The sequence below is a fragment of the Uloborus diversus genome, chromosome 1 (assembly GCF_026930045.1).
Source record: "Uloborus diversus isolate 005 chromosome 1, Udiv.v.3.1, whole genome shotgun sequence".
In the NCBI taxonomy this organism is placed as follows: domain Eukaryota; kingdom Metazoa; phylum Arthropoda; class Arachnida; order Araneae; family Uloboridae; genus Uloborus; species Uloborus diversus.
Genome location: NC_072731.1, coordinates 221,332,102 through 221,404,190, shown reverse-complemented (window position 1 = coordinate 221,404,190; position 72,089 = coordinate 221,332,102). Strand labels below are relative to the sequence as shown.

Here is a 72,089-nt window from a genome sequence, read left to right as displayed (position 1 = left end):
GTGAATAGTAGATTTGCAAAGAAAAATACCTCTAGTGCAGGCGCTGGAGCCAAAAATTGACGCCAATAAAGAAAGATCGCCAGATTCCCAATTATCGAAATCTTCCCAAATTCTGTGTTACGGAGATGGATCTCGTATACTAATGTTAAAGGAACTTCAAATGAAACGACAACATTGAGTTATCTTTAAATTAAAAATAATAATAATAATGATTAAATCAGCATAGTGTGACATCTTGAGGGTGATAGTGCTGTTATTGTGTGAACAAGCGATACGTGCTGTTCTAGTCTCAGAGCAGGATGTCGATATTTAGTCCAAAAGCTGTTACATAGTCCTTTCCGGGAGAGCTAGAGATACATGAGAGCCGTCGCTCATGTCAACAATCAATACCGGGTGTTTGTTATTCCATAGCAAGGATAGGTGTTGCGAAAGATCCCCCCGTAATGAGACTGAGGTCATTATTTTGAGCAAAATCAAGTCTGGACAAAGCACAATCAGAGGCAGTAGTTAAAACCTCAGCACCACAGATTGGTCGAATGGACGAGTTAAAGGCTTTATCAGGACATCTTGTGAAGCATCCCATTTTACTCTAATATCTCATTAGTAAAGAAAGCTCCCCTGTAGGGTTTTTGATGATGTTTGAGACCTGTTGATTCTGATTTAGTTTTGTATTCAGACCATTGCCTAAATAGTTAGCACAATTCTTTCTTTAAAAACACTTGTCTCTATATCTTGAACTAATTTAGTGGTTATTTGGTATACTCAGAGTAAAAAGCTCAAAACTGGGTTTGTCTGTTCACAAAAATTTTATTAGCTTTAGTCCAGTTTGATGAAATGTGCAGTGCAACATTTATAATATTTTCAATAAGCTGAAAGTCAGAGCCAGTATTCCAAATGACTAAATTGTCAACATATAGGAGAGCCTGTATATCTAGGAAAGCATTTGGGAAGGTTTAAGTTCGATAATTTTTCATAAGGTCAAGACAGATCTTTGCGGGTATTCCTTGAGCAGTTTGCCGAAAACCTGATTTTGCATCTTCAAATTGGAGATTTATAAATCATTGTGGAAGGAAGTCCGAAATCCATTTGTAGAGGTGGCCAAAAATGCTGATTTGACAGAATAAAATGAGAATCATTCAGCTAGCTTCATGATTTTTATTGTTCATAAAAGAAACCGTTGAAAAGTATATGCATGCTTTCTCTATCGTAAACTAAAAGTGCATTTAGACCAATGTATTTTATATTAATGTAACAACAATCTCTAAAATTGTATTCAACTTTCTCTTAGATATGGCGTCCAATCACAGCTGCATTTTATTATCCTCTTGGTCCAAGTACTGCATTTTCATATATGTTGAATCTATATTTTCTTTACAATTACTCAATGAGACTTGAAACAGGTATGTGTTTGATAATGATTAAATTGTAATGGTAGTATTTGCAAACATAAAGAATCATTTTCCAAATTCATTAGAGTTAAATAATAAAAGTGAGCTTTTTTTTCCCACTCTTTTATTTTATCTATAAATGAAGGGGAAAAAAAGACATGTGTGATTAAATATGTAAACTTTAAATTTGACGAATAAAACTTTTTTTGTTTTTTTGCTTGTATAGAACATTTAAATTTTATCAATGTTAGTAAATTTTGTTTTGAATTTGATTAGTTTTGAAAATTATTTTCTTTAGAATGATTAATTCAAACCCTAATTTTTATACCTTTTTATTTTGTGCTCATGTTTTTTGGGCATTTAAACTGAAATTTTGTGATAAAGATTATTCCCTAAATAATGGAAACTAAAAAATTCTGTTACTACCATAGCTAGATAATATAGATGCAGGCCGTGTGCAGATGCATTTGATGCTATGCAGATACATTTCCTGTAGATATGTGCATTGGCCCAAAATTATTGGTAATATCCATATTAAACACTGATTATCTTCAAAATTTGAGGATAAATTAATGAAAAATGTTCATTATTGCTTTCACAAATACATGATTGAAAGCAAAAAGCATTTTCTCGTTAGAAATTTTACCTACCCACCGCATGTTGATTTTCATTCCTGTAGATAGTTTTGAGTATGTGCACAGATACTTTATTTTGAGCAATTACACATTGCTTATTGTTCTCATTTGACTGATTTGAATTCCTATGATTTTATGATCTAAAACAGCATTTTTAAAACTTCAATTCCAATACATTTATGTGAGAGAACATCAGAAGCCCCCCCCCCCCCTTCCAGTCACTCAAAATTGCCTAAAATAGTCTTTAACTTTCCATAAAAAAATTTGCCCCTTCACTTATAAGCCCACTCGCCACCTCTGAAAATACTATTTCTGTAAAATAGGAAAATTTGATACATATATAATTTATAAAAATTAAAAAATATTAGGAATTTAAGTAGATAAATAACAAGCATAAGTCATACATGAAGTAAAGGTTAGTTTTTTCTCTCTCACATTGTATAAACACTAATAATGTAAGTTTTGATAGGCTTTTTTTTTTCTTTTAAATCTTTTCTTTTAAATATCATAATTTTAAATACAAAAAGGTTCATTCATATTATGATTTTGTACATTGCATTTTTGTAATGTTTATAGTTATGTAATCATACAGCAAAGTTTTTTCCCACCATACAAACACTGATCTTGTAGAAAATAAAAAGTTTCTTACTTTTAGTAGACAAGTCTCTTGCTCTTTTTTCATTAACTGTTGCCAGATTTTAAAAATGATTTTTCATTACACATGGTACATGCAGTGAATACCTGATTCTAGAAGGTACTTTTTGACCAATAAGGGTAGTTTAGGGAATTACGTTCTCACCAGAACTGTACTGACCACTTTGTTCCTTCAAAAAATGGTTCTATGAAGGATAGCAATCGAATTCTCTTACAGAGGAACCTCAGAAGTCCTTATTAATTAGGAATTTAAGTACAGACTTAAAACGGTTCAGATTCTAGCAAGATCAAATTTACAGTCTAGTATATATAATTTTTTTTATAATGCAATTCTATGCTGAACTATTGATAAGCCTGTTGATTTAATTATTCTTTTTTTATTATTTATTTGAGAAGCTTTATAAAATTGTGCCTCTAGAAAAAAAACTTATTTTAAAATGTAAAATACAGAACTTGAATCTTTAAGAACTGTTGCTAAGAAAGTACATTCTTCTTGTTAGTAATTTTTCTGCCGAATGTGGCCAACAAGCTAATGGTATCAAATTCTTAAAAATTTGCTGCAAATCATTTTCCAATATCTTTAACAATGTGTGTTGAACTATTAACCGCACAAGATTTTGCTTCAAAGCCAACCAGTGCTTTGCTTTTAAACAAAAAAGAGTTAACTATCCAGCAGCCAAATATTTGGCTTTGATTGTGGCTGAATATTTGGCCAAATTATTATTAATTGCATCATTAATCTAAATTACCTTTTTTACAATTGTTTTCTAATTATTACTTCAATCTTTTAGGTTTATTTGATGGAAAACCCGCTGAATACCTGTTTCTGCTTCTTTTTAACTGGCTTACACTTGTGGTATCCTTTTTAATGTGACTGGTTCTTGGTAAACAAAAACATCAAGCAGCAGAATGCAAGACTTGTTTTTTATATCATTCACCTTTGTACGCCAAGATTGCTGCCATATTTTTTATGAATTTGGCTGTGGTATAAAAATATTTGAGTTATCAGGATTTGTACGCCCTTGAAAAACCTTGAAAAGTGCAAATTACCGGATTGTGCTTGAAATTTTTTGACATGTTTGATTTCAATCCTTTTGCATCTTGTAGATATTTTTGATGTTTTTTACAATCGGAAGTTATTTCCACATATATTAACTTAGATTAGCTAATTTTTTTTATTTAATTTCAATAATCAACCAAGAAATTATTTTGAAACCATGACAACATTGAACTTTCTCGGATTTCGCGGAAAATTGCTTCTTGTATTTGATATTTCAATCTTTTTGTATCTTGCAAATATTTAAACATTTGGCTAATCGAATGTTCTTTTCACATATGTATGCTACCTTAGATTAGCATATTTTATGCTTAATTTTAGTAAAATATAAATGACTTTTTTTTACGGGAAACATGCCAACATTGAACTCAGTTCACAAAAATTTGCATCTCTTTTTTGAGATTTCAATCCTTCTACTTCTTGAAAATATTTTTATTTTTTTGCCGATTAGAAATTATTTTGATGCATCAGATAAGCTTGTTTTATTGTTTTTTTTTATTTATAACTAAAATATTACTTTGTTTTGTTTAATTGTATACCTATATACAAAACCTCCTCTGTGGCTATGCCGCTGAACTTAAGTATTTTGGTTTCTTCCCATGAAAGTTAAAAGCATTCTTCTGAAAGAGGATTTTTCTTTTCTTTCTTTTTTTTTTTTTTTAATATTAGCTTACGATTTTTAAAAATATACTGCTTTGAATGTGAAGATAGCAAAACTAAACCTCATGTGATCTGCTCATCTTAATGACCGAGCTTTTCAGGCATTTTCGAGAAGCTTTTAACTCAGTAGATCTTTTATTCAAGTGTCTCTTGTTGTAGAAAATACAATTTTGTTTTCCTGTAATTTTTATATTGCCTAATTATTTCTATGTTCACATGGAATGAAATCTGCATACAATATTTTGAGTACAAATTTATAATATTGCCTTGAAAAAAAATTTTTCTGGAAAAGTGCTTGAATTTCTTTCTCCCTGTAGGGTACGAACCCTAATCAATGTCTATATCTCTGTGCATGTATCTCTATATTTTTTCTATTTCTTTACATTCTACAATCTATATCTATTTTAGGAAAACCTTTTTTTCATGTATATCTGTCTATATCTATTCATTTATGTAAATCTAATGCTGCCTCCATCTATCACTGTATTTATCTACCTATCTCTATCTCTCTTTTATTTATCAATCTATCAGTATCTATATAAATATTAGTCTAAAAAAATCATTTTATATACATATATCATGACCCTATTTAAGGGTTGGGTTTTTAGGGTTCAAACCCCCTCTGAAAAATCTCAAAACTATTCCAAAAACCTTTTAGGAGCTGTTGGCAGTTTTTTTCAAACTTATTATTGCAGATCCATTATTTATTTATTCATTCAATTTTATTTGAAAAATAAAATTATCATAGAATTATACAAACTCTGCTTTAACTGCATTATTTATTTTTGTTGTAATTATTGTGAACATCATTTCTTACAAAACAATAGCTTTTTTTTTTACTGAAATTATGTAATATACACTATCTTACATTTAGTTGGTAATTGAAAACTTTACATGCAAACTTTTTGTCATGATTTTACTTGGCATGCTACCTAGTGATTTGGCCAAACACTGAATATTTGGTAAAATATGAAATCAACTTAAAATGAAGAATTAGGCAGTGTTCTAGTTATCCCTTAAACTTTGAGTAAAGTTCATCTTGTGTACCTTTTTGAGGACTTTAAAATGGTGCATAAATCAAACAAATACACAACTCTTTCAATTATTATATACTCACAAACTAATGCTATTCTATAAAATTGGAATAAAAATCTTGGAATACTCTTTTTTTTTGGATGAAAGGTAGCCTAGATGTTCTATTCTGCACCCCTGACAATGTGTATACAAAATTCCATATCGATCGATTGAGTATTTAAGAGGTGTTAAAGAATTATAAACAAATATACAAGCAAATTTACTTTCACATTTATAATATTAGTGAGGATTAATATTTTTTAATATAAGTTATGTATTCTGAGTGACCATGTCACTTTAAAGTTTCACTGCTGCAGGGGTTGTGGGTGCGAAAAATATTTATTAATGCATAAAAAAGCACTAAAATACCTGCACATACAAATATAAGTTTTTTCAAGTTGAAGAACAATGCACCCCCCCCCCCCTCCCTTCCAAAATAACAAGTTCAGATTCTTTTTCTCATATGCGACTAAATATGTAACGTAGCATGTTTTTTTTAGTTTAAACTTGTATTTTATAACTTACACACTTTTTTAATCAATTCCGCCCCCCCCCCCCCGCTTCCCGCCTTAAAATTACTTCATTGCTATACTTACTATATTGTTATTTTTCTGCTGTGTAACTATTGACAGTTCTTATGATTGTAACTTGATCTTTAACATGATGTATAGGTTTCATCTTTGGCTTTAAATATATGGGTAAGAGTTTAAAATTGTTTTTATTTTTATGCATTAAGTGCAACATACTTTTCTTTTGTTAATACAGTTTATAGTTTATGCTGAATTGATTTTAATCAAATTGATATTACTAGTCATTAAACTTTTTCATGTGATATGAATACTTCACAAATTAGTAAAAAGTAGTGAAAAAGTTTAAAGTTTAAGTTAATTTTGATTGATGTGCTTGAAAATAATTAAATTGAAAATTTCCCTTTTTAGCTTTGGATGGTCTTCAAAGACTCCAATGGCATATACAAATATAGTAAACTCTCTCTATCTGAACACTCTAATGGGAATACCTCAGTATTCTGAACACATTTTCATAGTCCCAGCAAGGACATATGCTTTAGCCAGTCTCTCTCTACAATAAACACCCCGAAGATCTGAACACTTGTTCAGTCCCATGATTGCTCAGAATAGAGAAAATATACCGTGTTTAAAAATTTGATTTGTTTATTTGCTTTGTATTGGTGTTTGTTTATTATTGATGAATATTATTTGATCTGTTCTTTTATAGTATTTCATGGAGGCTATGATATTAAGTGTGCTTTACATTTGGTGCCAGATTAATAAAGATACAATTGTTACTTTCTGGTTTGGGACACAATTCAAAGTAAGTATAGTATTTGAATATTTTAATTGTTAATTCAAAAATGGCTGATTCAAAAACTACTTTAAAGAGGTGACAGCAACTGTTTAAAAGCTCAAAAAAATTTAAAACTAAAGATCAAAATAATCCGTTTTTTGTAAACTTAACCCAGTCATTGATTGGGTAGTATGATTCATTTTTTGCAGAACAAAAAAAAAAAAAAAAAACTGCAAACTATTTTGTTTGTGAAATTGATAATTACTAAGACGTAGCATTTCTTTCATTTTGAATTTTTCACTAAGCAGGGTTCGTACGCCCTTGAAAAACCTTGAAAAGTGCTTGAAAAATAAAGTTCATTTTCAAGTGCTTGAAAACCTTGAAAAAGTTTTAAAACCTTGAAAAAGTTTCTTAGTGCTTAAATTCTCTCAAAAATCAACGAATTGTGCATAGAAGTTTTAAAAAAGTATTTCACCAATGCAATTTTCTGAACATGTGTTCAGTATGCAACATCGAGAAAAATTGCTTCCGTGTTTGGGATTTCAATCCTTTTGCATTTTGATGTTTTTTACAACCGAAAGATATTTTGACATATGGTACCTTACATTAGTTTATTTTTTGTTTAATTTCATTAATTAACAAAGAAATTAATTTGGAAACCATGACAACATTGAACTTACTCGGGTTTCGCGGAAAATTGCTCTTGTGTTTGAAAATTCAATCTTTTTGCATCCTGCAAATATTTAAATATTTTGGCTAATCAAATGTTAGTTTCGCATATGCTACCTTAGATTAGTATATTTTTTGTTTAATTTTAATAAAAAACAAATAAATTTATTTCATGGGAAACATGCCAGCTTGAACGAACTCAGACTTTGCGAAAAATTGCTCCTCGTGTTTGAAATTTCAATCTTTCTGCATCTTGCAAATATTTAAATATATTCACTAATCGGATGTTATTTTCATATTTGCTACCGTAGATTGGCATATTTTATGTTTAATTTCAGTAAAATATAAGTTTATTTTATGGGAAACATGACAACATTAAACTTAATTCGCGAAAATTTGCTTCCCTTCTTTGAGCTTTCAATCCTTTTGCATTTTGTAAATATTTTTATATTTTTGGCAATTAGTAGTTATTTTGACACTGCTACATCAGATTAGCTTATTTTATTTTTAATTTTAATAACTAAAGAGTTAAAGAATTTATTACCTTGGTCTTGTTTAATTATTTGCTTATTTATTTTTGCAATTTTGAATGATTATCTTTACCTAATTTTTGGTCATAACAGATTTTTTTTTAAAAAATTTAATAGTTGAGCACCTAACAAATTAACTTAAAGTTCGTTTTTTAAATATAAAGTTGATTTATATAATTTTTTTTATAAGTAGTACATCATTTTTTTATGTCTGCTAAAGTAAATAAGGTGTATAACAGGGGTTGTTGTGTTATGATCATTCACTTGAAATTCAGTAGTGTTCGTTTTTCTGCTTTTACCTCCCTATATCGCCAATTTTCCCCTTTTCCTCAAATGTTCAAAATTACTACTTTATTAAGGTTGTGGGTACTTGGAGCTTACTGAAAGAGGCTTTAATCAGCAAAGGGGTAGATAGCTTAAGGAGGGTCATTCATCTTCATTTGGATCTAATAAATTGACCAGTACCAGCCTAGCTAGGCCCAGTGCCTGTTGCTGGTTATCAACAGGCACTGGGCATGGTATTTCTATGCAGAATAATTTGACTTAATAAACTATTTTATGAATTGTATGCATAGCAAAAGTTATTGTTGTACATATGTATATTCAAGTAATAGGGGTCTTAGTTTTAAAAATTATCCCCCCCTCGCCCCATTTTGCTCTTTGAAACTTTCAGGTAATTTTTTATGAACTCACAAATCACAATTACACCTGAATATTATTGCCTTTCTAAATTTAAATTCTAATTTCAACAATAACCCATTTTTTCCCAAAATAAAACTACTTTTGTCATAATATATGTCAACTTCTTGTGAATCTTTTCAATTTCGAAATATTGCTCTATAAATCTGAACTTGCACATTTATTGTCTATTGCAAGTTAATCAATGAAAGCTGAATAGGCTCAAGTTTGCATTCAGAGTATTTATCACTGCTTAAGCTGTTTTTGTATATTTTGAGGTGTAGAGACTGGACTGTGGACTTCGATAAACTTTTCTTACTTCCTAATTTTTAAATTTACTCGAGGACAGTTGAAATGCCTTATTGACTGAACAGCTAATAAATACATACGAATAATTGATTTGCATACTTATAAATGATTTGCAAACCTAATATTTTTAGAACTTAATAGTGCAAACTGAAATAACTTTCTGGGTAGTGTTTTTGTCCTAACCGCCCTTATATTGTAATAAAACACTGTATAGATATCGGAAATAAATGTTGAAACCGGGGGGGGGGGGGGGGAGTGACTTCAAAAACTCCTCTCTGGCAATGCCATTGAGCTTAGGTATTTAAGTTTCTTCCCATAAAAGTTAAAAGCACTTATGAAAGGTTTTTTTTTTAAGTATTAATTTTGCTGATTCTAGAAAATATACAAACCTCTGACTGCTGCAACCTTTGAAAAACCTCAAAATTAAACCTCTTGGTATCTGCTTCTCTTTATGACCAAACTTTTCAAACATTTTCAGAAAAACTTTCAACGCAGTAGATCTTTCATCAAAGCATCTCTCGTTGTAGAAAAAGCAATTTTGTTTTCCTATACTTTTTTGTATTATTGCCTTATTTCTATGTGTTTGTAGTAAATGAAATCTGCATACAATATTTTTTAGTACAAATTTATGATATTGCCTTGAAAACAAAATTTTTTACCTTGAAAAGTACTTGAAAAGTGCTTGAATTTTTTTCTGCCTAAAGGGTATGAACCCTGCTAAGATTTTTTGATTGCTAATCATTCAAATTAAATTGGTTTTCTTATGGAGTAAACTATTGTAAAATTTATATGTCTTTTGTAAAGTATTGTGGAAAAAAGTGCTTGTTTTTTTCCCTCTAGTTCTATTCTATCGGTAATTTCTTATGCTTTTCAAGCCTACACATGAACGGAAGGGGCGATAGGCTTGAATTTTTGATATTAATATATTTTCTTAAACAGCAATGTTTTGTATGTCTTAAATATAATGCCTAATAATTTGAGCAAATGACTTTGAAACTATATTTTCTTTTTTGATGAAAGATGAATGATTATGAACGCATTTTACTTTCAGAAGGCATTTTTAATAATTAAATGAGTTAATTTAATAAATTTGACCCCTAAACTAACTGAGAGGTTTAGTTGATGCCAACTAGATGTTGGGAAAGTAGGGGTTGTAGGGAAAGCAGTCTAGTTTCCCTTTAGATGAACTTACGTACCTTATGAAAATAAGTACTTCTCATCAAAAAGTAGTAGCTCATATCACTAGTTTAGAACATATCTGCTACAAGCCTTGTTTAGCAGAAAATAATTTAAAAATTAATTTCATACTAAATTTATCTTAATGTGAAACTTCTTCAAGAATGTTTTTTCATATGTTCTGTTATAAAAAAAACGTGAAAAGTTTAAAATTATATTTTTGTGTTAGAGATTTGGTTTCTTATAGTTCAAATACATTATTTTAATTTGAATTCGCTAATCTAATTTTTTTGTGCATATTTCATCCACTCTCATTTTTATTTGAAATATGTCAAGTGAAACTTACATATTTCTGATGATTCAAGATCTATTTTCTTTTTTATGTGTCAATTTTCCCCGATATATCGTCTAATATTTTATGCTAGAGTTCATTAGTCAACCTGAACCATTGTTTAATCATTATCACAAATCCAACTTTTCTTTTGTGAAACTTAATGGATGTCCATTTTGTTCTTTTGCATTATAATGTTTCTCACCTCAAAAACATAAATGAAAATTGTTTTTATTTCTTCTTTTTTAGGCTATTTATCTACCTTGGGTGTTATTTGGAATTAACTTCATTTTGAGAAGTGGGTAGGTATTTTTAATTAGCATTAAGTTGAATAATGTTGTGATTTCATTTTATAGAATTACAATTGAGCTTTCATGTCTATGATTAAATGTAAGACTTCATTTTTTAAAATTTTTTTTGCTTTACAAAATTATATTTCGATGTCGAATTACAATATAAAATTTAATTGATGCTTTTCTTTCCCTCTTGATTAAAAAAAGAAATTCAGCCCTTTCGTCTCCTTAACTTGTTATTGTATATTGAAAGCTTCAATGAATTTTAACTTGTTATAATGTTTCACCCAGCTGTTCTGAAATATTTTTCAGGTATATTCTCTTAAATAGTTTGTTCTTATGAGAAATGTTACTACAGGGTGGCTAATAAATACTGTAACACACCAAAAAAAAAGAGTTAATTTTAATCGTTTGTAAAAACAATGTCTCTATTTATTTCTGTGATTGGCAACTTTTTGTAAAAACAGAAGATTTAAGTTTAAGCAAAAAATTTAGAATATTTTTTAAGATGAAAGCCAACAGGTTACTGGTTAAGCAGCTTTTTGATCGCAGATTTTCTGCAGGTGAAATATTTAAGCAATCGAAATGCCTCAGTTTCAATAAGACTTTATTTATAGAACTATAAATCGATTATTGAAGACTAATAGCTGTATAAATCGACCAAGGTCCAGTCATCGACTTAATGTTTGTTCAAATGAACATATCAAAGGTATTCTTGAAAAGATACGAAGATATACACGATGTTCTGCAAATAAAATGGCTGCAGAAGAGAACGTGTGTCGCAGAACTATGCAAGTGATCATAAATGAAGACCTGGGTTTTGCCCTTATGGGAAAAGAAAAGTTCAAGGTTTGACTACTGTACAAATAAGAAAAAGATTACAAAGATGTAAGAAATTGCTGAACCGGCACAGTAGCAAAAGTGTTGACTGATTAATTTTTTCAGACGAGAAGCTTTTTTGTACAGAGCGAAGTTATAATGCGAAAAATTATGTTGCTTATACTGCAACCTTCCAAGATGTACCTGAAAATCTTCAAACTGTCAAATGCTTTCAGAACAAGAATTCTGTTATGGTTTGGGTTCAAGTGTCACACAATGAAAAACTGCTTCTGAAATTTATCGATAAAGGGATAAAAAGTTAGTGCTGAATATTACAAACAGGAAGCATTGGCTACTTATTTATTACCACACTAGAAAATCGCCCGTCAGGACATGATGTGTGAAAATTGCTTCTACATTTGAACGAAGTAATTGCCTGTTTGGTGATATTTTGATAGTTGAAATTTTAACCCTAACTTTAGTGGATTAACAAAAAACACCAGTAAGCTTTCATTGTTGACCACTTTTTCGTTTCTTCATGCCCCTGAAATGACACAGTGTTGCCAGTAAAACAGTTGAGTGACTGGACCCAGTTCAGCATTGCCTCTCTCTTCATTTTGAATATTACAAAAACATATTAAATTATGCCGCAGCACGAGTTTCCCTGTTGATGACGTCAGGAGCATTACTCGATCATTCGCTATTATTTATATGAGAGTGTTGACAGACTGTATCCCAAAAAGAATTGGATACTTCAGCAAAGTTCTGCATCGTCCCACCAATCCAAAACAACTTGAGAATGGCTGCATACCGATTTCTGGACATTTATCTAGCAAGAAGATTGGCCACCTTCTTCACCCAATATAAATCCTATAGACTATAGCATTTGGGGGATTTTAGAGCATAAATTAAATGCTAAGCAACACGAAAGTTTGGACACTATCAAATGGAATGGGACAAATAACATTTGAAAATGATTCATGCTGCAATAGGACAGTGGTGGAAGAGATTATCCTTAGTAATCCATCAAGATGATGGTCAATTCAAATAAAATTACTTACAGGTAAACTTTCGTGTGTAATGTTCATCATATTGGTATATTTTCCATTTTCTATTTTATCTGTGTGTAATTAAAGGATTAGATATGTCACAGTATTTTGTAGCCACCCTGTAGTTCATGGTACAAAATTTTAAAAATTCAAATTAATGCCAGGAGCTGAATGCAAGATTTTTGTATTTTTTGTTTGATAAATTATTTTGTATTGGCCTTTTTATTGAAATTGAATTTAAAAGCAATGAAAATATGCCTTAAATGCAACTTCTTAGCAAGTAAATCATGTGTATAGATGTTGTACTTATATTGCCAATCGTTTGTATAAAATTTTAAATCTAAAATTACTCTTCAAGCTGCCTTTCTTTATTTGTTTATATGAGTAAAAGTATGTACGTAAAGCATCAGATAACCTTAAGATAGCTTACTACTATCTGTTACAGAAAAAAAAAATCCAGAGGAAACATACTAAATGTTGCTCACCACCTAGGAGTCTAATGACTGATGCAGTATATTTGGGTGATTCAGAACTTGCTCGAATATCTATATGTAGGCAGGGGTCGATTCAGATACAAATTGGGTCTGTTTTGTGGCCCCTTAAAAAGATTCTATATATATAGTAAAAAAGGTCACTTCATGAAAATTCATATCTTAAAATTAGACCTTTCACAAAATGTCATTTTTAAAAACAGTTCTTTCATCACTTTTAAAGTGCAATCAATTCATCTACAGGCAAAACTTCAATTAAAAGAAAACCCTCCAGCTTCCAAGTCATTCTCGGTGAAGTCCTTTTGGCCAAAGGGATTTCAAATTAGATTTATGATAAAATATTTTCTTTGATATGACAGGATTTTTTTCCCAAAAAATTTATATAAAAGAAAAATCATCAAATTATTTATGTTTAAAAAAAAAAAGATAAAAGTTTACAATCCCCCCCCCCCCTCCTCAAAATGCAGGAATTAAGTAAAAAACTGGATCTAAACCTGAGAGGTCAAGCATATGATAAAAAACATGAGTCATTCTAGACCATACAGTCGCAAACACTGCTGGTTTCAAATGATTTAATTTTTAAAAATATTGCACTAGCATTTATACTTGATCATTTTTTAAAATGCCTAGATGGTGCTGAGTTAATGAAATAAATGCCTTAGTATTTCAAAATTTGTCACACTACAAAATATGATCAAAAAAATTTCTAATATAGTATTTTCACTTTCATCCAAAAATGTGAAGTATAGTCCAAAACAAAGGCACTAATATTAAAATTCATCATTATTCTTTGGTCTTAATATTTAATTAGAATTTAATTTTATTTTTGTTAAGGGAAAAAAAGCAATGCAATAGAAAGAAAAAAATATATATTTACAGGATTCAATTCTTGAGATGTTTTGATTGAAATAATGAGTTGATGTCGAACACTTCAATTGTTTTTTTTTTCCATATATGCCGGGGAAGCATTGGGGGTTTAACCCACCTATGTGTTTTGTGCTTAGCTGGAAAGCACAGCATGACATTGACCCAAATCACATATATTTTCTATCTGTTATCCATTTGCAGGTTGAATTTAGCAGAAGCCCTGTAAAAAAAATTTCAGTCTTTTTTTTTTTTGAAATTTTTATTTATTAGCCATACCAACTTGATCGTGGCCTCAGAGCAATAGTAAGATATCTAAGCCCAGAAATAACAGTAAAATCCTACTGTTGTTCTGAGGAGATGATATCTGGAAGAAAAGTGGATTTTTTGTGTACTTAGGCTCCATGTACTGAACAAATGATTGGGTAATTTAAAACCTTTTTTTAAGCTTTTTTAAAGCATTGTTAATGGTAAATATTTTCTCTTTCCAGGGGGTTTGATGAACTACTTGGAATTTTAGTTGGCCATTTATATTACTTTCTTGCATACAGTTATCCTGTTGAGTATGGTGGTTCAAGCCTTTTACAAGTACCACAGATCCTGTAAGTGTCAATTTAAATCACTTTCTCTATAGACTCTCATTAAGTTCACCAATCAGTTATGTCCATTCCTCTCGAACTTAGAATTTGATTCATGCTTGTACCCATACCCAATTTAAAGGCAAAGACAAATTTTCAAACTTTGTTCTTTCTTGTACAAAGTACTGGAAGTAATGTTGTCCCGAAAAAAACTCCCTCAAATTTTGGGGTAATTTTTATTTTACTCGGCCTCAAAAAAATGTTGAAGGGTTTTTTGGCCTGTCCATGCATACATATGCACTACAAACATATGGACGCAGAAATATCCATTTTTATCATCCCCAAGTTAATTATCACAAGCTTTCTTGCGATAATTAACTTGATGTCTATGTGTGTATGTATATATGCATCTCCTACAACTCAGAAATCGTATGCTGTATGAGATGCAAATTTTGTATATGGGGTCTAATTGTGCACCTCCCCTTTGAGCTGCATTTGGATGCTCCAAAAAGGGGCAAATCAGTGTTACTTTTAATGCATACTGAAGTGGTGTCATAAACTGGCAACTGCTTGGCGATAAATCGGCAAAGTTTTGTCCCCAACTTTGGTAACAAAAAGAAAATTTCGAATTTTGTGGCAGTTTGGCATTATAGTCTAGTCAATGAACGGTTTGAAAAAACAAAAAAAAAAAACATGTAGTTTTGCAAATTGGCACACGTACAGGAATGGCTCTTAATGAACATACTAAAAGTCCCCGATGGTAGGGGGAGCTTGCAGTGCCACCTAGGATTTTACATAGGTGTGTTTTTCCAGTTTTCATCTTATATCTCAAAAACTATTTACTTGCGAACAAAATTGTTATTTGATGAATTAAAGAACGTAAAATAATCTTTAAAAAGCCTTTTTTACTTTTATTGTATCTATAACATTTGACAAGAAATTAAATTTCAAAGCTAGTGAATTTTCCAAAAACTGACCATCTTTTCTATTTTTGGAGCCCCTTGAGGATTTATTTGATGTGATTCTTTCCTCTTTTTGGTCTGAAGTAGTGCAGGTTATTTGCAGGGTTTTATTTCTCGAAACTAGAAGGCAGGTGGGGGAGGAAGGAAGCGAGTAATGCAGAAAGACAAAAATATGTGCAGGTGTTCTTTTCATTCTTTTTTTCCTTCCACCATAGTCCAGCAAACAAAGACCCAAAATGAGGGTAAAAAATAAACGTTTAGTTATAAAAATTGATACACATGTACAAAAAGGTCTCCTACTGAACATACTAAAAGTCCCAAGTGGTAGAGGGGTTTTGAGGAAGCTCGTGTTATTTTCTTGGATTCCATTTTTTCAGCTTTTGTCTTATAACTAACAATCTTTTTTGTTGACAGCAAAATCATCAGTTGTTAAATTAAAGAGCACAAAATTACCTTTAAAAATGTGCTTTTGTTATAACTGTAATAGGTGCAGAGACAATGTGTTTAAAAATTCGTGAGATTTTGAAAACTGTCGACTTTTTTCCCTTTTTTCATTTTCTGGACCCTGCGAAAGACAACTAATTGCTTTTAAAGAAATGCACTGTTATGTAATTTACGTCAACTAGGACCCAAAAAGACCTTAACGCATGTAAGAAATAAACGTGTACCCTAGTGCGGGAAGGATAAGTAATAAAATTATGATGAAAAATTTAAACTTGCAAAAAGGGCATCTTTTTCCTTAGATTGTTAAGGCGGTGTTATTTGGTGATAAACTCTTAAGGTCAGTTTTTTTTTTAATCCAGGCAGTTTATGCAAGTGATGCTATAGCTTACACTTAATTTTCTGCAGCCAGATCTTGTGATAGATCCTTTCTTTATGAACGAAATATCCGGAGAGAATGGAGTAAAGAGCAGAACGACTTGAAGTTGTTATGGATTTCCACAATGTGCCAGCTTTTTTTATCCCAAAGATCAGCTGGTAGTGGTCTTTCCAACCACTTTTATTAGACGTGTCCGTATACTCTTAACGCATAAAATTTTGTCACATCGTCGCCCAGAGGCAAGGATGCAAAATAATTTTTTCCCGTCCTTGCTACTCTCTGGAAAGATATAAACCTGTGTTTATCCAGAGAAGTTGCATTTAAAACATCCCCATGTTTGCCAAAGAAAAATGTTTGGCCTGCCTCCACTACTTGATCTGGAGTAGAAAGGGGGCTATAGAAAGCTTCCGGAATGTACATCAATGATTTATTTTTCTGCAACAATTTTAGGAATTTTGTTTTACCATTTTTATATGTAGTTGATGTCATGTTGCAACCGGAGAAAGCATGGATAAAAAGAATTTGATCCTTGAACTCTCAAGTGTTTTGCAATTCTTGTGTGCAAAATATCTTGGTATCCACTTTACCTTTCCCTGGTTTTCAGGAAAATATTATCACTTTGAGTCAGAGCTATTAATAGTATAACAAGATCCATATCTTCACCTATGCAAAATAATAATTCTCTCTGTATATTTCGTTTATAACTAAAGGATGTAGCACAAAATGTGGCTGCAAAAAAATAAGTGTAAACTCTCACGTTCCTTGCATAAACTGTCAGGATTTTAAAAAAAACTGACCTTAACGGTTTATCACCAAATGACATGCCTTAACAATCTAAGGAAGAAGATGCCCTTTTTGCATATTTGAATGTTTTATCATTAATTTTATCATTTATCCTTACTGCACAAGGGTACATGTTTATTTCTTACATGCCTTAAGGTCTTTTGGGGTCTTTGTTGACGTGAATGACATAACAGAGTCCATTTATTTAAAAACAAGTGATTAATATGTCTTTTGCAGAGTCCCAAAAATGAAAAAAGGGAAAAAAGTAGATAGTTTTCAAAATCTCACGAATTTTTAAACACATTGTCTCTGCACCTATTAGTTATAACATTATAAAAACACATTTTTAAAGGTAATTTTGTGCTCTTTAATTTAACAACTGATGATTTTGCTGTCAACAAAAAAAATTGTTAGATATAAGACAAAAGCTGAAAAAACGGAATTCCAAGATAGTGGCAGGAGCTCCCCTCAAAACCCCTCTACAGTCGACACCCGCTACAATGCGATTCGACTTACGCAAAATGGCTATAAAGCGAGTTTTTCCGGAGCAATGAATTTTAGAGCTAAAACGAATTTTTCGCTCCCAACTCGAAAATATTTGGAAAGGAATTGTGATGATAAGTTTCAGTTTTGTTATTGACTACTAAACACTAATTCGTTAATGTAATTTCATCCTTTCAGCATCACTGACTGCGCAAGTTCCCACATACCGCACTATAAACATAGCATTGTTTGTGTGTATGTTTCACCACTCCTCATTTTTCATTTTTTTATTCTAAATATGAAAGGTGAGGAAATATTGTGGCACCGAGGCATGCTGTTTCATGTAAAGTTTGAAGACTGAATAAAAACCAAAAGTTTGCGACAATTTAAGAAAAGGTAAAGATTCTTGATAAGCTTGAACAACTAGAAAGTGGGTCGAAGGTAGCATGACAATTAGGTAGAATGGGTGAATCTTTCATACGTATAACTAAAAGTCAAGAGAAGGCAATCTGTATTAAGTCCAGGGGGTCCTAGAGGGGTATTACCATAGATGTAAATGTTATAAAAGCAATTGCGACGCTACTGTATTGAAAAATATATTAGCATGACGATCAGATTGCGCAGGATAAATCATCATCTTCAATTTTTAAGTTATAAATGTAACTTATTGTATCTACTGTATAGTACTATTGCAGTGCAATAATTTATCTTAATATATAAAAATATTCTGTGCGTACGTTTGTCACCATAAGGCTTTTAAACGGCTGGACCGATTTTGATCAAATTTTTTGCATATAATTAAGTTGTGGCAAGCATGGTTTCAAAACGCGATGGATCGAATCGGAAACGTTTTTGTTAATTAATTAATTTAAACATTGGATGGTAAAATTTCCCAAATGATTAATATTTAATTTAACCTATTGTTGAGCGAGAACTGAAATAAATATTTAACCTGTTGCCAAAGGACAATAAGAACGCTAGCTCTGCTTTTTATAATGAAATTTCCTGCTGTTATATGTCAATTGGGAATAGATAAAACGTAGAGAGAGAGTGAAGCCTTCATTTCTTGAAAGCAACAATTTTAGGTCACATGATATATTTTAAAGTAAAGTGCTTCACGTAAAACGTGTAATCTGTTGTCGTAGTTGAACCATGTGACCGGATCGGTGCTTTAGGATCAGAAAGTACCGTGTCTAGCAACATTCGTTTCTGGACTGAAATCCATCTGAATTTTGGCACCAATGTCAAGAATAAGTTACGGATTTTCTAACTAATCAGTACATTATTAAAGGAAAAGATGATGGAATTTAAAGACAAAACAAATTTTATTTTCGTCCAGATAAATTACAACAGGGTAGTTCTGTACACAAAAGATCTTTATCTTTGGTGGAAAGAACAAATTAGGCAATATATGAAGCTTAAAAAGTTTGGCTTCAAAAGATCGAACCGCTAATCGGTCGAAGTTGGCTTCTCTCATTGATCGGCTGGATTACAGTAACGTGGTGGCTTGGCGACTGGCTATAAACAATAGAGTTGCGCGATCGTTTGTTTACATTTTAAAGATACTGTTAATGTAATTTATTGTATTTTTTGTTTATCTGGCAAAATAACTCAAATTGCAAAGAATTGTTTTTCGTTTTTAAAGAGTTTTTAGTCATTTTAGTTGAAGAATGTGTTTATTTTACATTGGAAGGGGCAGGGATGAGTGATTTTCACTTATTCAGAGAACTGTTTTTACCTTTATCATTTTTCTTAACCATATCCTTTCGATTGTTTTATTCTTTTTCATATGGGGGATGTTGCAGCGGGATTTCCCGTTTGTTCTAGATGGACAGTTAGATTTTTACACTTAATATCTGAGGACGCTTTTTATCTTTTGAGTATGGCTGAAAGAACAAACCATCAAGTACGAGAAACAAAATAGTTAATAAAACAACTGCTCAGTGGGCATTAGATAAATCAAGTTGTAATTAATATACGCATTCTGACACCATAGCAGCTTAAAACATTTAACTTCTTTTTTTCAACAGAACGGTTCAAACACTTGATAGTTTATTGAAATTTTTTAACTTTTCAATTTATAAAGTTTGAACAGAACAACGTCTGTCGGGTTCTCTAGTTATTTCTATAGATCTCTCTCCCATTGATCATTGATTTTGTGCATCGTAACAGTATTTTATGTTGAATAATGCACCTTTAAAAAAAAACAGTATAAATTCAACTCTTTATGTAAGAAACGGTAATCTATAGTTAATAAATGGTCAAAAATAGTTTAAAATGTATTTAAATGTCTAAAATGATTGGGTATGTTGATAAAAAAAATCATATGACACAATACTTTTCTGCAACGCGAAATTTCGACTTACGCGAGGAGTCTTGGAACGCATCCCTCGCGTAAGTCGGGATTCGACTGTACCTTCGGGGACTTTTAGTATGTTCGTTAGGAGATCTTTTTGTATATGTGTACTAATTTTTATAACTAAACGTTTATTTTTTACCCTCATTTTGGCTCTTCGTTTGCTGAACTATAGTGAAAGGAAAAAAAGAATGAAAAGAACACCTGCACATATTTTTGTCTTTCTGCATTACTCGCCTCCTTCCTCCCCCACCTGTCTTCTAGTTTCGAGAAATAAAACCCTGCAAATAACCTGCACTACTTCAGACCGAAAAGAGGAAAGAATCACATCAAATAAATCCTCGAGGGGCTCCAAAAATAGAAAAGAGCGAAAAGATGGTCAGTTTTCGGAAAATTCACTAGCTTTGAAATTTAATTTCTTGTCAAATGTTATAGATACAATAAAAGTGAAAAAAGCTTTTTAAAGATAATTTTATGTTCTTTAATTCATCAAATAACAATTTTCTTCGCAAGTAAATAGTTTTTGAGATATAAGACGAAAACTAGAAAAACACACCTATATAAAATCCTAGGTGGCGCTGCAAGTTCCTCCCTACCATCGGGGACTTTAGGGCCCCCTCCTGAATGTGTGTGTCAATTTGCAAAACTATATGTTTTTTTCCCCAACCCTTATTTTGGCCTTCATTTACTAGACTATTTTTCCCACAGCCAACATTAAAATTGTTGATGTTGGAAAAATTAATCTCTGCAAAAGTCTCTTCTGCATCAGGCAGCAAAAAACTTGGGAGTGTTTATTCAAAATGGCTTTTTACTCATTCTAAGGCCCTGTTGTATGGCATTTTATTCTTCGTACATGCTCCATCTAGATTTCAGCCCCTAACCAAACACCCTTCCCTTTACACTTCAAATTGCCGTTCTCTTCTCTATGTTGATCATACCTGTATAAGCATAGGAAAGTATCTAAAAAGTTATACATTTAAGAAGTATTGCTTCTAATACATGTACATTAGTACATGCACCCATTATTTTGAGTTCTTAGAAAATGTGTCGATTATTTAATAAGCGTACAAGATCATAGTTTGGGGTTACACATCAGATTTTTTTTCAACATCAACAATTTTTGATTTGACTGATAAAATGCCTCAATTTATTGTTAAAGTGAATTCATTATTTTATATATATGCTAGCAAAAATACCCGGCGTTGCCTGGGTCAGAAATAAATGTAAGAAACAATCGCTACTTCCTTTCGTTTTCTGTTTTAACTGAAAGAACTCAAAACATATCACTTTCACGTGATTAGAAATCGAGCTTCTTCCTTACCCATTAAAGTAAAATAGCAATAAGTATAAAGAACGAACGAATATTCATTTAGAAACGAAAGCCCGAATTTAAGCATATAAAAATTTGAAGAATTTCCAAAATATGAACTAACAAAAACAAAGATCACTGAAAAAACCGTGCACTTTATTTAATTAAATAGTACACACTCAAAAGAAAAAAAAAAGCTCTCTACTATGTTTCTTTAAGGATGCAAAAAGTAGAGTTTCCAAATGTTTAAATGACTTTAAACTCATGTCTGCTCCGGAGAAGTCTTGATTCAAAAATTTCATTATGATTACTTTTATTATTGCTGTTGTTGGGCAACAAATTTTTGTAACAATGGGTTTTATATTCGCAACTTCAAAGCTCCAATACGCTACCTTGCGGTGATTACCAATACTAAAGAAAAAGGTAAAACATTCCATTCCACGAGTTTTCTTTGGGGTAAATTTCCGGCTTCAAGCAGTTTGTGGTGTAATGTAATTTCAGAAGAATAAAAAAAAAAGCTTCGCACAAATACGATGAAAAAGTACTGTCATTCCCTAAACGTCAAAGCAAGTTATAAGTTATGGCATTTGTTTGTTTCACCTTTTTTCATCCGCCATTAGACAGTGGCTGCTGCGTCCCCTATAATTTATTGGAGTTACGAATTTAATTATTTAATGGGGAAATGATATGAAGTTTATTGTTTTCCACCATAACTTTTTACAACTAAGTTTTTAAGGAATAAATTACAGCCTAAGTTGTTCCCTGATAATGTAGCCATCTATGGTGAAAAAAGGGTTAAAATCCGTCCAGTAGTTTTGATGTTTACCCCGGACATCCAGACAGAGATTAGCCCTTTATGTATAAAGATGAGGATGCAACTCCTAAGAAAGCAATGTCATGCTTGCTCCAGAGAGGCCTTGATTCGAAATTTGCATTATGATTACTTTTAATATTGCTGTTGTTAGGCAACGAATTTTCGAAACAATGGGTTTAATCTTTAATCATTTGATGTGGAAATTACATGACATTCACAGTTTTCGATCACGACGTTCTTAAACTAAGTTTCTTAGCAATAAATTATAGCCTAAGTTGTTCCCCGATTATGTAGCTATCTATGGTGAAAAAATTGTTAAAATCCGTCCAGTAGTTTTGAAGTTTACCCTGGACATCCGGACAGAGATTAGCCCTTTATGTATAAAGATATACACACACAATTGTACTATTAGTTGAGAAAAAAAATTTTTCATTTGAAATTTTTTATTAAAAAGATGTTTTACACGTTATTTAACAGGTATGATTACTTTCCTAATCGAAGAAATGCATCAGGTGCACCTGGCAACCGAGCTCCCAGAAATGAAAGACGTGGACATAGTTGGGGTCAGGGTCATACTCTAGGAAACTAAATACATAATTATAAAATGATTAATTTATTTCTTCTGTTATGCTAATGGAAATGTTATTGAATTGACTTTCAGTAAGAGCCATTGTTTTTCTGATCCACATATCATTCATTTTGATTCTCTTGCATTCAAGGAAAAAATTTCCACAAAAATGTTGTTAAATTTGCTGATAGAGAAATGTTTGATTTCAATTATATGAAACGTATGCCCATATATTTCATACATTTATCCTATGTTCAGCCATGTTTTCATTTTGAAATATTTTTATATGTATTTTAAACACTTTTCATTATTTATTTTATTTTTCTGTTCACTGTTGGATGAAAAAAATTCTAATCCACTATGTATTCAATAAAGACTTTTTTGCAAAGGATATGCTTTGTTTTAGTTGTCTGAGTCATAATTTTTAAGAACTTGTGTGCAAAAGTTAACAAGATGGCATTTCAAAAGAATGTTTTAATTTGACAGAAATCATGGCTTATCAAGCTGTATTAAATGAGAGGGAAAATAGAATGAAACTGCATTGAAAGGTTGATTTTAAACACAACTTAACCAAAAGCAAACTTCTACAAGACTTGTTCTTGGTTTAAAAAATGTAGTTTCTGATAAAGAATATACAGTCATCCCTCGCCACTTCGCACTTTGAGGCTTTACTCTATCGCGTTTTATTTTCAAATACATGTTTATTACTCTTTCCTTGATCAACAAAATATTGCTTTTGAGTAAGACCAAGCTCTGCTGAGGGGCTGTAGTGGACAGGGCCAGATTTAGGGGAGGGCAGGCGGGGCTACTGCCCCAGGGCCTCCACAACAAAGGGGCCCCCCACAGTAAAATTTTTAAAAAATACTCTTTCACGGGTCAAAAATATCGGATATATACATATATATCAAAATATTTGAATACATATTCAAGTATCAGATATTTTCGAAAATATGATCATTTCAAACCCCGATTAGGGGCCTCCACACTTCCAAATCCGGCCCTGGTAGTGGAGCTAGTTGAGAAAGGAAGGATTTATTAAAATCCCAAAGAGTTTCGAGAATAACTATCTCATTTATGTCAAACACTTACTGGGGAGCAGAGCCGTAACCAGAAAATATTTTGGGTTTAGAAACTTTCATACAAAGCTTTGCGCTATTTGTACTAATGTTCAAGTCATCGGGTTACCTATTATGAAAGTGTTTTTGCAATTAATATACATATGAAAGACATTTGAGTTTTGGGATTCTTTTTTTTGGAAATTTTTAAATATAAACAAGCATTTAAATGTGAAACCGAATTTTTTAGGGGGGGGGGGGGGGTAAAATTGTAATTAGATTAATGCATTTGTGCATGATCTTCAACTATTTACTTTTAAAACTGTATACGCGAGGGAAAGAATGCTAATGAGATCCTGTGACTCATTTACACTTATTTGATCATCATAAAAGTTGAATTATTTTCATTGGTTAGTATGTAAGAGCTGTGTGTGTGTGTAATTAAATACACAATAATAACTCATACTCAAAATGTCTAATATGTCTCAGTTTCTCACACCATTATATTGGATAATGCGAGTGTGATGACGAATAAAAGGTGCTTTTACTGGTACCCTTTTTACTGGTTATCTTCAAATTTTTAATTTTGTCACTTACAATCCTTTGCTTCTCACTGCTTCATATGTGCAGTGGAATGAAAGTTCTGCCCATGGTGAATAGAAGAGTCATAGACAGCCCACAATATATTGAGTAGCATACAAATTTTTTTCTTGTGTGGAGAATTAGGTGCCCATTGCCAGGCTCTAGTCGTAAGAGAGAGCTGAAATGTTACGTTCATGTATGTAATGTAAGATCAGTATAAGTGCATCAAGTTTCGTATATAGCATGACATGCAGATTCAGATTTGCATAACTTTTTAAAAATCATTTCTGGACATAATTTGTATTAAAGATTTTTAAGATGAGATTTGCTGAAAATGAATAAGCAGTCAATATTATTACAATAATAAGGAATCAATATTTTTATTCAAATTTTTCTGTCTTGTTTTCTTAGTAAGGAACAGTTTACTGCATTCAGTACACTTGTAACTAAAAAGAATCTTAGTACAAAAAGATTGTTAAATGACTTAGGGTACACTGGGGAAATGCTGCCACCCCTGATGTTTGAGTCAAGGAAAACGGATAGATGGCCTGACAGCTCCTGACCTGTAGCAAACGATGCTGCAACCAATGACCCTAGTTGATGGCAGCCATTGCGCACATTGTTTTTTTCTTAGTATTGAGCACTGTTTTGAAGAAGTTTGATCTTATTTTTCCACTTTAAATAAGCTGAGGTATGTACCTTTAGATGCTACAGTGGCAGCATTTGTGTATGAACAACCTATAACTAGATATTTTAGCCTATATTTTAATCAACAATATTGATCACTTCCGTCTGTTTTGATGTTTTTAATCTACATTTCTTCCATCTTGTTGGATCGGGGTTTATGATGCCACCTCTCTGGGTAAGGCGGCATCACCCTCGGAAGCATATTTCCACTGTATAGGTCAAACACAATTTTTTAAAAGAACGAAAATGTGCTCTTGTGAACTGTGCTTAGTAAAAAGAATTAGTTAACAGAAGAAACTGGTGAAGAATATAATATTGTAAATGCAAGCAATATACGGCTGGAGGTGAGTAACAGGATGTAGCACCTTGCTTATCTAACCCTGTTTCGGAAGTACCTGAAAAAACGTTTCTTCAATCGCTAGAAAAGTTTTCATCAATTCCAAAATTGGCAACAGAAAGGGTAGAGGAAAGTTCTAAAAGTAAAGGCCACTCATCAATTCTAATGGAAACCCCAATGAAGGCAGTTTTGGAAGAAACAGTAGCTAAAAGAAAGAGAAAGAAAGACATTGAAAAGGAAACAAGCCAAAAGAAAATCTGCAGCAAAGGTTTTGGAAATGTATATCAAAACTGAATCTAAATGCAAAGAAAGAGAAAGCAGTGACAACACGGCAAAAGAAAATGAATAAATGTTAAGAAAAGGTGCAAGCGACGTTTTAGTGGGGAAAGCTCTTTGATGGGGAGGCGGACATTGACGTCAAAAAGTTTGTGATGACAATGAAAATGACCTTTTTGGTCCAAGCGATCCAAACTTTGTGCTATATGCAATAAATATGGAACAAACGAACTGTGATACAGATGCTGTGGCAAGTGGGTGCGTTCAGAGTCTAGCGATGCTAAAACAGCTGTAAACTACATTTGTGATTTTTGTAAATTTTAAGAAAAGCAGATGAATTCAAAATAATGGATTTTCACTTGTATAAACTAAAAATCATTTCTTTTGCTTTTCAATTCCTATATTGTAATGCTGATTGCATATAGGATTTTTAATAAATTTTCGTTCTTAGTCTCTTATGTTGTCTAGTGGCGGGATTACCCCAGGTCCAGGTCCATGATGGAATTGCCCCAGCTCCCTGGGTTACCGCCACAGTGCAGTGGTTGACAAATTGAGGTTTGACTGAAATGAAAGTTGATGTGGGCAAAAATGACTATTTCTTTTATAGATTTATTAATAACAAATTTTGTACACATTCTTAAGGTGGCGTACAACAATTTTAAATATTGATCAAGCTCATAAATACGATTATTGATGGTGATAAAAATTGAAGTTCCTTTAGGTGGCGGCATTCCCCTGGTCTACCCTACTGTTAATGGTTAGGGATAATGTCATTTAAACTATCAGTTAAAATCAAGCAGTTTAGTGAAAAAATTGTTTGCTTAATTTTCTGTCATTTAATAAATCTTTAAAAAAATCTTTAATAAATTAAACATCACAGCTAATGAATTTCATATATAATGATTGTAAACTTGAGCTTAAATTTATAATACTGATACATACATTTTTCAAGTCTGTTAATTATTTTACTTAGTTAATACATTTATTTACAAAATATTTCAATTTCGAAACAAGTCCTGCAGAACAGAAAGCTCATTTTAGTATCAAAGATTAATGACATGTTTCAGATGATAATACAAATAACTATAAATTTATAAGCAGTTAGTAAAACATACAATGTCATTTATATTAGAAACAGAAAGAACCCCTTGTTAAGCAGGATGCACCATCAATCTTGGGTGACTCTCCACCCCTACCTCTCAACAACAAAACTTTCTGATTTAAACAATCACATGTTTTCAATCATGACGATAGAACTACAATTAACAGTACTAAATTAAATGCAATTTTTAAAAAAATGTAAAATCAAATAGTGTGAATATAAGGATCAAAAGGTATCATGATATAAAGTATCAACTTTCTAAAAACACATTTTGTAATTTAAATAACAATTTTAAAAGGAATACAATGCACTTTTCATAATGCACTCAACAGGACAAAATAACTTTTCTGGGTCAGAAAGGACAATTTCAGTATTCCTGTAGTTTTCAAAAGTTCCAAACAAAGAAAGGTGCGGCTCAAGTCATGAAGAGAATTTCTTATTATCTAGCATTGAAACTTGCATATTTTTCTTATAGGGGAAGTTTGGTTTGAAATGACTAGAACCGCACTTTTCTTCCTTTGTGGTGTCATTTTCTTGGAATTCCCCGCTAACGACTATTGGCATTGATGAGAGCAATGATAGGGAATTCATTTCATGCTTGCTTCAGAGAAGCCTTGATTCAAAATTTTCATCATGATTACTATAAACATTGCTTTGTTTTGCAAGGCAACAAAATTTGTAACAATGGGTTTTATATTTAAACATTTAATAGGAAAATTACATGAAATTTGCTGTTTTCCATCCTAACCAAAATATTATTTTAGAATTTCAATTTTTCGGCCTTAAGTTGTACCTTAAGATTAAGCAAAAGTCATTTAGCGAAATCCTGAAGTGTCTAAGTGATCTAGTTGCTAAGGTATAAGCAAAAGCAGGCATTAGATTTTTCCGTGACAATCAGGCAAAGTATAATAAAAGTGCTTATAAAACAACGATTTGTATGTGTTGCAAATGCTATCATACAGTCACATATTATTTTAACATGTGCAAATCATTATTTTTTAAATACAAAAACATTTTTTAGAAAGATATTTTATATTAATGATACTTCATGTTCAAATACTTGGAAATTAAAAGCCAAAGAGTAAAATTTCGGTAATAAAAAGCAAATATAAAGTTAAAAATGTCACATCCATGAAAGTGGATTGATTAATGCATAAACATCTAAGTTATGCAAATAAATAAATTAAATATGAAGATCACAGTTTGCAGCATCTGCAATATCTATAAATATTTTGATCTAGTTTTTTGAATTTACATATTAAAAATTTTAAACTACATTTCTTTTGTAATATTCATTATTTTCAGCAATAAAAATTATCACTGTAGTTAAAAAGTTTTTGAGCCTTTTCCACTTAGAATTATTAATAACAGATTGGCATCAAAAATCAAAACAATGTAAAAAAAAATATTATAAATTAAACTTTTTGATGGAGATTTCTCTCATTTTGAATTTCTGTATTTTTCCTGATGTAGTTTTAGGAAATTCTGTTACAAATTCAATGTAGCGAGGAATCTTGAAATGACTAATCTGAAAAGAAAAAAAAAGAAGATATTTTTTATGAATGTTATAGTTTTTAAATCTGAAAGTTGGTGCTTGAAGTCATTACTGTACTTATATTTCAGTATTAGTCAGAATTTAGTTATTCATGCCTAAAAAAACTTTTAGTCATGAAAATCAACTTAGAATAAATCAGCAAACCTAACTAAGTATTATGGATTTAGTACCTAAATTTAACTAGTTGATACATTTTTCAAAACTTTTGTTTAAAAATTTTGTTTAAAAAATCCAAAACTCAAAACTTGTGGAAAATTGAAAAACACTTATAAAACTATTATATTGAGCTAATACATTGGCAATAGTTTGAAAAGCTTTCAAAAGATTCTAGTTTTTGTTCTCTTAAAAGCCTACTTTTTCCCCCATTGAGTTATTTAATGAAACAATTTGAGTTTAGCAAGGTTTGTGTAAAAGCAGCAACAGTTTTTACATCTGTAGGAGAACTTATTTGTGAAATTCAAGAACCAAAACTTGTTGAAAGTTTTCAGAGGAATTAATAAGAAAAAATAATTATGCCTAGAATTGCTGAAAATATTTGTTGTCTGTTATTTAATTTTCAGTATCCATAACTAGTGCCATCTTTTTTTTTTTTAATTTTGCAGTAGAGACAAAACACATTTCATGTTTTGTATACTCGTACAATTTTATTTTATTTTTTCAATTACAAGTACTGTTTAATTATTTATAGATGAAAATAATTTGGATTTGACATGGTTTTCAAGTAAAAAGCCTGTTTTTTTTTAAAAAATAACTTTTCTATTTACATTCCAATTAACTTCATGAGGTTTCTCTTTTATACGCCATGTACTCGCCTGTCCCTGTACCATCCAAAATATGACTTCATAAAGCATTTATTACTATAAAGTTCTAATGTTAACCATAAAATTTTTAGTGTTTTAAGTATTTAAGTATTTTATTCATACTTTGACATTCAGAAAAAAATATGCAAAAAGAGCTCTTACTGTCAGCATACCTCTTGGTCAGATGCTTTGAGGTGTACCAAATTCTCCTTGCACTCATAGCTTAAGATTACTTTGTTAATTTTTACTTTGCTGTTTTCAAGTATATTTTGTGTTTAGTATTTCCAGAAAAAAGTTGATTTTCTGAAAATTGTACTGAATTTTCTCAACATTTTAAGGCTTTTCTAGAAACCTGACTTTAAAAATAATTAATTAATTAATGGGGGCATATCAAGGATTATCAGATCTGTAGTTAAAATGATTCTGCTTTTGAAAGATTGATGCAGTTTAAATCCTTGAATGCAATTAACTAAAACACTTACATTACTACATAGTAAAGCTTTACAATTTTTTTTTCTCCTTCCAACACATTTTAATTAAAAACTTTTTCGAAAATTCATGCAAGAAGAACTGCAACATTGTTCAGCTCAAATTCATACAGCTTCAAACAAACTAGTTGATGCACTTCATTAGTATAAGACTGCATCTTTAACTATGAGCTTAACATAAGGACATATATAATAACATAGGATTGACATTTAAAAAAAACACAATTTCTTACTTTATATCAAAAATATATGAATATATATTTACTTTTCCTTTACAAAATTCCTTAACTTCCTCTTTGGTCATCGTTTTGTCACCTTTAAGTGCTATCCAAGCACATAGTTCTTCTCCCATTCTTTCATCAGGCAAACCAACAATCTAAGGAAATATCAAACATTAAAAATGAATTCATTAAATTGAAATCCATAAAAATTAAGTAAAATATGAGCTTTATGAGATATGGTTTATGTAAAAAATAAACAGTTAGCAAAAAGTAATCTATAAAGTTTGATAAGAGCAGATTTTAAACTATTTTACCCCACCACAATAATTATTAGTATTACGACAATGAAATTTTCTTGATTGATTTGATATTGTTAGCATTTTATAGCCTTAGGTTGCTTTACAATCAAAAGACATTCTTGTTTTCATATGCAAGTTGTTTAGAAGCTGTAAAATTTATGAATCAAATTCAAAATGTTTTTAAGATAATTTTCAAAGAGAGTTTCAAAAAAATAAAATAAAAGAGTTGAAAATGTTAAGAGCTTATTATTCTTAGCCTTCTTCTAATAGCATATTGTTTATTTTTAGTAATTTATTCATTACTTTCAAGTTTTTTGAACAAAACAAATGTAACAAGAACCATTCATAAATGGGAAGTAATTTAACCTCATCTTGCATTTGGTTACACTTATCCCTTTGTTTGCAATGATCCTTTTCTTCAGTCATGGTTCTCCCATTTTTAAATGTATTATTGTTAAAAAAAATCAAAATCATGTTAGTGATTTCTGTCCTTTATTATTTAACTTTTTAAAAGTTGGTGTGTGACAGTATTGAACATCTTGGAAACATTTAACTATTTATTAAGATAACATTAACAGAAAACAAGCTTTTCACTTCATAACACTGTTTCTTGAACCATGGAGTTAGCTATGTTACCAATAAACAAAATTAATTCTTATGTTGTTGTTGTTGTGTGCATGGGTGCTAAAGGTGAAATTAAATAGGGCCAAAGGTACGAAGTACCGCTTTGGCCCATAGGCGGATTTAGGAATGAGTTCCTGGGGGGGAGGATTTTTTTTTCTCAGCAACATTTTTATTGCCCCCCCCCCTCCCCCACTCTCATGTTTTTGACTTTTTCCTGTGATGCATAAGTCCATGCTTTACTTTTTTGTGTGTCGTTTTGATTAATGTGTGTTTTCATGCGGTCCTTTTTGAATTGACCTTAAGAGAGGGAGTCGGTATCAAGAGAGTGATGCTGGGCTCCCTTTTAAGTGGGAAATAGAATATCTCCAATTTTAGGGGGCCGGGGGTTTTTCCTCCGCAGGAAATTTTGTAAAATGGATATAAATTTCTGCATTTTGAAGCCTTATAGAGGTTAATTGGATAGACATAGAAATTGATAACTAGATTATACAGTTGTACAGTTTAGTTCAAACTTTGTAAGAAACAGCCATTTTAAGTTTAAAAGAAAAAATAAACTATAGATTTCTCATTACAACAACCTTTTTTTAATTATAAGAAGAGTGCAGAAAACGAAAAGGAATAGAGGTAGTGTATCATTTTTTTTCCTGGCTAAAAAGATAAACAATATGCAGTAGAAGTAATTGGAGCCCATTTTGCTTAGGATTTTCAAAGTTTTATTTAATTATTTTCAAGGACTCTAGAATAAATAAAATTATTTGATGCTCTTCATTTGTACTTTCCAGTCTCTGATATTTTAGTACTTGATTGTAAATTTTTACAGTCCTGTTCTAACTTTGAGAAATAGCTATTTTAAATTTAAAAAAGAAAAGTAACCATAGATTTCTCATGACAGCAACTTTTCTTCAGTTGCAAGTGGGGCAGAAAACGAAAAGAAATAGAAGTAGTGTATTGTGTATTTTTTTTGCGTGCTAAACAGATAGACAATATGCAGAAGAAGATAAAAGCAATCAATACAAAAGAATTTCCAAATTACTGCATTCGGGATTGAATAACTAGCAAGATATGAAACATATGAGTCACAAAAATTTATTTCAAATAATGTTACAAACGTGAGAACCATGATTTTTACATTTTTAATACAGGATGTGGCAAGGAGCTGAATTTGACATATTTTGGCATTCCTCTCTCTCTTACCATTTGTTAGACATTTTAAAATTTAAGGTTTGTAGTCACACGTTTTGAAATATTCAAGGTTTTCAAGCACTTAAAAATGAAATTAGTTTTCTCAAGCAATTTCTATTTTTTAAGGAATGAATCATGAATTTTTTTTTGGGGAGTTAGGGACCCACTTCAAAGCAGGGGCCCTAAGCAATAGCTTGTTTATCTTATAGGCAAATTTGGCCCTGTTTGTTATTCACTCTTACCTGCAAATTTTTGCTTGATTTTTTGTAATTTTTACGACAATTCGTCAGTTTTTACGGTTAAAGGATTTTTACGATTTTACCAATCTTTGTTAGGTTTTTATAGACTTTTATAAAATTTCAGCAAACTTTTCCAAAACTTTTGATGACTCAATTATTTAGATTTCAATAATGGCAAGGACTGACTCACTTAGACTTAGATGATTATGACTAACCTTACTTTTTAAACAGTATTTATAAAGTAAGTAAAACTGTACTCTCCTTCCAAGTAAAAAGATTCATTTAATCAGAATACTCAGATAACTGAAATTTATTCAGTTTGCGATACTATTTATACTCTCTCTCTCTTAAAGAAGAGAAAAAAATGTATTTTTTTTAATTTTTGCATAATATTTATGTTCTTAGTCGATTAATTGGCCCTTTAAGAAATTTTAAAAAGCATAGTTTTTTTTCCTTCTCTCTCTTAAAGAACAGAGAGAGAAGGAAAAAAAACTATGCTTTTTAGAATTTCTTAAAGGGCCAATTAATCTACTAAGAACATAAATATTATGCACAAATATACTTGAAATGTGGACACAAATCATAACGAGTAGATCGTTCTGTTAGCGAGAATGGGGGCGGAAGGAGGTTCCCCCCTTTGCTTTAGGTTCTAATTTGTCAAAATAATTGTCAATTATTATAAGTGTTGCAGCTTAATGTAAAGCTCGTTTAGCCTATATTTTCATTCATATACTTGCCCAAATAGTTTTCAGTCCAAAATAGTGAATTTAGGCACGTTTTTAGCACCCCAGTGACAGCTGTTTTACTTGTATTTAATGTTCGTTTTTTTTTTTTTTCCTTTTCTTTTCTCCCATCAGAAAAGGACATTCGCTTTTCTCTTCATTTTGATTAAACTATTCAAAAAAGAAAAAGTCATGATTTTTTTGTTTTAAGATTTTGGAAGATATGTTGTTACTATATAAAGTCTTCCCAAAACTGGGGGGCATTGCCCCCCTATGCCCCACCTTATAAATCCACCCATACCCTTCTGAAATATTCAAAAAAGAAAAAAATATATATTTTTTAATTTTTGGAAGATGTGCTGTTACTATATAAAGTCCTTCTAAAACTGGGGGGGGGGGGCATTGCCCCCCTCTGTCCCCCATAAATCCGCCCATGCTTTGGCCACATCTTTGGCAAGATTTGAAAAAATGATGTCCTTGGTCCAGTCAATGTCGATATTGAAAAGAGCAGATAGCATGGCTGGTTATCCAACGTTTTGAAGCACACAAAAATGCAAAATACTGCAGACAAGTGTTTCGGTCTTACAAGGAACAACTTTTTCAATGCAAAGAAGTGTGAGTTTCTGGATGAAAAAGATGATGGTTGTCAAATTGCGTAGATGGGCACATTGAAGCGAAAGTTCTCGATTCATCCGGCTTGATTTCCATGCCTTTAAGGTGCCCAGTCCTTATTCTTGCAATGGTAGTGGTGACCTCACGGTAGCAATGAGTTGGGCTATAGGGAACTTCTCACACGGGCGAACGGACAGCCTTAGTTTAGCAACTGTGTTGGCATCGGCAAGTCTAGTTACCAATGAGGTGGTATGTGATATCATATTCATCCATGAATTAATTCTTATGAGAAAGCTAAATGAACACCATCAAAAAGTTAGCTTTAACAAGAAGACCAATCTATAATGCTAACTTCAATTCAAAATGCTTTATTAGGTTTACATTTTTTCAATTCTATATTATACCTTAGACTTTGAAAGAAACCAAGTTTTTTAAATTTTATTCATGCACAGCAATATTGTAATTCAGCAATATTTTAAAAAGTGAAAAAAAAAACTTTTCTTAAGACTTACATGAACCTCTAATATGTCTGGATGTGTTGCTAGAAAATTTTCTATCTCTGCAGGATACAGATTTTCTCCTCCCCGGACCACCATGTCTTTTTTGCGTCCAACAATTTGGATATATCCATATTCATTCATAACACATAGGTCTCTGATAAAATGAGGATGCAGTTACTTATAATATCAACATTTTCATAGAATAAGGATTTGCTTGTATCTTATGTATCTAATCAATATAAGTATAAGCTGAGGAAGAAAAATAAACAAGAACATCAGTGGTATTAAAACCTAAGATTTTTATACAAAGTCAAATATCATTATTTACAATAGAATAGGTGTCGTTCCACATTATATAATTTCTGGAGCTAATGGTGGTTTCTTTGTGCCTTACCGTGAAATTTTAATATGTATAAATCACGCTGTGAGAAAATTTGCATCTGAAAGACCACCTCTCGCTCTCAGGTTTTGTCACCTAATTTTTTTAAAAAATGTTCCACCTTATACTTATAACCCTTGATTATTCTTCAAAACTTTTTACCTAAACTTTGTGCCTAATTCACAGATATGGAAATAATATCTTATTTGTTATATGAGGCAGTGAGAAGCAAAGGGATGTAAGTGGACATTTTCAAGTTTTGAGTAAAAACAGTGGTTGGAAGTAGCGACGCTACTGTAGTAGCTACATTTTTTAGTAGTTTGTAATGTAGCACACTACTTTAAAAAAAAGTAGTGTTGTGAGTAGTTAACTACAAAAAAATAGTAGTTTGTAGCGATTTCTGGAAACTACTTTTAAATAAACTTAAAATGAAGGACAAACGATTTTGACTGGCAAAAATTTTACATAAGTTCATCAGCGGAGGCAATGAGAAATAAGACTCATAAACATACGCACTGACTTCGGGCATTTGATTTTGACGCCATACGTTCCATCTATTTGACGCCATTAGTTTGTTTGCCATCATAATTTTCATATTTTACCAATATTTATATTGAAAAAAAAAGCACTTATTTTCGCGAAAATAAAGATATCGGTGATTTCGCGAGTTGAAAATTTGTGAATTTTATATTAATTGAAAAACAAAAATATTTTAGGGAGGCTTAAATTTTCGTGATTACGGCGAGTACGCGAAAATCACGAAAATCAAAGTGCTTTCACAGTATTCACCAAATAAATTGAAGCTACTGAAAATATTATAGAAGAGGATGAAATGGAACTGTTCTGGAGGACCTACAATAAATACGAGCATTACAGTGTATGAGAGTATGATAACGGACATTTTTCTTAGTCTTCTGATGAGCTAATTTATCAATCTAAACCTCTTTTTTTTCAATCCTCGTACAGTGTGTGTGTATTTGGGGTGTCCCAAAAAAAAATCAAAAGCTGATTTTTCAAGTCGCACACTCTCTTATATTTTTTTCCTTTTACGTCAAAAAAAAAAAAAACACTTCATACTTACAATTTGAAGAACGGCAACCAGTGCCGACTTTTGTCTGAAAGTGTGAACCAGCACATGTGCTAGGTCAAATGAAAATAAAAAAAATTTTTAGTAACTCAAAATTTCTGTTGATAAAACGTTGCTCCTATACCCTACATGCAATACGAAAACATTTATTCGAATTAAAAAACCTTTAGGTATCATACACTTGGCCTAAAAAATTTAATTTTCTTCAAAAAAGTTATTTTTTTGATACATATTTTCAAAAATATGTTTTTTTTACAAAATTATCAAACTGAAAAATATAAACAGTAAAATAGGTAATTAGCGTTAAATAGAAGTTTTTGTTTCCTGCAATATTTAAGTCTCCCACATAGTACTCAAAGATATGGGTTTTTTCCAGGTTGAGTATAATTGGGAAAAAAATCAATTTTTTAAATAAAATCTAAATTTTAGGCCAAGTGTGGCATATTTAAATGTTTTTCAATTTGAATAAGTGTTTCTTGGGGTACATGTGGGTGTGGGGTACAGGGTTTAATCAACAGAAATTTTGAGTTTCTAAATTTTTTTTTTTTTTAGTATTATTTTCACTTTCAGACGCAAGTCAGCACGGAATGAAACTTTTGTTCACAATTGTTTTGACACAAGAGGAAAATACAAGAGAGTATGTGACTTGAAAAATTGACTTTCATTTTTTGAGGGACACCCTATTGCGTATGCTTTTTATTTACTTATTTTTTGTAAAGTAGCGAAGTAGCGACTACATTTCAAAAGTAGTTTGTAGTTGCTACATTTTGAAAAAAGTAGTTGTAGTTAAATACATTTGCAACAAAGTAGTTGTAGTTCGCTACAAAAAAAAATGTAGTTTTTAAAACCACTGAGTAAAACGCGTTTAAAGATAACATCCTAGGTAGGCTTCCATTGAAATTTTTTCTAAATCATGCTGTATAGCAGCAACTACCAGGGCTACTAGTACCATCTCTTGTGCCAAAACAGAGGAGAGGTCCACCTACCATGTGTACTGGTTATCTCCAAATTTTTAATTTTGCCACTTACATCCCTTTGCTTCTCATTGCCTCATGTGTGAATCATAACATAGAACTCTTAATGTGTATGTTTCCATTGATATTTTTAGCTAGCACTAAGTTTGCACACACATGCCTACACACCAACTATTTCAGAATGATAAATCTTTTCAACCACAGCAGTATTGTACATGTTTGATTTGATGATGAGCAATACAAAAACAATGAAGTTTAGATGAAAAAACAAAAGAGAAAATCGCAGTTCAATGGAAAATTTTCAAGTAATGATACTAATTTTAAAATGAACATAAGAAAGCAAGTTACCCTGTGTGAAACCATCGTGTTTTATCAATAGCTTCCTCAGTTTTGTCTTTATCATCCCAATAGCCAACAAAGAGCACATGACCCCTTGTGCACAATTCGCCTTGGGTATTGACAGGAACCAAACAACCAGCATCATTGATAATCTTCATCTAGATAACAATGTATTTTTTAAATTAATTGCACTATATTACATATTATTTTTCAAAACAAGGCTATAAAATCTAGAGATTTTAAACTTTTTTTTGATAATGATATTCCTTTGAAAAAGTTCCCTCCTCAGTTATTTAAAAATATGGAGATACGGAACATTTTCCCACACATTATACCTTATGTCAAGCAGCAAAGGAAATGTATAAGCATACATTATGGAGCAGATAGACCAAACTTTCATAGAACTACTATTTTTAAACTATTAAGAACATCCGGAAATGTTCTCAATGAGTATTTCCTAATTTGTTTTATGAACATTGAAAAAAATTATGGTAATAAGAAGACTGGAGTTTTGAATGCTACTTTCACCAAAATATAAGCTTGGAAAAAGCTATGAGAAGACTTAAATCCAACCAAACTATCTGCCTGTGGCGGTCAACTATGTTGTATTTCAAAGATTGTATCTGGCAACACCTCTTGCTCAGGCTAGCAGAGGGTACGAGGCTATGTATCAAAAGGAGTCTTCGAACTTGCAGAGTAAAATAAATGTGTGTCTAGTGTATTCTTCAGAGAAGCATTACATACCTATTAAAGAAGGAAAAAAATCTTTTCAGTCAATACTGAATAATTAATTAATTATTACGGCTCACTACTATTTCACAGCTGATTCAGTGTTCAGAACATATATTTGATGCTATCCTTTAAATGAAAAAGTAATTTGAATCAATAAACTAAACTGTCTTAAAAAGTGTTTGTACCTTGTACTAAAAGGTGAAAATTAGCGGTCACCACTAGCTGCGTGGTGATTAAAGTTGCATAAGTAGTGAATAAAAAATGTGCCATTGATCACCACTCCTGCGCTGTCTCTCTTTACTAGCACATTCCAATGTTATCACTTTTTCCTGTTTGGAGCTTTCCCGATGCAGAGTATTCTTGAATTGGGTTTTTGGAACTTCAATGTTGGAAAGTTCAAGGAGAGTTCATGAACCCTACCCCTTCCCTAAATCATACCAGGAATGACCAATAAATTTAATTTTCTATAAAACTTTTATCCACCAAAAAAGGAACAAATAGAAAGGACGCATATTGGATTTACGACTATCTTTAACATGCTTGCATGTTTAATAATAAACCTCCGAATGACCAGTTAAAAACTTAGTTTTATTACTGCATATTAAATATTTGGAGTTTTGAAAGTGTATTTGCAACGTAAAAGGCATAGGAGGAACAGAATGTACATAAATTTCAAAAAGAAAACTTAATTGAGCATTACCTCAACAAATTCCAATGGTTGCATGACACTTTTGACAATATTTTCAAAAGTGTCATTTAAGTAGCTTACTGCAGTAGCAGGACTGTTTTCTGTGCAACCATATGCAACCTGAAAGCAAGAAATTCCAAAATGAAAGATATGTTTCTGCTTGACTTAAAACACTCAAATTTCTTAATAAAGAAACAGAAAATTTAAATTATTTGACCTATGTAGTTGATAAATAATTTCATATGCAAACAATGCAAAACTTATAACTAAATTTAGGTCTTCTACTTTCCTTACATTTTTCTTCTTCCAGCAACCTTAGAATCTTGTAGGAAGAAGGCATTAATTCTTTTATAAATCACATGCAGAGAGTATTAAATTAAGCAACAATAAAGTAATTTTGAAGGACTTATGAAGCATTTGTAATTTGAAGAAATACTGAGCTTACAGCTTACCACTATTACTCCTTCTTTTAGATGATATTGATGAATTTCAAGACAGATTATTAGATATTTTGGTAACAAGTTATCTCCTTGTCAAGGTATCAAAATATGTTCAGTATATTTGAAGACATTGATCTACAGACTATCTGTCTCACTTTCAAGAAATGAAGTAAACATCAGTTAATGAGAAAAATATTGAGACTGGAAATTAGTACGGCTAAAGAATAATCTTTCTTTTTGCAAAAGTGTTTTTACAAGTATCTTTGAGGCAGTTCAAACTTGCAATGCTAAAAATGAGACTTCTAAGTTGCTTCAAGGCAGCATAATATAAATTAGCAATTCAATTCTAGTGTATAACCATGAAGTTATTTTTATTATTATTATTTCAATTTATTTCCTTTAAATATGTTGCAGTATTGTACACCTTCAGGAACGCCTGGACCCCAAGCACAATAGTGCAGTCCCTCAGGTGTAAACAAAGTACAATCCTCCTAAAAAGAGGAGAAGAGAGAACCTGGTGAAAACATTTCCATCAAAAATTTTAATGGCATAGTTTGCACCATGATCCGGTGTGGACACCCTTGTATACCGGTAACCCCTTGAAGAGTGAGTCAATTAATTTTTAGAAATATAATGAAAAAACACTATAAGTGGGTTTACTTGAACATCTAGACATAGATTTTATAGTAAACAAAGAAATTTTATGAATTTCTTTTGCAGGAACTGAGGTCTCCATTTGTTCACACCACCAACTTAGGGCAGAAAAAAAAAATGTTTTTGTATGATAAAATTAATTAGTTTAGAACAATGTGATTGAATATCTCAGAGAAAATGGTTAACTGTTTTAGTAATAATTAAAAACTTTTAAATCTTAAAAAAATTCCTATTCTTGAGTTCAAATCTCGGGATGATTTGAACAAGATATTGAGTCAAGGAAAAAAAAGGATACTTTTGTTGTATTGCGATCTATTATTGTTCACTAAAGTTAGAAGGAAAGGACTCAAGTGATTTTGATTTAAAAAATTCGGAAAAAAGAAAGCGAAAATTTATAAATTGGTGCTTTTGCGGCTCGACCACAGCCCTTCAAAATGCTAAGTAAAACACATTGTATTACCATATTATCTATTGTATTGCTTCGCATTAGCCGGCATGCTGGAAAAAATTGACCAGTGTGGTGTATAACTTTTTAGGATCATTTTACAACAAAACAAAACTTAATTCACCCGTTCAGTTGCAATCACAAAATAAATACAGTCGGTTCTCGATATCTCGACTTTGTTTAACTCGAATTTTCGTTTATGTCGAAGTTTTTGGATGTTTCCAAAACTTGTGTAAATGCTCCATACTGGATTTTTTCATTAACTTGAAGTCCATTCCACTTATATCGAAGTTTCAGACAGCCATCTCTTAACATTTACTGTCCTGATTCCCAGCAGTGAAACCAATTTTACAGCAAAATGATTGAGAAAATTCTATCTGCTATTTTTACTATCTACTCTTTTTGTTAGGGCTTTGAAGACTGGGGCTTACTTGACAAGTCAATAATTTGCCAACGAATGCAGATGTTAGTAACGCACTATCAATTATTCATCGTTCGATTGTCGGGGAAATATTCAGAAGGATATATTCAATTCCATGTCTAAAATTAATGATTTCATACATAAGAGAAATATTAATTCGAAAAAAAAAAAAACAAGTAAGCACAGAGCAATATTTAGTAAATGTGAAGTAAGAAATATAATTTTTTATTAGCAATATTATCTTTGCTTATGTACTTCAAGTTTTAGAACTAATATTACTTTTGTACTATTTGGAAAAGCTAATACAAGTTTTCTCTCCTATCTAAGTATTTGCGTGTGTTTTGTTTAATCACAGTTAAGCTTGTCTCAACAAGGAAGCAAAAGTTAATTTTTGGTGTCTCAAACTTCAGCTACACGGAATATTTTTTTTGGTCCCTCGTACTTTGACATATCAAGAGTCGACTGTATATGAATCCCAAAACTAACCTCTTTTTCAAGAACAAACAAACAAAAATCAGGTCAACAAGATGAAGAAAAGAATCAATGTGGGCAAGAGCAATATGTATCGGACAGGAAAACCTTCCATTGCCTTAAACAATACAGCGAAGCCTTGCAGATGTTATAGTGTTTACAAGTTATGAGAAGCAAAGAAAAAGAGAACTTCAACTTTTCATTTCTAATTCCATACTTATTTTAATTTTTAAAAAATACCAATAAGAGGAATTGTGAGAAAAAGGCCTGACATATTTACTGATTTTGCAATGTAAATAAATGTACGTATGAGGCAGTGAGAAACAAAAGGATGTAAGTGGACATTTTCAAGTTTTGAGTAAAACACATTTAAAGATAACAATCTAGGTAGGCTTTCATTGAATTTTTTTTTCTAAATCATGCTATACAGCAGCAACTACCAGAGATACTAGTACTATCTCTTGCCCCAAGGCAGAGGAGAAGTTCACCTACCATGTGTACTGGTTATCTCCAAATTTTTAATTTTGCCACTTACATCCCTTTGCTTTTCACTGCCTCATATATGTTTTTTAATTCTGCGGCTTTATGTTCTTAAAATAATAGAACCATCTGATAAATTATTCAATGCTCAAAATAATAATATACGACAAATATTAACAAACATAGGTTAAAAATTTGAAAGACAAATAGGAAGCATAAACATTTTAGTGGCTATTCACAACATTGTAAAATTTATTGTTTTAAACAATCATTTCATTAAACTCCAAATGTTTTCAAACAAAAGAGTGAAGGAAAATTTTAAAAATTATTAATGAATAACTTACACTAATGTAGGGTACTTTCAAAACATTGCGAACATCTCTTATTAAAGATTCAGTAGCTGAAGCTCCACCCAAAACAACTATATTAAAAAAAAAAAAACTTGCAACATTATTTCACGCATGCATAAAATTTTGCAGCAATTACTTCGTAGATCAAAGAAAACAAGAGCTAATGATATTTTCATACTTTCAAGATATTAAAAGAGTTATTTGCTATGTCAGAATTATTTATTAGCCAAACATTTTTAAAAAAAAATTTTAAAAAAATAATTTTATAATATTCACACTCTATACAATCTTTAAAATACCTGTATCACAACTATGGGCATATCCAGAATGGGGTAAGGGAGGAGGGCAGTTGCCCATGTTCCAAGACAGAAAAGATTTCAAATAAAACAACAAATAAACAAGAAATAAATAAAATAAAAAAAGATAATTAATTTGAATTCAGATATTTTGAATTCAAATTATGCGTATCGCAATCACGAGTTGCGACAGGATCCTAAAATGCTTCTAGAAATAGCTCCTGTACCCCCAAGCGTGTTTCTCCTCTTCAACGGTTACGTGTGTATAGCTGTGTCTGTAGGCATGTGTGTGTGCATAGACCTGTGTATGTGCGTAAAGGCGTGTGTGGGTGTGTGTAGGACATGGATGTCTCTGCACAGGACAAGCGAATTCCGTGAGCTCCAGAGGATCTGCACTTCAGAGGCCCCTGGTCCAAGCTGAAAAAGGAACCACAAGGTCATGGATGGTTAAATGAAAACAATTTGCAATAGTGATTGCTAAAAAAGAAAGACGGTTATAGCAATACCTGCTGGTTTGAACATCTAATTTGAGAGGATGTACATGACACCCTACCATTACACAGCTTAGGTCTAATATGTATCTGATATTGGATTTTAAAATGCTCGTATCACAAAAGAGCACAGGAAACTTCGCTTTACAGAAATTTTGATGCCTGAGTCATTCATTTCTTAGAGTAAAACCAAGCCCAAATGATGAAATGATATGGTTAATGTTAGAAATTTCATTTCATTACTTTCTTTTTTCAAATATAAGGCAAAACAGATGACCCCCCCCCCTCCTCTCCCCTCATGTGTCAATTCAATGTCACTGTGATGAAAAAGCAAATGAAGCTAAATACTCATTGAATGACTGCAAAGATCAAATACTTCATTTTTTGTTTCTTCTGCTAGCTGCAATTTTCATCTTATTCAATTATTTTCCCCAATTTGAATCGTTAAGTTTAACGTACTAAACATGATTATTGCACAGGATTCAATCCAAACTCATGCAAAACTGAGTTCTCAATGCAAAGAATTGTGCAAGGAAATACAGCTGTACCATGATGTAATGAATCAATTTGGAGTTTTGAACAACACAGTTACAGAAATGGGTAGCAAAATATAGATGAGACCACTTTATTTGTTGTGAGTTTCACATATTATGAAGCAATGAAAATGAACGTGAACAGATGTGAAATGAGGAAAATAGAAACCAAAGAATCAGCTGCATAAGGAATTATTTGGGTTCACCAAATACTTTTAATACTTCCAAATAAAGAGGGGAGTGCAGAAACATCACATTAAAAAGAATTAAGGCTAGGGAAACAATATCTTCAGGAGCAATCATTCTGAAATCTATGAAAGTTTAAAAGAGAGGGTGTGTTATTTATAACTAATGTTATTTTTTCTTTATTTAGTAGTAAAATACACTTCTTTAAAATGATAATAGGTGTCCCACGCTGTATCTATTGCTGCATACATAAAATAAAAATAAAAATGCCAAGTGTCCCAAGTTAGGGAGGAGGATTCCTAACTTGGACAATGAAGAATTTTTGTTTTATGTTTAAAAGACATATCTACACATCTATACTGAATGAAAACAGTTGAGAAAATACATAAAAATTAACTAAATAGGTTTAAAAAAAACATATGTTTTTAACAAATAAACGTAGAGGGCAATCAGCCTTCAACTTTCTTTCAAACCATGTAGTAAGAAATATTTTCATTGCGTGAATGCACCCCACACACCATAAAATAGATAAAAGTTAGAAGTCCCCTCCCCCTCCCATTTGTAGCTGGATACCACAACTTGAGATACTTTGTAGCAAAAAGTTTGCAAATTATTGTTAAAAGTACAAGACTGAAATTGCAGTTGAAAGTTGCTGTTCAGCTTTTAATTCCAATGCACTGAAATTCAATGTAATTATTTTATAATGAAAAAAAAATTATCAAACACATTGTACTTACCGTGTCTTAATGATTTTATGTTGCAATTTTGCATTCTATAGTTATTTATTAAATCAACATACATAGTAGGAGTTCCATATACAGTAGTACACCTGCAAAATAAAAGTATTATACAGCAACGTTTTACAAACAGCACATTATGCAGATAATAAATAAGATGAAACCAGTAGTACCACTACAGTCCACTCTGGGTGTCACCCATCTGGGGAGTTAACCCAAAATGGATTTGCCAGTTTAAAAAATATATAAATACTTCAATTAAGATAATTTTCCCCGATATTTGACATTATATTTACTCCATCTAGTTCAGTAGCATCACAACTGGAGGAGAAGGGCATTTGCGCTGGGTGACAATTCCCTGGAGAATGCATTCAAGAGGTTATGAAAATAGGTACTTGAATTAGGAGTTATTTTCACTCAGGGCGGTACACAAGGGGAGGGGTTCTTAAGGAAGGGTTCAACTCCCCCCCCCCCATTGAAAAGTTCGGTTTGACATTTAAATGTTTGTTTACATTTCAAAATTTCCAAAAATTGTTCCAAAACTCAAATGTCTTTCATATGTATATTAATTGCATAAAATGTTTTCATAATAGATAACCCAATGAATTGAACATTAGCACAAATAGCGCAAAGCTCCGTATGAAAGTTTTTAAACCCTCCCTGAAATTATTTTCTGGTTGCAACCCTGTTTTCACTATATTTTAAATTATATTAAACATATCAAACACCCTAGCATCCCTAAAGGGTTTGCATTTGCACCAGCTGATACCATTCTGGGGGGCTGAGAATGACATCTAAGATGTATTTAAAAGTTTTTATTGGTCTAACAAAGGGTAGACCAAAATATCTAGCAGCAACATTGCAGTAGACACTACACTACACTCCAGGCCCTCCATACCTAAAACTATAAGTGGTTTAACCAGTTGAATGGGGTCATAAAGACAGCTCTGTTTGCTTTTTATCCAGAATAGGAGCCTAGCAACCTCAATCAAGTACCCGCAGAGGTACTAATTTGGTATGCGAACTTGGAGGACTTTGTGACCACAACATATTTAGCATGCCCCAGTCACTATTAACCAACACCGAGGATCTTTGTCCAGCAGGCATCAAACCAGGGGCCCTCCAGTCACGAGTCTGACAAAACCACAAGGGCTTTTTACTATGCCACCACTGGCATTGTAAAAAGTAGTGATTGTCAATAGGAGCATCAAGCATACACTAACCAACATAATGAAAATTTTTGTAAATTTGACTATGAAAACAAAATAGTAAAAATATTGAAATGTATTTAAGCAGCTAACAGTTTCGACAGTTAAATGGCACTTGTAAGTTAGATTCAGGTAGTTAGAGAACATGCTTCTGATTTGAGGCAGTGAGAAGTACAGGGATGCAAGAATACTTTTTTAAGTTTTGGTGCAAATTTCAAACTATTAGTAGATTTTCATTACAGAAAAAAATATTGTACTTGAAATAATGATTTGACAAATCATTACTTTTTTTATGAACAATTTCTTTAGATACTGTGAATGCACGTACTTTTGAGAGACTTTAATTTTTGCTATATTCGAAAATCCGTCATAATTCTAAAAATGTACTCCATGTGAAATATTTATTTTTCAACTGGCCAAATTACCAATATATTCCTTTTTGTAAAAATTACTGCTCGCTGAAATAAGTGCTTTTACAGTAGTTGATGCTTTATATTACGATATATAATAGAGCTCTAAGTAAAATATAAAAAAATTAAAAGCCAAAGTTTAAAATTCCGGGAATAAAGTGTAAATATATGAGTAAAAATGTCACACCCATGCAAGAGGATTGAGCAAATATTAAATGATGTAATGTTCACATAAAGCAGTAACTTTAACGAACAAAAAAGTAAGAGATGAATGACTTGTTATAACAATTAAATGATTGGTAAAGTAAGCCTTGATCACATTAAATGGAGACAAATTTATTGCAATGTTTTTGAGTCAACCTTGGTTATGATATCCCTCAGTTACAAGGCCATAATTATCATAGTCTATTGAGTGACATCATAACCTGGTTTGACTGTGCATGAATTTCTTTTCACAAAACAAACTATGATGAATGAGCAGCACGAGTAAGCATATATTTGTGTTTATATTTCAAAGACAATTTTTTTCAAAATCGTTTAAAATAATCAGAAATTCAAATAAAATGAATTTACCTACTTGAATTTTTCAATAGTCTCTAAAGTAGCTGCAGCATTGAAACCAGCATAGGGAAAAACACAAGTGTTTTGAAATATTACAGATCCAAGCGTACCAAGAACATTTCCAAAGCAATGAAATAATGGAACTTGACAACATACTACAGGTTTCTATAATACATTTTAAAAAAATATTCTTAAACTGTCAAATCTTAAAATGCAATTTAGACAAATGTTTACTTTGGCTATGATATAAGAGAGCAAAAGTAGTGTAATTCATGCTTACAACCTCACGTGATTTACATTTGGCTACTATTGAAAAAGTTATCAACAAAACCGATAGATCAAAATTTGTAACAGCAAAAATGCAAGTGAAAAATAGGGATAAATTTGAACTACTTATCAGAAAACTCTGAGCACATAAATGAAAAGTAGTAAAGTGAAACTAATATTCCCAATTCTTGTGTACAATTTAAAAAAAAAAAAAAAAAAAAAAAAAAACATGTAGGTTTAAAAAAAAAAAACTTTAGATGGTTAGCAGCATAATTCAGAAACTAAGCATAGTACAGTCGAGTCCCAACTTACGCAAGGGATGCTTTCCAAGACCCCTCGCGTAAGTCGAAATTTCGCGTTGTAGAAAAATGTATGAATACAAATTTTTTAGAAACATGCAAGATTTGTAAACATCCCTCAAACTGCTTTAAAGCATTCCTCAACTATACATTATAGTTTCTTGCATCAAGAACTGAACTTTTACTGTATTAAAAAAATAAAAAAGCTGTTTTATTCAACATAAAGTACTTTAAGATGCACAAAATGAATGATCGCTGGGAGGGAAAGACATAAAATAAAACAATACTGTACGCACAGTGTGTAGTAATAATAAAATGCTGCACTATAATACAGGGGTAATTGTGACTCCATGAAAAAATACCTGAACTTTTTTTCTAAGAAGAAGTATTTTGATGGGCATATATATTCACATTACGTACATGTACACATTATATTACGTTTTTTTGTAACTTATATACATAATTATTTGATGGGGCTAACACTCGAAGTTTTAATTGGACTTAATACGTCCATATGCATGAAGGGAATTAAATTCTTTTAATTTTTCTCATTTCTAAAATTTTTCAAAGAATTTTATTTTTCTCCACTGTATCTGAATTCTTAACCATTAATTACATTCATTTACTAAAAGTGCATAAAGATTTCAGAATTAAATAAAGTTTGGGGCAAAAGTGGCAGCATGTATTATGATCACTGTGCAAGTGACATCACACAATTCAGTCTGAGTGGACTTCAGTGAGCCTTCCAAGTTCAAGAGTCTCTTATGCTAATTTTTAGCAATTAGTTTATTACATTAACAAATTCTGCAATTCTAATAATAAATTTTGCATTTGATAAATGACAAAATATTTTATTTCCTGAATTTTCAAAATTACACTTCTTTTATTTATGCAAAAAAGCTAAATGAATTTAAATCCAAATTGCAAATCCAACTTAAGGAAATAAAACGACTAAAATTTTAAATGAATAATGAAAATATTAAACAATAACACTGGTTAAACTAAGTACTATGTACGTGAAATACACCGACTGAGCTGGCGGTGTTTTTCACGTATTTCTGCTTTAGCCCTTGCTAATGGGCGGTAATTTGCTGAATAAGTACTATGTGTTTATTTGCTTCCTATCCAATTCTGAAATGAAAATAAATTATTCGTTTTGAGATAGAAAGATCAAAATTTTGAAAGATTACTTTACAATATACAAGAAGAGAACTGGAAACAAATTGCTAACACTACTTTTTTTACACCTTTCATCCTTCTATTTTTTAAAAAAAGCACTAAGTTTTGTTTGTTTATTTCTCGCTTTGAAGAAATCTGAAGGAGGAGAACACTTTTGCCCTGTTGCAGAAGTGGAATTATTTGATGCACTTGCTACACAAGAAAGCTCAGAACTCTGTGAAGGCGGCACAATAATTGAGGAAGAGGCATCTGAAGTAGATATATTTTTTTAGTGGTTTCGAAAATACTACATGTAGTAATAGCAGAAGAGGAAGTTGAAGCAGATATGGTGTTTTTGTTGATCAGAGAATCTTGATAAATAGACCAACTATTTACTAACTTGTCTCGCAACTTTTTGTTCAGAAACTCCTTTGTAGGGTTTTTAGAGCCAAAGGTAGCACAAGAAGTTTTTTCAATAGAAAGTAAATAGTATTTAATAGTTTGGATGGAATCTAAACTATCACAGTTCAGGGATGTGCTGGATTCGGTGATTATATCGTTCATGAAATTGAAAGTGCCCTCAACAATCGGCCCTTGAAAACATGTTAATACTGCCTTAACTAATTTAGACAGAACCGGATGTTTTTTTATCCCGAATTCTTCCATATTAAATACAGTGGTCTAGAATTTAAGGATTTCCCTGTCTTCAGAAGACTCTGTTGATAAATTAGCATACACTTGGTAATTTCTGATCTCTTGATTTAATTCATCAAGTTCATTGCCATTGACAACATTTGGCAAATAGTCAGCCAGTTTCAACAGTGCCTGAAATGTGGTTGTTTCTTCCCGCAAAGCTGGATTCAAGCCTGTAAATTTAACAAATAAAGAGTTTTTTAACGGCAATTTTTTAATCATGTACTCTGTACACTTAATATAGCTTTGTTTGAAAAGAGATATAGCTTCTTTCAATAAGGGATTCGTTTTTCCCAGACCACGAAGAATTCGAGAAGCATCACCACCAACAAAAATTAAGTTATCAGGCAAATGACACTCTATATCATTAACATTAATTTTCAATATTTGGTCATATGTTGCCAATTTGGCTACCGATTCATGCTTCATAAAATAAACTAAAAATTGTTTTATTAGTTCAAACAATTGAACATGAAGCAAATGAAGCAAACTCTCCCTGCTCTGAAACAATTCAATATATTTGTTCAAATGAGGGAGAGCTGCATTATAAAATCCAATGCAGAATAGCGTTTTTTTTTTTTTTTTGGAGCATGAAAAGCTTCTTTACGATCCTCTCTTTTCTTTTCTTTCCTTCAGCTGTTAAAGGTTTCTTTTTTAATAGACGACTGATCTTTTTGACTTCGGAGACTTCATCTTCAGACAGTTCCCTTTTTTTGAAAATGTCATCAATAATTTCTTTGTAGATGCTTTGTTCAGCCATCCAAGAAAAATAGAAAACTACTAAGGCATCCCATAAGTAGATAACCCTTTCCAGAACAGCCAAGATATAGAGCCATCTATGATTTGGTCTGGAATGGGGCTTTAGGGGTTTCACTTTTAGTAACTTGCATACTTCAAAAAAAATTTGTCGTTTATCGTGACTTTTGAGATCAATATGTATATCATCACATAAACTTTCTAAGTACCTTTTAAAGGGCTTGGAAAACTGCAAAGCACAGTTGTTCACAGTATGGCAAGTATCGCAATCAATATCTAAAAGATTGGTAGCTTTGCTCTTCAATCTTTTTTCAACTCCGCTTTTTTTACCACGCATGGTATTGCATGAATCCATCAACACACTAATTAAATTACTCCATGGAACTTCATTTTTTTCAATTAGCGAAACTATTTTCAAATAAATAGACAATGCAGTTGATGAAGAGAGTTGAATGGATGATAGATGTCTCACAATTATTTTATTTTCTTTTTCACAATAGTACTGTGCTAAAACAGCTAATATGCTATCCGAGCTTCTTGTAGTGCTTTCATCCAAATTCAAAGAAAATTTTGAATTCCTTAAAATTTCCCACTGTTCATCTTTGATTGTTTTGGCAAGTCCATGCTTTAGTTTGTATGAAACAGTGGTTCGACTTAACTTAAGGGAGTTCAATGCTTGCAAGTCTTTTGATAATGTTTTGGCTAGTTCCACAATTTTTGGAACTACAGCAAATGAAAAAGAATGTTCAGCAATAAATGAGCACACTAAAGCTACAGATCGACATTTTCTAGTAAGAAAATCAACAGTTCTGTTGTCTTCTTTCATCTCATAATCACCATCTGAATAAAATCCACCTAATATACCAGCATTTTTTAATGATTCCCGGCTTTTTTATGAGTATTTGTAGAAGAATGTTGCAATAATGCCTTTACACCATCATTAGCATATGTAAAGGGCTTGTTGCAAGAAACACAAAAGCAAAATCCAGCCCCATCAATTGTTTTACACCATATTTCCATTTTTTCATTGTAGGAATCTACTCTGTTTAACCATTCCCAATTAAACTTGTTCTTCTTTCCTGCATCGATGAAGCTGATATCTTCAGATTTATCCAGATACCTCATTTTTTAAATGAGAACATGCAAAGTTCAAATGAATAAATTTATCAAACAAAAAGAGTAGCGAAATGAAAAGTAAGAGTTAACTAGTAAAATTTAATTAAACAAACTAATTTATATTTACGAGGAGCCTATTAATAACGATAAAGTATAATTAGAATTAGTTCAATAACAACAGAATGCACGCAAACAAAGATCATAGACCAGAATATAGAATAAAGAAAATATTTGCATACGATAAATTCCTTCAACTGCCATAAAGAACAAAGACAGGAGTCAAAGCTCTTATCACTTTTCTCTTCCTACCTCCTCCCCCCCCCCCCCCAAAAAAAAAAAAACTGGCCACGGATTTGATGATTTGATTTCAGATTTGATTTCACCCGTTCTCAGTTTGACCTTGAAGCAGGTGTGAATGCATCATCTGAAAAATAGTTTCTTTGGCAGAAAAAAAAAAAGGAAAAATGTTAGAAGATGAATCTTTTTCTTTTAGATACACGGTCACAAATTAGAATAGCTGACCTCAGCATCGAAGGAAAATCGTTTGCGGCAACCCTTCCCAATGGGGAAAAATATTCTTTCAAGTAACCCTCTTTCCTCTTCTTATCTAGCCTTTATTCTAACCCCCACCCCAGCTGTTCTTCGATAATTACCTTAGAGTTTGCAAAACATGAGGGTGCTTTATACCAAACAAAACGTGCTTTATACCAAACAAAACGTCTTCAATTTGGACTTTCGGCGTGCGTTTCATTAAACATCGCTTTAAATTTACAAAAGTGGGTTTCCTGAAAATATAGGAGTTCCGGTATTTTCGAAGATGAAGATACCGGAATTCAAGATGCAGGGATGAGAGTGGTCAGAGAGCAAAAAGGAAGAAATCCAAAAAAATTTCGCAAAAGGGATGATATCCAAAACTGCATCAAAATAGAACCTAGACGCCATGATATTCAAAAATTCAATAAAAAATGGCTAATTTACCAGTTTTAAAGGTAATACGTATTTAATTAAGTGTAAGTAATAATTTTGAACAGTTTGCTACATTGTACCATTTCCTGTAAGAGTGTTTATTAATAAATAAATCTAAATTTAAAAAAAAGCAACAATTTCTAACCCCTGAGTTACTGAACAAAGGGTTGTGGGAGTCAGAGGTCAATCTTGGCTGCATCACACAATAGTGTCAATTTTTCATATTTTTTAGAGAAAGATATTTTTTTCATTAAAAACATTTGAGTTTATAGTGTTAAACAAGTGAGAACATAAATTTTAAAATTAGGTCTGTTTGTAAAGTAAAAATTTACAACGGAGAAAAAATCTAAAATTTCTCTATGTGGTAGAACTAGAACATACTTTTCATAGTAAGAATTGAAAATAAATAAATTCATATGTATATAAATGATTGGTTATCTTTTCCATGCATTGGAACCCAAAATTTGTCTTTAAAAACTTCCTCATACGATTTCGGAATCAAAAGAACAACTCGCAGCAGCCTCATTTAATCATGAAATCTCAAAACTTTTAACAGGCTGTGAAGCGTAAACGGCTTGAGATTCACCATAAATATTTTTAACTTTCTTAAATACACAAAAAAAGTAACCATGCTAAGTTTCAATAAAATTCGAGACTGTGGGTGCTATGCCACATTTTTTACTTGACTTTTGCATTTTTTTCCAAAATAAATCAAAGAAATAAAACTATTATTGAAATGATGAATAAAATAAGCAGATATAAGGTAGCATATAATGAAAAAACTACCCAACATTAAAAATAATTGAAATACTTGCAGGATGCAAAAAGATTGAAAATCTCAAACGAAGCATGCAAATTTCGGCGCAGCACGTGTTTGACATCGTTAGCATGATTCCAAAACATACGCTTTTGGCAGATATCGCGGGAGGATGAAGATTCGAAGGAGGAAAATAGAAAAAACAAGAAATCGGGGACCGAAAATTTGAAAAAATCGTATTTTTTTTTCCGATTTTTGAGAAAAATAAGGTCTGAAAGAGGCAAAAAAAGGAGAAAAAGGAGGAAAGATTCTATAAGTCAACAGAAAAAGCCGGAATTCCGGCAAAAGCCGGAAAAATCTCATCCCTGAAGATGAAAATTACCGGAACACAATCACCCCTGATAATAGTACTGTACAATGGATACAGTAATAATATTCATGAGTTAAAAAATGAAGATGATGATGATTTACGCTCCATGATCAGATCATTAATCTTATCTGATACATTTAAAATACGGTTGCTTCACCTTTTCTGTTATAACATTTCCATTTATGACAACAGCCTCTCTCCCTGATCTCTTTCTTTAATCCGAAATACAAGGTCAGCTTCCATTTTCATAATGCTTACTTTGCTTAGACTCTGCAAGTTTCAATATCGAAACTTAGTTTTGAACTTTTACGAACATCTTTTTGTTTTTAACTTTTAATTGTACGTATGGAAGATTCACTCATACTTATTGTCTCGCTATCGTCAACGTTTTGTAGTTGTTTAAGCATATTGAGAATCTTAACTTTTTTTTTTGTTAGAAAATTTCTTTTTACTTCCCATCTTTACAAACTTTAAATGGTACAGCGCACTAAGGTGCCATTATACTTTATTAACTTTAATATTTAGAATGAAAAAATAAAATAAATGAAAGATGCTGAGTGGTTATTTGATGCACTAACAATGCGATGTGTAGACTAGTTTGCCATGGGAACTTTCGCTGTCAGTGATGCTAAAGGGATGTAATAACATTTATGAAATCAATATTGAGTAGTCAGTAGCAAAGCCGCTACTTCCTTCCCAAAAAATTTGTTTTGTGAACGAGGAATTCGCATCAAAAAATTTTCAAAATTCGTTTTTTATAGAGACGTACCGAGTAGCACTTGGGCCCGAGTAGCCGAGTACCGAGTACTCGGCCTTTCACTACTCGGCCGAGTACCGAGTTACCGAGTAACTCGGCATTTCACTACTCGGCCGAGTTAACAAGTACCAATTATGTTTTAAGAAGAACCACTGACACACACGTGATCAATTTTGAACTTATTGGAATAGTAGTATAGACCTCTTTGTCCATATAAAAGTTTTTAAAACTAAATTCCTGCTGAAATTTAATTTTGCATTATTTAAAAAAATTTTGTTTACGTCAAAAATTTTACAAAAAAATTAATTTTAAAATTAAAAATAAATAAATAAAAGGTATGATTGATCAAGTTGGAATTAAGACAAACTATACCAATCTATTTTAGTTCTAGTCCGCCAAACATAAATAATTTTTTAAAAGCAAATGTGCAGGAACACTGCACACATGTGTTTCTGCGTTAGAAGGAACGTCTTTATCGGTGCATAAAATGTGAGCTAACAAATGTTAAGACATTCGACAAAAAAATCCGACTTTTGTCGGATGCCTTTAAATCTACAAGCTCACATTTTGTGCATTGAAAAAGGAATTTCCTGTAACGCCAAAACACGTGTCTGCAATGTTCCTGCACTATGCTTTTAATGTTGTTTTATTTCCCTTTTTTTAAGCAAAGGAATTTTTATATTTCTTATAACTAATTTTTGTTTGTAGCAAAAATCTATTTTTTATGCAAAAATTTCATATTTTCTATACTCACCTTTTTTACACAATTTTTAATAAATAAGTTTTATTAACTTTGGGGACATTAAAATAAAGATTTATTCCATTAAAGCATTAAAAACTTCATTATTCTCAAAATTTAAAATTGACTTGTAAAATGATTGCAGAATATTTAATATGCTTGCACTTTTTTATAAATTTTAATATCTGTCTTGGACAATATTCAATTTTTTGCAACTACTCGGTATTGGCCAAGTATCTGATCAAAATTTGGCCGAGTACCGAGTACTCGGCAAATTGGCCGAGTATGCCGAGTACCGAGTAGTTACCGAGTACTCGGTACGTCTCTAGTTTTTTATGAAAAATTCGCGTTATAGCTGTTTCCCGTAAGTTGAATCGCATTGTAGCGGGAGTCGACTGTACAACATAGCATATGTTAATTGAGAATTAAATAATTTTAAAGCAGGTAAATTTGAGATAGATTTATTAAATGACAAAACAACTACACAAACTTAAGAATGAACAAACTGAAATTGTGATAATAATGAATAATAATAATGTATGGATCAATTTTTCTGAATCAAGACTGATATAGTGTTATTATTATATTATTTTATTTATTTACTTATTATTTTGTTTAAAAAAGGTAACAAATTAATTGGAAACTAGAAGGAATCTTAAAATGTTTCTGATTTATATATATCTTCATGTATTTAATTTATAAGCAGAACAGTAGGAACGGATAATGCTGCTATGATGACCCATAGCAACATGATTAAAATGATTACATACAGTTCAAATACAAAATGTTAATTTAATTACCAATTTAATTTTATCTTTTTTGGCTACAATTCATAGCATTTTGTTTCTTAAACACTTCATTTTCTAAAATTATCATGGTATCCCTTATTTGTGTCAAATTTCTTAAATGGCAAATAAATAAGTTTTGGATAGGGGGAATATATATATATATATATATATATATATATATATATATATATATATATATATATATATAGCTAAATAAATAAATACATCAAAAAATTAAAAACAAATCTTACCAATAAGTTATGTCCGAGACTTCGAGCACTTACTAAAGCATTGTTAATGATATTGTGTTGTGATAATGTAGCCCCCTTCGGTTTCCCAGTAGTACCCTATAAAATTAATACATGTTTAAGGGAGAAAACACAAAATAAAACAAACTAATAATGTATTTTTATGTAAAGTTTGAAGCACAAATTTAAGGCTTGAAAGCCTGGTACATTTACTTGTTATTTATTTTTAATGTAATAAGATTTTATAATGAGTCATTAATGCAACGGAATATTTATACAGAATACTTTGGTTTCAATGGTTTTTTTGGTTTCATATAATGAGAGTTGATTCATTCAGAAAATAGTAAAGGATGATTCATCACAGAACAATATCAGCTCAAGTAAACATCTGACTCATTGCATATGTAGTCAGCAACTATGATATCAGATCTAAGGATCTGCGAAGATGGAACTACACAAGCTTTCACAGATAAACTTTCTCCGCCATCTTTTTAGGTACATCAAACTTTTTTTTTCAGGTTGAGGTGTCATTAAAATTAAAAAGGAATTATAATTCCACAAAAAAAGACTATGATAACAAAAAGGTGATCAGAAGTAAAATCTTTTTATGCATAAAAGTTGCACAATGGTTATTCTTTGGAAAATTAATTATACAGATTAAAATGCTGTTAAATGATGAATGGTGTAGCCAAGGGGAAGATAGGGCAGGAGTCATACCCCCCCCCCCCCCACATGAAGCAACAAAATTATACACTTGAACACACATGCAAGGACCAAAAATTGCACTTTTTGGCCTTTAACTTTGAAAATTTTCATATGTGAACACCATGAAAAAATTTTCACTATATTAAGTGATTACTGTTTTTTATTCGCTGTTGGGTTCAGTTTGCCACTAGTATCATCATTCATATAATTTAGCAGTTTCTGTAAGTTAAAATTTTAATGATCTTGTCTTCTTGGACTTTTATTACAAAAATAAGACAGATACAATAGTACTGATAGTAACTGCAGATGCAAAAAAATACTTTATTATAACTCAAACAAACAAGCATTTTTAAATGAATAAATTAGTGCAAAGCTTTTTTGGGTACTTACAGAGGTGAACTGAATGTTAATTGGATCATCAAACTGAACGGATTTTTCAAGGGCATCCAATAATTTATCACTTTCGTTATTCCCCAAGTTCATCAGGTCATCCATTCTAATTATACCACTGTAAGATTAAACAATTCTTAAACATAATATGGCATAACAGCTAAAAGTAGTTATAAAACCATACTGCAGTAAACTGAAACACAGTGTAAAACTTTTGCCGAGTTTTGTGAAATTATATTAATTGAAATATTTTGAAAAACGTTAAATATGTGCCAGTTTTCAAATGTATTAACTCTTCTTTACAAAAGATTCCTCTTTGGCACGAAGAAAATAAAGTCAGTTTGTTCAGGAAGTTTAGGTTTACCCTATGGTCATATAAAATTAGAATACTGCTTTGAAATAACTTTTTATGAACTATTGATAGATAAGAATTTCTAAGATCTTTTTAGAAATGAAGGTAAAAATGAGGACTTTCCAACACCTGTGGGAACTATATTTCTCAGAGAAGAGAAATTCATCACAAAAATTTTAGTTTTAAAATTTCAAGACATGATGTTTGAATAGGAAAATGAATTTCTATCAAAGAAAGCATCGTCCCAAATCAGTTTATGAAAGGGGTTCATAACCTGCAGTCTGCCACTTACTATTCTTACCGGCAAGTAGGAGCAAATTAATTAGTTTCTTCTTTTGCTTTCCTAGTTGCCACATTTTCTTGTAAACCGAAATAAGTAGAAGCAAATTTATTAATTCCTATATTTTTGTCAAACAAAAAAGTAACTAAAGAACGAATTAGCTTTTGAGCTCCTACAGAAGCACAAACACTATTAGTTTAAATAAAGGTTAATGTAACTAACTAGTGACATTAATGTAAACAGAAAATTATGAAACATTTTAAAAGTTCCTAATTTTTTTTCATCAGAAAGTAACAACACTACCTACTTCCTAGTTTTTTTTTTTTTTTTTTTTTTTTAAACCATAGGATTACATTAAGATCTTCAAACGAAAAAGAATATCTTTTGAAAAAAAAAATGTTTAAACTGTTGAGGGTGCATATGCTCAATTTGCTGTGCTTTGATACATTTAAACAAACATTATGGCCAAAACATTAAGGCCAAATTTTGGTGTAAAACTATATAAGACATGAAATGAAAAATAAAAGATGGATGGCTAATCTCACTTGGGTTACTTGGCAAGAAGCAGAAATAAAATCACTGGAAAAGGGGATGTACAACAATACAAAAATCACACTATTATAACCTAAACAAAATGAACAAATTGTTCTTAGAATTTATCTTCATTGTGTGATTCAGAAATATGTAGTTTCAAAACGTTTCCCATGCATGAAGATTATTCAAAGTTTATTCTTATGCACTTCAATTCTTTCCTTACTGTAATGGGTGATTCGTGCACGGAAATCAAATTTAAATTAAACAGAAAGTGAACAATTGTTTTTTTCAAAAATATTTTTTTTAAATTGAAAAAGATAATTTAATAATCAATAGAGAATTTTTTTCAGTCTACATATACACATCATAATAGAAAGATGTATCACTGAAAAATGATCTGAGAAAATGCTGAAGTTCTTCCAAAATATAAAACTAAGAAGCAAAAAAAAAAAAAAAAAAAGTGAGGGGGGGGGGGGGAGAAAAAAAGAAAGAAAGCATTTGTGATAAGAATAAATAAAACTAGACATTTTACTTGCACAATATGCTTTTGAAAATGTAGAATGATAATTCATATGAATTCATTAAATTAAAATAAAAGTTGTTGAAAAAACAAAATGCATATTCAAGAGGTACTATCTTACTTTTTACTTTACTGAACTAATTAACAATGCAGATTAATTTAACTCTTTCACGGAATTTTTCAGTCAACCAAACTAACTGATTTCATTCGTAAGAAATAATAAGCAAAATGAAAATAATAATTATGAATAAAAATAAATTATCAATGAAACTCTTATCAGAAAGTCAAACTTACTCTTTTGTCTCTGTTGCAACCATGATTACACTTTCCAAAGTTGGAATACTAAGAGAATGAAGACAAAATTAAGAAAAATAAGCCATAAAATTATAGCAAGGTACATAAGTTAAAAGAAATTAAACATACTGAATTACTTTTGACTCTTCAGCTTTCCAGGATAGCTAGTGGATAATTCTGGTACAATTTGAAGAAGAATCTCATAAAAGTCTTGAGTCTTCAGTTTGTCCCACATTATTAAAGCTTTGCATCCAGCCTGATTTTTTCAAAAAAAATCAATTGATACAAAATAGTAAAAAATTGAGTAATGTCTTAAAATCATTCATGTAATGTAAAAAATTAGACATCTACATACTTTTTTTAAACTGTACTCAAGTTCACTAGCTTGTTGTGCTGGATTAATATTTACCTAAAGTTGAAAAATAAATGTATAATTTTCAAAATTCTTAAAAAATTGTAGCTTTGTTGACCCAGAATTTTTAAAAAAAATAATAATAAAAATAAGTACAAACTTCCCCAGTAGATTTTTCTTTTGCTAGAAACATTTTTGTTCTTTGGAGCTTGGAGCAAAATAACAAAGATATTTCTGCAACCTTGGGAAAGCTTAATAATTTGAAGGATGTACAAAAGCATTTTCTAAAAAAAATGCATTAACAGTGCAAACATCATACATTATATTTAATACTTAAGAAACAAATTCTCTAGAGAATACGTTTCAGTAAAACGCAAGTCCATGGCATTAAACACAAACTAACTTATACCCAAGGTTGCAACCAAAGTCAAGTCATGATTAGAAAATGAGCCTCTGTGGTCCTAGTCCCAGCCCTCATATTAAATAATATCTATTTTCCCTTCCTCACATACTGATGTAACTATGGGCTGTTACACATATAAAATGTTACCAATGTTTTAATATAGTACAGTGATTTTATTTATCAAATGTCATTAATATTTATATTTGTTGAATCACACTATTTATGTATACTATAGACTTACATGTACTGTAGTTGTTGGAAGGAATCCCAAATTAGTACCAGGTCTTAGGCCCAAAGTTAAATTAAATCAGACCCTGATCAGAGAGGTTTCAGGTTATCTCCCCTCCCCCAATTACATGCTCCTGAGCCTTATTAAAAGTATTTTTTATGGACCAAACCAGTGGGGGGGGGGGGGGAATTGCAATCCCCCTTGCTTAAAACCTAAATATCATGTGACATGACACAAGGGCACAAACTGATTGGCCTGGCCTTATGCCAATTGTTGGCCTTCGTCCCAATGTTTTCATTTTCACTACTAATAGCTTGTGTTGGCATTGTGCAGGCTAAGGTGTTGGTGTCAGATTTAATAATGACCTAAAAGCTTCTTACATAGATTTTTATTGTGTTTAATAAATGCAGTGTTCCTTCTGGCTTGTAATGAACAGTTATGTGTACTAAATATTGTCTTCCTAAAAATAAAGCTAACTGACAATGATTTGATGGAACAAATGTTATTAACGTTACTAAACCACTGGGCTTAATAATGTTAATGAACTTTTTTAAAGAAACTAGTCCATGCCATATCAATTAAAGACATTTTCTAGCCAGTTATATGATCAAAAATGAATCAGAGATATGTTACAATTACAGAAACAGTATTTTAAATTACAAACTACTTTCCAATAAAGAATAAGATTTCTTGTGGGGTCATTTATGCACACTTAAAATTTTTTACTGAAACACAATAAACAATATCTTCTAAAAAAGCAAGTTTCATGTCTCACCAGTATTAAGCCTGCTTTAGCAGTGGCAAATTGAACTAATGGCCATTCATAGCAGTTTGGGCAATAAATTGCAACCCTATCACCTTTAGTAAGTCCGAGAGATACAAGACCAGAAGCAACTTTACTCACCTAAAAAAGAATCAAAAAAGAATGATAATAATGCACAAGCTAATTGAAAAAAAAATAATAACCTATTGATTATGAAAATGATAAAGAAATATTGTAACCTATTGATACAAAATCCTTTAAAAGAGTGAAAAACTTACATCACTTCTGAACTCTGAGAAAGTTTTTGAAATGCCTTGGTGAGCTGATATAAATGCAATATGATCCCCATTTTCATCAGCAGCTTTATCAACTAACTGCCCCATTGTAGAACTGGACAAAACAACATCTCCATGCTTGAAAATATAGCTGTTTTTGATTTTCTTTTGTACATCGCTGATTTTCCTGTGAAGAAATTTAAAGTCAATAAATACAAATCAAAAAAAAAAAATAATAATAATAATAATAACAAATAATTTGTTCAAAATCAATCATAAATAGAAATAAAGTTTACCAGATCCCTATTAAGTTTCATACACCCCTGTGTTTAGGCATGTATCTTGCATAACTTAAAACTAGTCATGCCATAGAAGGTTAAAATTCCATACATAGAATGTAGTCTGCATGAGGTCTAGAAGTGCACCTTATTATTTTTATTATTTCATTCATTTTTTTTTTTTTTTTTTTCATTCTGATACTCTAAAAGGGGTTGTCTATGCATGGTTTTGCGGCATATCAATGTTATTTTCAATTCAGAATGAACTAATGTCATAAATAGGTGACCACTTGACAATATATTGCCAAGTTGGCGAGAAAAAAGACATGCTGAATTCAGTGTTAGTTTGAGAACATTTAGAAAGATTCCCATAGAATAAACATTAAAATAGTTGATAATTGTAAAATAAGCCTCTTTGAAAGCCCTATATGTATTTAAAATGTATTTTTGCTCACTCTACGGCAGTATTATATTAATTTTTCCTTTAGACTCCATATAGTTTTAATTTATGTAATTCCAGATCTCAAATACCAACAAAAGCAACCTTTTTCCTTTACATATAAAAATGGTATTCTTCAGAACTTTTGTAGGCGTGTAAAATGTCTAAAACACATCATTTAAGAAATAATTCTTCTTTTGTGTATCACATAACATTACATTCCACGGTCTTTTTTACCCATCACTAAACATTAAATTGATATTAAATACTTAATTGGGTAAGACTTTCAGTTATAATGTGGTTTCAAAATGTTTATAGGTAAACAAAACTGATGTTTATCACCAAAAATTTTGAAAGATTACCAATACTGCTAAAAATTTACCCAAACCAAAAACCTCACTGAACTTCAATTATTTTTTACTAAATACTTAGAATTGAATACAGGCAGGCCCGTGTCCAGGATCTCATAAAGGGAGGGGTTTTGGGTTCCATGTTTAATAATTCTTACCTGCATTGTCAGGAAAACACAACAAACACCTGTAACTCATTGTCAAGTGTGTCAAATATTTCATTTCTATTAAATGGTCACATTGATGGGCCTAGTGGGGAGGAGGGGGGGGGGGGGCTAATACGAAAAAATCAAGGTTCTACTGCATATAAAATGCAATAATTGTTTATCCGGATCTCCGGTTTATTCGGATCAAATTTGTTAAGTTAAACAAAAATATATTTACTTTAACAATTATTTTAAACTATGATTGCAAGAACGAAACTACATATAAATACACCAAATATTCCGGTTTTGTCTCGATTAAATGTAGAACTCTTGCATACAACATACAATAAAGTATAGTACTCATTTAACAAACAATATGGCGTACTCTTGAATTGTCAGTCCGAAGCCACCGCAGCTGAACCATGAATGATGAAGTATTTGTGAGAAATGTTACTATGAAGGTTTTTGGTAGAAAACATTGTTTTTTTGCTGTAGTAAAAGATAAGTCTGCTTATTTGAGAATGTTTTTTGCTTATTACTCGAGGTATGCGGATTTTCGTTTATTCAGATTGCTTTTGGGCCCAGTTAGTCTGGATAAACGAGGCTGTACCGTACATGTAAGGACAGTTATGAAACCCACCTTCCAGGAGGCAAATTCTGGCTGTGCTAGTAGTTTCAGTATTTATTCATTTTATTTCTTATTTAGATGCAAACTTTATTATCTGTTTACTGCGCGGTACATTGCAACAAGTACTATAAACAAATTCACAATTTCTTTTGTAACATACTATGTATTCAGGATTTATATTCTAGGACAAGCAAACTAAATAAGAAAGGGTTCATTGCATATGCAAATTACATTACCAAAACGAGATTACAATGCATCTTTATAGCGGCAACATTCATCTCTTTTTGTGAAACTACCAAGTCATCATAACCTCCTTATGAAAAGCAATAGTAAACACAGTGAATGCTTTGTTTGACAGCCCATTTAACGGTTCCTCCATCACTGATTTTCAAAATATGATTTAAAAAATGCTGTACACAAAATTTAACATTAAAGTTAGTTTTAACCCAGCTGTGCACTTTTCTTCACTTGTTTTTTTTTATTATTTTTTCCCCAATGGGAGGGGTTTAACCCCTAAAACCCTCCCCTTGGACACGGCTCTGAATACAGGTATAATATATTATGAATATGAAAAAGAGACACACATACAGATTAAGTTAAACAGTCTAAAACATTGTTTTTCTACCATGATTATGAAAAAATAATAAATATAAAGTGGGAATTATAATAATGTGGAACACTTAGCATAGTTTTTAAAAATTTTGTCAAACTATACAAAATAAAGCATTAACACTTCTTTTAAAGAAATAAACTTTTTAATTAAAGATGCAATAAACAATTTAATAGTGGCAACCAAATTAAATCATGTGTATTAAATAGCATTAAAGAATATTTTTATTTCATTTTAAAGAAACAAAATTTGATTAAATTAAATGATAAATGAAAACATTTGCAAATCAGTTTGATGCACTAAAGCTACAAAACATAACAAACCGAAATGCAGAAAAAAACGACTTAAAGTGCAAAATTAATGTATTGAATATCGATTAAAATAATAAATATTCATGATATTTGAAACACTTACAATATTTATTGAAAATAGTTATTAAAGGAACAGAATTCAATCGATTTCACACAAACTGAAGAATGAAGCGACAAGTGAGCTCTGCATATAAATGAATTAGATCAGATCTAAACTTGACCTAAAACCTGCAACTAGAGTCATTATGAGTCGAGACTTAAGTTATAGCAAAAGAAGTACATGAGCCATTTAGTCTACAGGTCTGATAGCACCTTAATAGGCTGAACATCATCTTAAATGTTAAACATTTGCATAAAAACTGAAAAGAAAAAAAACATAGGAGCGCAACTCCTGTGAGCTCTCGCGCAAATTACTGCTGTGAATACATCTATTTTAGCCTTTTCATTTCTCTGCTGGTCCGATTTTGTTTACATAGGGGAAGGTGGGGGCCCACCTTGGGACACCATAAATTTCAGCTTCAATATTATAAACAGAAATTAGTTCTCTTAGGACATCATCAATGACACTAGGATCTACTCTTCAGTGTATTTTGGAGTTTCTCACATGAACAGGAAAAGATTGATATCATTTTCTTTGTTTTGAAAGGTTTGGAGTTACATTAATAGGTGGTTGCATTATTAAAAATTTCAAGTAGAAAATAAAAAAAATTCAATCAGAGTATGTGGGAATAAAACATGTTCTTTCATAATAATTTTAAGGTTAAAAAATGTATTGTGCTGCTAAGTCTAACTTTTAAAAAGTTTATGCATAATAACAATCTAGGGTAGATTGGGACGCTGTCCCAAGATGCTCCACCAATGTACAGTACAGAAAAAGCTTATTTCAATGTACTAAATAATCTAATGAGTTTACATGAACTAAAATTGAGAAAATGGCTACTGTTTTACAGAAAATTGATTTTTCTTTTGAGATAAAGTATTAAAACATTAAAATAACAGAAATGGTGAGATCTAGAAAAGAAAATGGAAAGTTCCCTGCTGTTGATACGTCTGTTGTTGAAACACCACCAGAAAATGTTATTAGTAATAAGATTTCAATTATTTAAGATGACAATTATAAGGATTATTACTGGTGTCCCAAGGGGATCTAGTGGGGCAGTATGGGACGTTATAATGGCTTTTTAATTTTTTTAATGAAAATTTAATTTGATGAAATAATGGAGTAAAATATATTTTAATTGAAGTAAAAATGTCTAAATTGCATGTTCAGCTAAGTTTGGTGAAAACTGGTTAAAAAATAAAATTTCTAAAAATTATTATCTAAAAAGTGTCTCAAGGTGCCCCGCCTTCCCCTACAAATAATTTCACCCAGGCCCGTTTTATCGCCAATTTGGCATGTTCACGATAATTTTCCCCATAAAAATAAATAAGTTTTAAATAAATAATTCAAAAAACTAATACAAACCTAAAACTAAGACGATGGTGTTTTAACAGACCATAAAAACTTTGACGAAATTTGAAAAGCAACATTTTTTAAATTATAAAATGAAAAAGATAAGAACGAGGGACAAAATAAAGGTAACTATTATGGTCTTATAATCAATTTTGTATGCAACCAGGACTGTATGAAACAATGCAGAAATGCCAAATGAAAAGGTAGCGATAAACGATTATTATCTAACTTCATTCTTCTGATAAGAAATACACATGCAATAATTTTAGCTTTGAGTTCATTATATCATTCAACTTATCAACAAAACGAAATGCTTATTCCGATATATTTACACATTTCTGCAATTTCAATATCTCCATGTCAACCGTTGTAAACAAAAATATCCAAGCATGATAGTCAGAGAAAACGTTGCCATTCCATAGCTTTAAATATCGTCTCTTCTATTCTTCTTCTTAACTATAGTGCCTAGAAAGAGTAGTGTGCCGATCGACGGGGAAAAAGTGAGGTCAGATCTGAGGAAAAACCAGATGGCGCTGCGCTCGAGTAGTACGTTATGCTCCTCAATCAGACTCGTTTTAAATCAGCGATTGCATGCTCATTTCGCAGTTTAAAACCCCGTTTTTCGGATTGAACTTATTTCTGCGCAAAAGACAAATTCTGTAATAAGTGCTATTCGCAACTCCAACGAACTATAGGGGGCACTGAAGTCACTGTCTAATGGCGGAATTGAAAACTAAAACAAACGCACATGGTAACGAAGAAAATGCTAAAAGTGTTGTGATTTTTGTTGGTACGTATGATTTTTTCGCTTTATTCTTTTTAAATTAATTTTCAAAGTCGTGTTGATATTCTGACCCACGTAGAAAGAAATGAGAATTCAAGAAGCATTACTAAACGTCAAACATTAATGCAAAGTACGTAGTTCAATAGTTCTAAGCAGCCATTTTCATGATGTTGAATTCGATATTTATCAATTCTTGATAAAACTAAATAATAATTGTGGCCTGACAAGAATAACAATTAAGGCTAGAAAATTTAATGTGACATTACAAATTATTACCAAAAGAAGATGATACTTCTTTGCTTTGCTTTGGCTAGCACTTATTTTCCATTTGTAGCTGAGTTATTTCTCTTGAATTCCCGAATCGGTTAATTTAAAAATTTTCTGTTTCGATTTTTCTAATTTCTGAGTTACGATTTAATTGTGTCATGTTATGCAAATCATCAACAAAATTCTCACGGATATATGGTGGTAGTTTTCATTTCAGTTGATTGACAATTATTTCTTTTTACTTATCGAATTCTGTAATCTTACTACCATTTTATTCCACTCATGATAAAAATTGAAAATGGTTTAACTAAAAACGCGAAATCTCGCCAAGGCTACTTTGCTCGCACAATACCAAAACTATGAACCTAAACAAATTTGGCGAAACCTTTCAGCTGAGAATAAAAGGAATAAAGTAAATTCTTTCTCGGTTATTCATTTTGTTCTACGATAATAAATTCAAGAAAATATTTTGCATACTGTCCATTCCAACTAAATGCTGCTGTAAAATATGGTAAGTTTAATTAATTTAAGATTAAAAAAAACCCCATATTCTTACAAATTCATACAAAACAATAAAAATTTTTACCTTGTATAACGTTATCCAAGTTTGTTAATCCAGTATTTTCGCTTTTACCAATTATTAAGGAAATAATGAAAACTAACATTATTTTGAGAAGCTCGAGAATACTACTAAGTGACGAATTAATTTCTGTAGCTGAAAGCAAACTAAGACACATCGATTGCGTTAATAAATACTCAGAACAAACTGCCTGTGTTTACGTCAACAGACACACGTGGAACGCTTCCTTTGCAGTTTTGTAAATCACCGCAAGGTAGCGTATTCGAGCGCTGGAGTTCCGAATTTGTTACATGGGTGTTCATTTATTTTTTGAAGAATATAAAATTACCTTATGCTAATTTATCTTCAATGAAAATAGTAGACTATAAGGGGCCATTCATTAAATATGTAAGGGTCCCGTGGGGGAGGGGGATTGGAAAAGCCTCTACGTACCTTTGGGGGGGGGGGTCAAACTCATTCTTACGTAATATTTTCCAAGTCGATATTTCACATTACAAATTGCGCGGTCAACAAGTGATTTGGCAGAGATTATGTTCCATTTGCGTATGGAAGGTAAGAAACGTGTTAGGATAAGACGTTTTTTTATTTGTTTTACAAAGAATGAATAGTGTAAAATATAATAAAAGAGTCGCATTATGTATGGCATGTTTTATTTTTAATTAATATTACATCAAAAAAAAAAATGTCGAAAAAACATTCAGTTTAGATTCTAACTTTTCAGTAACTATTTCTTTACGCAAAAAGTTAAATTTAATAATGTGAATTTAATAACGATTCCAGTGATGTAACGATTCCAAGATTTGTTATTTTATCATTTTGAAAAACGAAATGGAATCTTACGTAAGAATGGGGGGGGGGTGAAAAATCTTACGGACCCTTACATGGGGGAGGGGGATCAAAAATTGCTAAAATCATCCTTACGTAATTAATGAATGGCCCCTAAGTATTCAATAACTGCGCGTCTCTTATTTCTCTACTAATAGTAAAGCTGAAAGTCTCTCTGTCCGGATTTCTGTCTGGATCTCTGTGACGCGGACAGCGCCTAGACCGTTCGGCCGATTTTCATGAAATTTGATACAAAGTTAGTTTGTAGCATGGGGGTGTGCACCTCAAAGCGATTTTAAATTCGATTTTGTTCTTTTTTTTAGTTCAATTTTAAGAACAGTTTCCGGAGCAAAATTAGTAATTTACGAAATTATATAATGACGTGGAACCGTAACGTGGGAAGAGCGAATGAACATAGCCAATTGGCGAGAAATTCATCATCCATTATTTGTAAATATACAAGCTAATCAAATGACATTTTAATTTTCTCCTCTAGGCAAAGTCCTGCGGGTACCGCTATTTTCAAAATAAAACTGCTTCGAAATTCTTAAGCTAATTAAAATTATCAGGGCTTCTCAGTCTGAATCGAAGAGTCGGAGTCGCTTGAAAACCTACAGACTCCGACCTGTTTTTTTTTTTTTTTTTTTTTTTTTTTAAATTTTCAAGGACTTTCCTTACATTAAAAAAATAATAGGGTCACTTGCTCCGATCACATATAACATACTAATTTGCAAATAACTGCAATTGTTTTTGAATCTGACGTTATCATTGTCAAAAAAAATTATTTATGTATTTTTATCTTTTATCTCATATGTAAAATAGCGAAAGAAATGTATCCTTAAAAACTAAAAACAAATGGGGAACCTCCTCGTCCCTCTCCTTTGTCTAACATTGCTTATGATAGCTTTAAAATGTTCTTTTAAAAGGAAGCGCAGCTTCTGAATTTCCCTACCCTTAATCAGGAAACAACATGACAGTGCTACAATTAAAAAGTCTAAATAAGTAGCGATCAAAAGAACATTGTGATACATGTTTTTGGAGGCAAAAAATATTTTCCCGTTGTCGATATATGAGATTTTAAAGCCTATGGGAATTTTAAGAAAAGCGAGTCTCGTTGTTTCAAATTTAGCGAGTTTCGATGGGGACAGACATCTTTCTCACGCTCTGTAGATATGGATGTCCTGCCACATGCAGACGAGGCAATCGTCTGTGAGAAATTGGTACTTTCAATCCGTTGCCAAGTGTTTAAATTTGCCACTTTTCTTAAAATTTCGGGAGACTTAAATACCTTTTATCTCGATAACGGGGGACGATAACAAAAATAATTATCAATTTCGTACAGGATTCTAAAAGGCTAAAATTAAAATTTTTTTTTTAAATATAACTTACGTGCTCGTTGATTCCGTTTGTCCGAAAGTCGAATGGTCGGTCGCTAACAGTTACCAGGCGTAGCGTTGCTGGAGATTTCCAACCTAATCTCCAGACCTATAAACTGTAGAGGTGGTGCGACCATATACCGTGCCAAAGTCGGGCTCTTTCTCATTTAGGGGCCTCATTGACTCAGGAGTCGCTCCATTCTGCTTTAAACTCATGCTGGCTACATAAATGTGGCTTGAGTCTCCCAAGTGGCATTAAAAACAACAACAAACTGCGCCCTAAGCCATCTCGATTGATAATACATTTGCCTTAAAATATAAGTATCAAATTTTCAGTCGATTGTGTAAAATTTTGTTTTGAAAACATCCTTGTCTTTGTGTCTACTTCAATAATGATCTTTTTATCGTCAATATTATTTTCCACATAATTTTCATTTTTACAAAAACTACAATATTTGGAGATTTTTTAAATTTCATACAAACCCAATATTCGTTAGGCAAATTAATATGAACAATTTAATTTATAATAGATTTATACGTGGTTATTTCAGTTTCATCTGCCGAAAGATCAAGTTTTATTTTTTTCAAACAAGGAACACTTTTCTTAACTGCATAATTTCTGATGGACCTTTTCTTTGGTAATTTTTTAGTAAAGTATGTTGGCAGACTTGGGAAAATTGTCGGAATTGCCTCATCTTTCAAAAAAGTTTTTCCCCGACGAATCAAAACTTCCTCACCATTTATAATATGCTTAAAATGCGTTTCAATAAAATGTTTTTCGAAATGCAGAGCACAAATTAAGCAATATTTATCAAAAACTTTATCTAACCTGGGAATTAACGTTCCACTTTAGTTTTTCTTCATCTGCTGGAGCTTTAAAAAGCGTAACTTTTTCCTTGCATGTTTTGTTTTGTACCCACTTTTGCACCCTGGTACGAAGCAAGATGAAGCTTTATTTCTTCCAATGTTCAACTTTGATGCCTCTATGAAAAGCCTTAAACGCTGTTTCATGAAATATTCACGAAATAAAGGTAAAAAAGAGAAATGCGGAACTAAATTGTAACAAAATCCCGCGTCTACTAATGTAAACACCGCGAAATTGAACGTGCATCTCGACCGCACTGCCATCTAGCGGTTTTCATACAATTTGTCTTCAAGAATCGTGGGGAAAAAAGCGCCGGTCGGCACACTACTCTTTCTAGGCACTATATTCTTAACCTTCGGTTGGTATGCCGGAGATCCAAGGCGGACTATTCGCAGCTCCAGAGCTCGAATACGCTACCTTGCGGTGATTTACAAAATTACAGAAAAAAGTAAAACATTGCTTTCCACGTGTGTCTGTTGGTGAACATAGGCAGTTTATTATGAGTATTTATTAACGCATTTGATGTGTCTTAGATTGCTTTCAGCAACTTAAATTGTTTCGTCCCTTAATTCGCTACGCCAATAAATTACAGGGGGCGCTGCAACCACAGTCCAATGGCAGATGAAAAAGGTAAAACAAACAAATGCCGGAACTTATAACTTTCTTTGAAGCTTAGTGAATGACAGTCATTTTTCATCGTGTTTCTGGGAAGCTTTCTTCTCTATTCCTCTGAAATTACATTACACCACAAACGATCTGAAGCCTGTAATTTACCAGAGAGAAAACACGTGGAACGGAATGTTTTACCTCTTTCGGTAGTATTTTTAATCTCCGTATTCGGGCTCTGGAGTTGCGAATAGTATTCTCGAGCTTCTCAGAATAATGTTAGTTTTCATTATTTCTCTCTAAAAAGTGAGTTGATTGTCGTAAATGGCGAAAGCGTAAACTTAAGAAAACTGTGGATTAACAAACTTCGCATTTGCATGAAAAACAACGAATATGCTCGTCTGTTCAAAGCATTTTTTTTTAATTGGAAGAGGATAACGTTATACCAGGTAAATTTTGTATTGTTTTGTGTGAATTTGTAAGAATATATATATATATATTTAATCTTAAGCTCGAAAGAAGGATTCGATAACATTAGCAGAAGAATTCGCAACTCCAGAGCTCGATTACGCTACCTTGCGGTGATTAACGATACTGAAGAAGAAGGTAAAACATTCCGTTCCACTTGTTTTCTTTGGGGAGAATTACAGGCTTTAGACAGTTTGTGGTGTAATGTAATTTCAGAGGAACTGAAAAGAAAGTTTCCTACAAACACGATGAAAAATTACTGTCATTCATTAAGCTTCAAAGCAAGTTATAAGTTACGGCATGCGTTTGTTTTACCTTTTTCATCCGCCATTGGACAGTGGTTGCAGCGCCCCCTATAGTTTATTGGAGTTGCGAATTGGGGCTTTCATCTCCACCTAATTTAAAAATAATTAATTTAACTAATTTTATTTTGCTGCAGCATTAGTTGGAATGGACAGTATGCAAAATATTTTCCTGAATATATTATCGTAGAACGAATTGAAAAATGTTTAACCGAGAAAGAACGTTTAGAATTTGAACTTGCAAAAAACAAAAGCTGAGAATTTCCATCCCCAAAATAGTGCGCCAACTTTACTTTATTGCTTATATTATCAGCTGAAGTTTTATTTTTTTATGATGAGTGGATTAAAATGGTAGAAAGATTACAGAATTCGATAAGTTTAAAGAAATAATGGAAGATCAATTAAAAAGAGAACTACCACCATATATCCGTGAGAATTTTGTTGATGATTTGCATACCATGACAGAATTAACTCATAATTCAGAAAATAGAAACATACGAAACAGAAAAAATTAAAATTAACGATTCGGCAATTTTTTGAGGAATAACTCAGCTACAAATGTAATACAATTAGCGCTAGCCAAACAAGACAAAGTATCATCTTCCTCTTTTGATAAGCAATTGTAATGTCATATAATTAAATTATCTAGCATTAAATATTATTCTTGTCAGTCTTATGGCCACAATAAAAATGTAGTTCCATCAAAAATTGATAAATATCGAATTCAACATTGTGGAAATGACTGCGAACTAAGTACGTAATTTGCATTAATTTCTGACGTTTAGTAATGTTCCCTGAATTCTCATTTCTTTCTGCGTGGGCCAGAATATCCACAAGACTTGAAAAATTAATCTAAAAAGAATAAAAAAAGATTCATTCATACAAACAAAAATTGCTAGGCTTATTGGCATTTTCTATGCTACAGCATGCGTTTGTTTCACCTTTTTCATCCGCCATTAGACGGTGGCTGCAGTGCCCCTATAGTTTATTGGAGTTGCGAATAGACATGATAATGGGGGAGGGGGACAAAACAGAAAAATGAAAAAAAAATCAGAAGACGGGGGGGGGGGGGCAGGCGGAATTATTGGTTGCTTTAATTTTTTCTTTTCTAACAGTAGTTTTATAAAGTTATCGAGAGTTAAAGGTGCTTTATCAAAAAGTTTAAAAGTGAGCAATTGTTTCCTTAGAAGTTTAAAGTTATTATTATAATATCATTTAATCAAAATTCAGTGTAAATTACAAGTTTTGCAGGTGTGGTGTCATATATGTCGCAATTGCGAAAGGTACCAATGATATGAGGACCTTTAATTGACTCTCAAGCTGCAACATGAAATAGATAGTAATAATGTAACATCAATCACTTTTCATGAGCTTTGAAGGTCAGGAGTGCCCAAATGATTGTTTGTAAGGGAGGAGCAGATCTAGGAGTATTTTTAATATTTAAAATACATGCCAAACTGATACTGTTTTGGTATCTCATTTTAGACGCAATTTCAAAAGACATTTTTTTTAAACTCAATTTCAGGCTATATTTAGCAGTACCACTTGGGAAAAGGTTTGGTTTTGCGGATGCTCCCCTGGGAATTTTTGAAGCCTTAAAAACGCAATAGGGACTGTCCCCGGAAAATTTTGTTATTCAAGTTTTAAAAACGCAACTCGGGATACACGTTGACATGTCAGGGGAAAAGGGGATTGATCTAACTCGGAACTTTTTTGAAGTTATGACTTATGACGCCTACGCTTGGTGACGACGCTGGAGCAGAAGAGAAGGTTCTGGGGGATTCTCAAAGTTTTGACAATAATACTTTAAAAACGCCATTGAAAATTTTCTTTGGATGAGTTTATGGGAAGGAGATGGAAACTTGTGAGGAATAGAAAAAGTACTATTGCGTAGAAGGGCAAGCAATTATTTGAATGTCTGTACATTGCGTAGGTCATTGCACGGTCAATTGCCCCCCCCCCCCGTTGAATT

At 31.6% G+C, this 72,089-nt stretch overlaps 2 protein-coding genes across 2 annotated transcripts in view; one reads left to right on the top strand and one right to left on the bottom strand.

Annotated features, from left to right (window-relative positions):
- Positions 1-23,032, top strand: part of LOC129225123 (derlin-1-like) — a 23,503-nt gene extending 471 nt beyond the window's left edge. Inside the window, exons 2-8 of the mRNA XM_054859687.1 lie at positions 1,289-1,400; positions 3,469-3,533; positions 6,140-6,166; positions 6,705-6,800; positions 10,716-10,768; positions 14,474-14,584; positions 22,565-23,032. Coding sequence (XP_054715662.1) covers positions 1,289-1,400; positions 3,469-3,533; positions 6,140-6,166; positions 6,705-6,800; positions 10,716-10,768; positions 14,474-14,584; positions 22,565-22,676 — 576 coding nt within the window. The 3' untranslated portion in view covers positions 22,677-23,032. The remainder of the gene's footprint in view (positions 1-1,288; positions 1,401-3,468; positions 3,534-6,139; positions 6,167-6,704; positions 6,801-10,715; positions 10,769-14,473; positions 14,585-22,564) is intronic.
- Positions 23,033-28,102: 5,070 nt separating this feature from the next.
- Positions 28,103-60,787, bottom strand: LOC129218851 (medium-chain acyl-CoA ligase ACSF2, mitochondrial-like). Its single transcript, XM_054853175.1, has 16 exons — positions 60,765-60,787; positions 59,833-60,016; positions 59,567-59,695; positions 58,163-58,216; positions 57,945-58,063; positions 57,808-57,855; positions 55,828-55,945; positions 54,736-54,831; positions 45,835-45,983; positions 43,640-43,731; positions 41,391-41,467; positions 38,148-38,255; positions 36,725-36,873; positions 33,949-34,090; positions 29,803-29,913; positions 28,103-28,222 (listed from the first exon to the last, which is right to left on the bottom strand). Exons 1-16 carry the CDS (start codon positions 60,785-60,787, stop codon positions 28,103-28,105), a joined length of 1,719 nt encoding a protein of 572 aa, XP_054709150.1.
- Between the last annotated feature and the right edge of the window lie 11,302 nt (positions 60,788-72,089).

Bases quoted from the DNA above. Each gene is read 5' to 3' on its own strand.
- LOC129218851 (XM_054853175.1), bottom strand. From the start codon at position 60,787: ATGGGTAAAAAAGACCGTGGAAT. The intron at 60,017-60,764 runs GTAATGTTATGT...ATTTCTTCACAG, and splicing joins GGTAAAAAAGACCGTGGAAT to GAAAATCAGCGATGTACAAA. The intron at 58,064-58,162 runs GTATGTAGATGT...TGAAAAAATCAG, and splicing joins TTGAGTACAGTTTAAAAAAA to GCTGGATGCAAAGCTTTAAT.